General features: G+C 41.4%; 1 long non-coding RNA gene and 2 gene segments (V, D, J or C); 2 read left to right on the forward strand and 1 right to left on the reverse strand.

Annotated features, from left to right (window-relative positions):
- Nucleotides 1–4333: 4333 nt before the first annotated feature.
- LOC133113918 (Ig mu chain C region membrane-bound form-like) lies at nt 4334–18306 on the forward strand. The segment is given in 7 exon segments: nt 4334–4475; nt 6006–6059; nt 7303–7356; nt 9249–9566; nt 10122–10421; nt 15147–15262; nt 18055–18306. Coding segments are annotated over 7 exon segments (978 nt in total).
- Nucleotides 18307–18530: 224 nt separating this feature from the next.
- LOC133113937 (uncharacterized) lies at nt 18531–20546 on the reverse strand. Its single transcript, XR_009705518.1, has 2 exons — nt 20417–20546; nt 18531–19280 (listed from the first exon to the last, which is right to left on the reverse strand). It is a non-coding gene; the product is annotated as an uncharacterized LOC133113937 (long non-coding RNA).
- Nucleotides 20547–27255: 6709 nt separating this feature from the next.
- Nucleotides 27256–39460, forward strand: LOC133121411 (Ig mu chain C region membrane-bound form-like). The segment is given in 6 exon segments: nt 27256–27563; nt 28355–28645; nt 32631–32921; nt 33955–34233; nt 38430–38578; nt 39103–39460. Coding segments are annotated over 6 exon segments (1308 nt in total).
- The last annotated feature ends 32629 nt before the right edge of the window (nt 39461–72089 follow it).

Below are 72089 nucleotides of genomic sequence, written 5' to 3' on the forward strand. Positions count from 1 at the left end.
AGCAGCAATAACTACAACCACACATTTCTTATTATTTGATATCAGTTTTTAAAATTGCTCTGGAGGAATTTTAGCCCACATTTCTTCTACAATTCAGATAAACTGGTAGGTTTTTGCCCGGTTCAAGTCCCGCCACAGCATATCTATTTGGTTCATGTCAGGACTTTGACAAAGCCACTCCCAAACTTTAATGTGTTTTTTTTTTTCTTTTTTTTTTTTCAGCCATTCAGATGTGGATGCTCTTGTGCTTTGGACCAATGTCTTGCTGCAGAAACTGAACATGCTTCAGATGCAGCTCATGGACAGATGATCAACCAACATTCAATATGCCAAGTCATCCAGGTCCCTCGGCAGAAAAGCATCCCCACACCATCACACTACCACCATGTTTGCCTGCTGGTACGATGTTCTTACTGTGACATCCTGAAGTTGCATCAGTTAGGCTTGACATAATGGGACCCATGTCATCCAAAAGGTTCTAGGAGGTACTGCAGTATTTGAAAAAATGAAAACAAAATTCAACATTTCTTTATGGTGTCATAGTTATTTAACCTGCATTTTTAAAAAAATCACAGTTTTTTTTTTTTGGCTAAATGTTGATTAAAGATCAAAAGTTGATAAAATGTTGAGGGTCAAGCTGGGGCTTTAACACTGACAACAGACAATTACTTTATTTCTTGATATCCCTGGCCGTGGAAGCACCCACACTCCATACGTTAATGTGGTTGCCATAGTAAAATCTTATCTTACTCCGTTGGGGTTATGCGATGGGCTCCCGGTGAAGACTAAGGTTGTAGCTAGTCTATATAATTAGGTAAAATAGAAATGTATTTCCCAGGGAGTCCAATGCAAACCATTAGCGTATACAAAATAATTTCTGGCCGTGAAATCAACTATAGGGAAGTCACTGCACCACCACAATCATAAACATTTTGCCTTGAGGCAAACTTCGCGGTCGTTTCTCCCCCTAAAACATAGACGCTCACTCTTAATGCAAATTGTGTTCAAAACATAAAGGAACGACTGAATTATTGAACGTGCGAAATGTTACGTGAAATGTATTCGCATGTGGTTTAGGGTTCAGGAGGTGTTTCTGTTTGCCTGGAAAATTGAGAAAGATCACTGTGACCGCTACTTTGACTACTGGGGACAGGGGACCAAAGTCACGGTATCATCTAGTATGTATATTTCTATTTAATTTTGTCACGGTGCCATTATTGTTTTTTATTTTATTTATTTAATGCATTTTATCTTAGCCTATGTACTTGTGTAAATGTTTTATTACGCCTGTGAAATGCAATAGCCTACCAATAGCAATAGACAGCGCCGCTACGTACCGTTTGAAGGAAATTGTATACAATGAAGCTATAAGTTAAGATATAAGGGCGAAAAAATCCGTGATTTCATAAAAAGATACAAATGTAAAACAGCTGCGTGCGACGATTGATCAGAACAAATGCTTGGTTTTAAGCAGAGACCTGCTTAGTGAATCGGCCAGGTAAATTATATATACAGGAGTCTCTCTTTCCAAGCATACAAGAATAACTTTAAAAGACTGACATTTATGGTTTGTCAAGTTTTTGCATGAAGCATTGGCCAAACTATTAATTGTGACAACGGGGGGAAAGGCACGAATCCTCAAATTGTGTCCGGGGTCTTTTATTTACTTAGGCTGCACAAAGCACAGGCCTTTATTTGGGGCAGGCTTGTATTCGAGGCAGGCCTGTATTTCTTATTAGGCTTTTGTTGTAGAATTTTATTCTTAGAAATTAAGTAAAAGGCTACACTTAATGTGGGCCAACACTGTTCAACACTTCCTGTAACCGTTCAGAAATCAATGAGTGTAGGCTAATCAGGAACACCGTTTGGTAAGTCATAGTGTCAGTCTTAAACTTGTTTTAATATTTATTACAAATATTCTAAAACACAATAAATCACATGCAAGTCCAGAATCTTCATAAAATAACAACTTGCCAGACACGCCTTCATGAACAATAACAAATTAACAAATTAGCGTAGATAACAGCAAGTTAAGGATCTTTTTTTCCTAAAGTGCGTTTTATTGTGAGACATGCGTTTCGTTTGGAGCAGCATACCGATAGTCTGATTTTCGCTTTGGTTTGGGATTTAATTTACTTTTGGACTGTTTGGTTTTATTGCTAAATGTTGGGACTGATGGGCACCGAAATCTGGGGGGTATTTGATGGTTCACTGTTTTATGTAGTTGAAAGAGTGTCGGGATTTCCATCCGTCTGTTTATTGCGAGCCAAGGCAAACGCTTTCATTCATTCACTGAACGTGCGCTGTGCTGTAAATACATGGAAACCTTATTGCGTAGCCAAGTAGCCTAATTACTCTCTAATGTAATTTTCCAACGAAGAACTGAGATATCGAATATGCTGACATATCAAAATATGCTAGAGCTTTGGACTATATGATAATAGTTTTTTTATGTACATTTTATTGCATTAAAGGCCATTGCATCCCTTTCATTTATTTTGATTTATCGGCATATTATATTGGTTGCTTTAGTCTAAAAAAAAATAGAATTATCCTATATAGAAAATATGCCATTCCAAATGCGAGGAAATTAACTGGGAATTATGTTGGCAGATTGATAATTGTAATTGCAATACATAGGCTGCTCCAAAGTGTTGTGAACATGCAATTAAGACAGGAGATGTTTCTTCTTCCAAGCACAAACTAATTATTTTAAAAAGCGATGCTTTATCGCGGTTTTTGTATGAAACATTAGCCAAACATTAGCCGTGACAGCTATGAGTACTTCGACTATTGGGGGAAATGCACGAAAGTCACAGTTACCTCAGGTAAGTTAAACTTTTTATCAATGAGAAGCGATCCAATATGGTGCAACTGCCATTTTGAAAATCCACATACAGTTACATCTCAATCCACATCTCTGGACAATTGCTTTAGATTGGGGGGAAAAAATGGCATGACATTAAAAACATGACTGCTCGTTTATGTATTTTAACTTTGTCGGCATATTCAGATTCGATTCATCGGCATGCTTTTATCTTCAAAAATAAATTACAGAAAAAATCCAAAATTACAGAAGATGAAAAACAACATTCGGTGACTATACAAAGCAAAACACGGGTCCCTGGCTACATGGCAAAACAGAGGCAGATCTAAGATATGCATAGCCCATCTAATAAACACCGAACTTGGTAGCTAGACTATTAGGCTGCCGATGGCCATTTCGACTCTCTTGCAATTACCCTATAGCGCAGGAGATGTTTCCATAACCAAGCAAAACTTAATTATTTAAAAAAGACTTTAAACGATCGTTTGCCACGGTTTTTGTATGAAGCATTAGCCAGACTGCTAACCGTGACACCGTTGGCTCCTACGACTACCGGGGGAAAGGCACACAAGTCACAGTTACCTCAGGTAAGTTAACCTCTTTTTGCAAATCAGAAGGAATCGAATAACGTAACAATACAACTGTCGTTTTTTAATGAAGACCTGAAATCAGTGAATTGTCAGTATAGCCGATGTAAGTAAATCCACATGTGTGGAAAATTGTTTCGTGCTGGGTTACTTGTGTTGGGTTACTTTTCAGATGTAGGCTATTCAATCGACGGGTAAGCGCAAACCAACCCTCATTATATAAATAATTTAGTTGTTGCCATTACATCGAACACAATGCTACGTTTGTGTTCGATGTAATTGCCAGAAAGCGAGTTGTGAACTACTACTTCGACTACTGTGGCAAAGGGACGATGGTGATTGTGAGTTCAGGTAAATAGTTTAAATCCCGCTCCACTTTAATTTGCACTCGATTTCCAAATTTACTTCAGTTTCTGAAATGTTAAGCGAAAAGGATGCATTTTCAGTTGTGCGGCATTGCAACCTCCAACAAAGGGACGGGAGGCGGTTGTGATGACTCCCATTTCAGAAAAGAAAATGTTTTTTTTAAGCATAGGCATTTTTCTATGGGATATTCGTTTGTTTGAGTTGTGTATCCTAGTCTTCCTCTCTATTTTGTTAAGTTTTGCGGCATGCTTATTCGCCTTGAAAGCAACAGAAATAAGGTATATACTTGTCTTGGTATTCAGTGAAAAAATAACTAATTACAGCGAATTATGAAGGAATCTTAACTGAACTTAAAATGATGCCGCCAGCAGGATTTGTAAATTCGAGGGAACTAAAGTCATCCAAATCAGATCTGAGTTAGGTTACGTTCGTCTGGCAGCTCTTCAAATGTATAATTCCTTTATATACTTTAATTAACATTCAGAAGTGGACCGTCTCCGGTGGAAGACACACTATTTCGTTAAGCAAGATTTACTTATGGATTAAAGTGCTTAAAGTATGCGGACACATGCTGCCTCCAGCTGAGACTAAGCAGATGTTAGACATGTTTTTGCACTTAGTAACTGTTGAATTGTATCATTGCGACGGTGCTTTCGATTATTGGGGGAAAGGGACCGCCGTCACCGTGTCATCTGGTAAGATTAAAGCTATACATGTATCTATAATGCACCGATTGACTGGTCCGCGTTATATTTTTGAGATAAAGAGAACACTTTTCTGGCTGCACTTATTTGGGCGGAATCATTGCTTCTGTTCAGCACTTATGTTTGTTAACTATCAGGCATTGTGTAATAGGCTATATATTCAATATAAATACTTGTAACCTGCTACCTTAATTTTATTCGGTAGATGTGGTGCTATTATTTTTTTCAGCGATTTTGTCCTTGCATCGTGCAACAACTGATCACATTACTAACGCGTATTTGTGGGTAATAACAGTGTTGTGAGACGAAAGCTCTGTACGTTTACGTCGACTAAAGAAAGGTCTAGGCAGATTTCTCAAAATGTATTGCCGGTGTATGTCAGTTTGGTCTAAGTATTATTTTGACATAGGGCTACCTACAGGCTTATTTTATTGTACGTTAGTAAAGTATCTGCATACTTAAATGACATTCATTCGATTTCTTCAATATTTCAGAATTTTAAAATGTGTAATCTGTCTTATAGTTTTAAAATGAAAGCTGTTAGGCTATTTTGTAATTTGAAAAGGGAGGGGTGGTGGCGAAAGTATTATAATTTCTTTCGCCCTTTACAAAATATCACTGTCTACTCGAAACTTTGTTTGTAAGCAAATTTGTAAATGTTGCAACTTGGTATAGAAAGAGACTGGGTTCTGATGAATGTAAAATGTCACTGTTTCTGACGTGAGACAGGCAAAATCGTTCTCATATTAAAACATGTTTAATAACAGATGTTATGGACAGAGTGCGGAATCGTTAAGGATCAAGTCTTTGAATATAGCCTCGACAGAATGACACAATTATGCGTACAGTACAGTAGGCCTGTGTCGGCTTTGGATATGTGAAGGCTGGTGTTCGGGTGTTCACGTTTAGTTTAAATTGCATTTCATCATTACGACAATGCATTCGATTGCGGGGGGAAAACGAACCACCACGGCCGATCTTCGTGAAGTTATTTTTAGGACGAAGCAGTGAAGCGCGTAGAAGCTATCGTTATCTAGTAACCTGATTTCTTGAGAGTTACTCTCTTATAATCTCAGTTCCAACACACATGCGTGGAATTTATATTGTCTCAGTACTGCAAATTTATGTATGACGGTCAATCGGACTACATGTACGCCAAAAAAGAAAAAGAAAAAGAAATACACAAATCAAACTGTTATGAATGTACTTTAAACAGAAATGAAGTAGGCTAACATGTCTTAAGACCATGAACAAAAAAAGAATGTGTCTCTGTTCAGTATATGACAGAGAAATGGGGGATTCTCTGTATTCAACGTTTTTTTTAGTAGCCTAATAACACATATCAATGTGTCTAAATAAATATCTAAAACATCAGTTGAATATCCTGTTTTGCCTTAACTAAAAAAGAAAAGAAAAAATAAACAATATCGGTCTGTAATGTAAATGCCCAATAGGCGGTTTGCTTTTTATGCGCTTAAATTTCTTCTTCTTCTTCTTCTTCTTCTTTTCCTTCTCCTTCAGGTGTTAAAGAAGCTCCAACTGCCGTTGTGACAGCAAAACTCGAGCCGCCTAAAGGTAGGTGACCTTTTCTCAGACATTTGTTTTCTTTATTTCCTTTATTTCCGGTGTTGTTGGATTTCACTGTTGCTTGAGAACTGAAATTGTTTATTGCTTATTTTCACTGAAATTGTTGTATTTTCTCCGAAGCAAAAATCTTGTAGGTAAAATAACGTTTTAGTGGACAAATTGGTGGTACAGGCGGCACGGATGGTGCAGTGGGTAGCACTGCCGCCTCACAGCAAGGAGGTCCTGGGTTCGAATCCCCGTCGGCCGGGGCCTCTCTGTGCGGAGTTTGCATGTTCTCCCCGTGTCTGCGTGGGTTTCCTCCGGGTACTCCGGTTTCCTCCCACAGTCCAAAGACATGCAGGTTAGGCTGATTGGAGAGTCTAAATTGCCCATAGGTATGAGTGAATGGTATGAGTGAATGGTGTGTGTGCCCTGCGATGGACTGGCGACCTGTCCTGGGTGTATTCCTGTCTTTCACCTAATGTATGCTGGGATAGGCTCCTGCGACCCTGTTCAGGATAAGCGGGTTAAGATAATGGATGGATGGATAGTCAATAAGGTCAGAACATATGGATTCCAATACTTTAATAAGCTGCGTAAAATGTGTGTGTGTGTGTGTGTGTGTGTGTGTGTGTGTGTGTGTGTGTGTGCGCGCGCGCATGCAAGTATGGTTCTGTGGGTATGCCTTATATATAAATAAGTATCATACAGGGATAAAGTGTGCCCTTCCCACAGAAATGTACGCTGTTGTCTGCTTCCATGGTGATGTAATCCAGACAAGAATTCAACAAAAATATGTATCATATGTTAATTGTACAGATTGGGTTGGGGGTAAAACATACTACTACTACTACTACTACTACTACTAATAATAATAATAATAATATATTAGTGCTGCTCAAAAGAAACTCATGTGAACTCAATGTGAAGTGTTAGCGGAACCCAACCCAGTCATTGTACTGGCCATGGCCTTATAATGGATTCTGAAGTTTCGGCAACATGGATTTGATTACGGTTTAACTTTCACAACATCGTGCCCGTATGTTAACCTTGTGGTCGGACTACTACTGCAGGTGCCCACCAAAGAAAAGGACTATTAAAGTCGCTCAGAAAATGAATGCAAAAAAAGATAAATCGATGAAAAAATAAACAATATCGGTCTGTAATGTAAATGCCCAATAGGCGGTTTGCTTTTTATGCGCTTAAATTTCTTCTTCTTCTTCTTCTTCTTCTTCTTTTCCTTCTCCTTCAGGTGTTAAAGAAGCTCCAACTGCCGTTGTGACAGCAAAACTCGAGCCGCCTAAACGTAGGTGACCTTTTCTCAGACATTTGTTTTCTTTATTTCCTTTATTTCCGGTGTTGTTGGATTTCACTGTTGCTTGAGAACTGAAATTGTTTATTGCTTATTTTCACTGAAATTGTTGTATTTTCTCCGAAGCAAAAATCTTGTAGGTAAAATAACGTTTTAGTGGACAAATTGGTGGTACAGGCGGCACGGATGGTGCAGTGGGTAGCACTGCCGCCTCACAGCAAGGAGGTCCTGGGTTCGAATCCCCGTCGGCCGGGGCCTCTCTGTGCGGAGTTTGCATGTTCTCCCCGTGTCTGCGTGGGTTTCCTCCGGGTACTCCGGTTTCCTCCCACAGTCCAAAGACATGCAGGTTAGGCTGATTGGAGAGTCTAAATTGCCCATAGGTATGAGTGAATGGTATGAGTGAATGGTATGAGTGAATGGTATGAGTGAATGGTGTGTGTGCCCTGCGATGGACTGGCGACCTGTCCTGGGTGTATTCCTGTCTTTCACCTAATGTATGCTGGGATAGGCTCCTGCGACCCTGTTCAGGATAAGCGGGTTAAGATAATGGATGGATGGATAGTCAATAAGGTCAGAACATATGGATTCCAATACTTTAATAAGCTGCGTAAAATGTGTGTGTGTGTGTGTGTGTGTGTGTGTGTGTGTGTGTGTGTGTGTGTGTGCGCGCACGCATGCAAGTATGGTTCTGTGGGTATGCCTTATATATAAATAAGTATCATACAGGGATAAAGTGTGCCCTTCCCACAGAAATGTACGCTGTTGTCTGCTTCCATGGTGATGTAATCCAGACAAGAATTCAACAAAAATATGTATCATATGTTAATTGTACAGATTGGGTTGGGGGTAAAACATACTACTACTACTACTACTACTACTACTAATAATAATAATAATATATTAGTGCTGCTCAAAAGAAACTCATGTGAACTCAATGTGAAGTGTTAGCGGAACCCAACCCAGTCATTGTACTGGCCATGGCCTTATAATGGATTCTGAAGTTTCGGCAACATGGATTTGATTACGGTTTAACTTTCACAACATCGTGCCCGTATGTTAACCTTGTGGTCGGACTACTACTGCAGGTGCCCACCAAAGAAAAGGACTATTAAAGTCGCTCAGAAAATGAATGCAAAAAAAGATAAATCGATGAGCACACTGAAATATGCTCCTGTCCATTGCACATATATACACACCGAAGCCCGTTCGTTGCTTGCCTTCTCTGTAGCTGCACTCAGCAGTCCGTTACATTACTCACAGCTGTACTCTGTCTGCTTCTAACTCTCAATAACAGATGTGAGGAATTCTTACTGTATTTTTGGATTTAGCATTTAAACCGCTTTAAGTGAGTTATTGAAAGTTAAAGATACGGGCCTGGATGTGTGGATACTGTTTCCCCCCCACCCCTTGTTCAGCACAAGTAGTGCGCTACTGTGCTTCAGAAGGAAAGAAAATGTGTCATATCTAGGTCGAAAAAAAGGACACAAAAGTACTTAGGTAACTTACGAAATGGTGTGATTATCTTCACTGACTCAACTGTAGGGCCCCACCGGTCCGGTTTTTATGCACTAAAATGTTAAGGATCCGTTCTGCCCAAACCACATTTCGTTGAGTCCCATTTGGACAGAATTTGACATAACATTTTAAAGCGCGCATGCACGCTGTGTTGATTTCGCACTGAGCATTTTTGAGTGTGAATCTACCAATGGGTCCCACGTCGGGCAATGCAGCCAAACCACACGTGCCATCATAACTGAGACGTATCGAGTTTCCTTTCCGTACAAGCGTTACGGTTTTTTTGCTTCCACATTTATATGCTTGTGCTTGTGTCCGTGTTTCGGCGGTGTCTGCACACATTTATACACGTGCTTGTGTTTGTTTTTCAGTCGTAATCAAGTCCGCCGCTCTTTATCTAATGATCCCGACTGAGGACCAGCTAAAGCACAACAAGACCGCTTCCTTTGCCTGCTTTGCCAGCGAATTTTTTCCCAAGGAACTCACTTTTACATGGAGCAAGAATGGCAAGGTGTTGACTGGTGACATCACAACCCTGCCCGTGGTGGAAATTAGCGGAAACTACAGCGTCTCCAGCTTTCTGCATCTTTCTGAAAATCAGTGGAAATCTGGAGACAACGTCTCCTGTGCAATTAAACACCCAGGCGGAGACTTCGTAAGGACGGCCATTTACAAAAATCCCTCTAGCGGTACGTTTAAAGTGTCTATCTACATATCTGTCTGTCTATCTCTGTCTATCTATCAATCTATCTACCTGCCTGTCTACCTGACTGTGCCTCTGTCTATCAATCCGTCTATCTTTCAATCTGACTAATCGTCTGTCTCTCTTACTATCTATGTCTCTGTTTGTCTATCAATCTGTATGTCTGAATATCCATCTGTCTGTCTGTCTATCTCTGTCTATCTATCAATCTATCCATCTGTCTGTCTACCTGACTATCCGCCTGTCTGTCTATCTATCTGTCTGTCTATTGCACTGGGTTTTTCCTCTATTTGCAGTGTTCCTTTTACATAAAATTAACCCCAAAGTACACACGTCACTCTGGATAAGCGTGTAGCGGCTATGATGGCTTCACATGGCTGCACAATGGCCCTTGGCCTTTTGGCAACTGCTTTCATTCCTTATGGTACTGCATGTCATTCTCACATTCCCATTGATCTCTGTGTGCAGATCAGTAGTTTTGCCAAACTCAAGACAGGTGGTGACAAATTGCCTTCTCACATTTTGTATACCTGCTCCACAGATTGTGGAGGAATTCCCGTTCAGGTGACAATCCCCGAACCATCCACCACGGAGCTGTTCCTGCATGGCCGGGTGGAGCTGAAATGCCAAATCACCGGGGAATTGGGAGTCGTCAGCGATGTTGAGTGGCGAAATGGAGATGGCACGGTCCTCGTGTCCGACAGCAAAGTTGTGGGAAATTCCCGAATCGTAACGCTCCTGGCCAAGAAAGACGACTGGGCCAATGGAACAAAGTACACATGCATAGTGATGCACGATTGTTCCGGACCTCCAATTTCCACGCCCTACAGTCGAGATATCGGTAAGTTCCTCCTCCGGGCTCCAACTTGATCAAAAGAAGAAAAAAAAACATATATATATATATTATGATCACGTTTTATCTAGTTTATTTGTCTGTTGTGTTTCTGGCTTTCATAACATGACCCCCCCCCCCCATTGTTTCGATACCCTAGTCTTTTGATTCTGTCCACAAATCAGTGATGGTACCCCACATTGTAGCTCATTGTAGTATTGTAGTTTCATCAAGTATTTTAAGCCTGTAAGGAATAAGGTCAGAAATATGTGATTAGGATGTTCTGAACTGAACATTCTAATGCCGATGCAGGATTCACTACTGGCACGTTTAGTTCTAGGGTTCTAGAAAACAGAGTTGAAACATTACAAAAAACCTACTCTTCATTACATTACGTTAAAGGCATCTGGCAGACGCTCTTATCCAGTGACGTACAACAAAGTGCAAAGTGCATACCCATAACCGGGGACAAGTGCACTGAAAGACCGTTAGAGGGCAGCACAGTTTTAATTGCTAAGAATCAGTTTCAAGTGCTAATAAAGATAAGGACTTGGGCCTTGTAGATTAATCTGATAATGGATTATATCTTTATACGACACAACGCAAAAGAATAATACACATTTATGTAGGAAATGGTGACGGTGAAAGGGTTTCTTTGATGCCCCAAAGTAAAATATAGGTTTATGATTTCACAAAACACAGGGGAATATACACAGTAATTAATTGCACCGTAACTGAATTCAGTGCAATGCAAACACACTTGCAGTTAACAATAACAACAACAACAACAATAATAATAATAATAATAATAATAATAATAATAATTTGTTATTTAGCTGACGCTTTTATCCAAAGCGACTTATAGTTGATTAGACTAAGCAGGAGACAAATTCCCCCCTGGAGCAAAGTGGGGTTAAGGGCCTTGCTCACAATAATCAGACATGTGAAACTTTCCCTTGTACGCAGACAGGTGTTGTTGATTCTTTGCCTCGGGCTTTGATCTTGTGCGCCCTTCACAGCAGTGCTGTAAGCACTGAGTTTAACCAAAGTCATAACCAGCATCGCATATTTTCAGGACGTGAGATGCAGCGCCCCACCGTGTTTATAATGATCCCAACCGAAAGGGCTAGCACCAGAAAAGTGACCCTGGTCTGCTACGCTAAAGGATTCTACCCCAAGGAGGTGCTATTCTCTTGGTTTGCCGACGACGTGTCCATGGATAGACCAAAGTTCCAGACCAGCAAGGCGGTTGAAATGGATAGTCTATACTCTGCGTACAGCCAGCTGTCTGTCAGCATTGAGGACTGGGAGAAGGGCACCGTGTACGGCTGTGCGGTACACCATGAGTCTGTGTCCAACAACGAAAACAGAGCAGTAGTCAGGACCATCGACAGCATCTCCCAGAAGGCCTCCACCGTTAGCTTTGATATGTGTCGTTCTGGCAACAGCCCGGCTTGACAACGCACGCTCCCGTTCCTGTACCTGTCCTTCCTTTGTGCCTGGTTCAGTCTGACTGCAGTGTCTGTCTGTCTGTCTGAGTGTGCCTCTCTATCTTTAAAGTTTTTAAAAATGCAGAAACAAAATGACAATAAAAATAAATGAATAAAAAAGAGGCATGTCTGTGCAGTCTGTGTGGTTTACATGTTCTAATCTGGGGTGGGCGGTCAAGGTAATGCAAACATCCCGCCATAGCCCTCAGAGCCGAGACAAGGGCTCACTCCGTGAAGATACTGCTAGAATCTAGCTTTTACATTGCAGGGTAAAACGTGAAAGACATGCAGCACTCTTAAACATTATTATGATTTGTTTAACACTTGGGTCTGATTCATGAGGTGATGTGGTGAGAGGTGAGGCTCATGCCACCTGTTTTAGCCCACAGAGAGGAAAAGGCTAGGAGCTGGTTCTCAGCATTAGCAGTTGTAAGCCCAGCCTTGTCTACCATACTGCAATTCACAGGATGGTGAATTGGTACTTTAGATAAAGCCTTGCATGTTCTATGTTGCACATTATGAAATGCTACCATTTATTTATATAAGAAAAGCTATCATAAAAATGATGCACAGAATGTGAAAGAAAAACAACAAATTGTTGCTTTAGGAAAAATAACATTTAGGTCAGCTTAACAAAAGGAGTTTAAACTAATTAGAGACAAATGGTTATGAGTGAGAGGCACATTTTAGATGGGAAAGATATGAAATTATAATACATATTAAAGAATATAATATTAAATATATTAAAGAACATTATACCTGCCACACAGCTCCCCTCCTCCGTGAGTCAGTTCATCCACAGTCAGTTGTGTCCTTGGGGTTCTCTGCCATTCCGCCTATAACACAGAGAAAAGGGGCTGGAAAGGTAGCCGGGACATGCTTTTACCGTGCTGTTCGCTCAACAAACCGCTGTGTCCCCGTTCATGTGTCTCTTGGTCTGCGTCCTCTATCGACTCTGTGTCTAAGTCTTTCGTAAGAGCAGTGCAGGTTCTACCATCTCTCTGGTTCGCCAAACGGGTTCTTCAGAAGCCAGGTGATGGAAACCAAAAAGAATAAAATAACAATAACAAAAAAAAAGAGCAAAAGAGAGCTCTGGTTGTCATAAATACTCCACGCGAGAGACTAAAGGAGAAGGTCTGCCAGGAGTACGTGTGAACGTCCAGCAAGGAAGACGCCAGGAAAGCCATCGTTAAAAGCTCCAAAAGCTCTGTCCTCGTAAAGAAGGAGGTTCCCTTACTGCAACAAAAAGACCCAAACTGCCGATGCGAAAGCGATTCGATGAAACTCTTTGGGGTTCAATCGATACACCGTTTGTCATGAGCTGAGGAACTTTTCAACACTCAAGCAAGATAGCAATTCAATCTCTTCAGAGGCCCATTCTACAACGGTTGATAAATCACACACTTATCAGTCAACCATACAAGTAGTTAATTATTAGTATTTCCTCTTTAAGAGCTTGCAGAGGAAGATTAATCACTTGCCATCCAGAGTGATGTAGCGAAGCCACTGAATGTCAGAACACTAATTTTTAGTTATTATTCACCACCAACGCGTATTTTGAAGCTTGGTTTGACATTAAAAATAATGTATTTTGCCCAGATGAAACTTCTCTCAGTGAGATGGACTGTCTGAGAGAACTAATTTCTTACGACATGACCAAAACGAAAAGCCCTAGGCCTGACGCAACCCAGATCAAAACCTTAAAAAGAATGGGAAAATATGTTAACGGAAGACTGACTGGTGTTTAATACTTCACGCAGACACATTTCATGGTACAGGGTCCACTGAATTCTGATGCCGACTTCCAACCAAAAGTATTATTTCGCTAACAAAAAGCTAACACTGCTGGCCATATACAGCATTGCTCTTGGTTCCACAACAAGTCCCAGGCGAGTCAAAGCTACCGTTAAAGCTACCGTTAAAACAAACACTCAAATAACTTTTGGAATTACGAGTGGAAACACCAACGATAACAACAATAAAGATATTTACAGTGATATACAACTGTACGAAGTAGCTAACGGGTAATAGCCATTGACAACGCGTGCGCGTGGTAACAATACAGCAGTGCGCAAGATGCAGCAGTGCGCAAGATGCTTTTTTAATTTACACCATTTTTTTAAACTCATTTGATGAAAAGCATTTTTTTTAAAAACAAATGTCCAAATGTCGTAGTTTATTTTAAAGGATTTAGAAAAACGATTAATTTTATTGTATTTATTTATCTGGAAGTCTGAGACTGCGCCATATCATAAAACTGAGGAATAATTATAAAGGCAACAAACATTACATCATGGATTACTACTTGGATTATGTGGGCCACTGTGGGTGACAGTATTTTAGCTGGAGAACCGTGTCAATCAGAACAGTTATAGTCATTCTTTAAAGCTAAGCTACATTCTACATGGCCGACCAAAGGGCGATTACGTAACCTTCTCCACCGTGCCCAATTGAAAATACACGAGGAGCAACATCTCACCGCTATAACAATCCAAAAACATTTGATTGTCAATGGAAACATTGCTGGAAACCGTCGACATGGTATAAGAAATGGAGACAGCGTCTGCTTACCGGTTCCATGAATTCCTATAGGAACTAATCAATGGCATGAAGGCAGTTAATGGAGGCCATGTTTCTGGCACCAGGGCATGCACACTGGGTTCCAATACCGGATCCTGGGGATGACTAGGAATTAATTATAAAATGAAGCATATCATCTTCTGTGGGGCTCCGAAAGCAAAATGTCCCTGGGGAGCAATTCAGTGTGAAGAAATTTCCAAAGTTTTCAGAATGCTGTCCAAAATTGTATAATTTGGCCAGGGTAAGTGCATAGATGAATGCACCTCAGTGGGTATATTCGGCACCAGAGGCTTAATAAATGGAGAACATGCCCATCCCCTCCCCTGTTGGAAACACGGACAAGTTTAAAACAGCATATAAATGAGAAATTTTGGAATGCAGCCACGTTGAATCGATACTGCTACAAAAATTATATTTGCCAGGTATCAAATAGGCTGTTTATGCTGGATTGGCACTTTAAAAAAGGAAAGCAATGGAGTGTTTATTATTATTATTATTATTATTATTATTATTATTATTATTTTACCTTAAACCATTGGGACAACAAAAGTTATGAAATAAGCACTTAGCACTAACAATAAGCTAAGGAGAAGAAACAATGGTCTTTTAAAATAATGAACCAATGAACCATGCGACGGTTCTAATGCTGTCTCCTTCCTTTCAGAAGACTGCAACTCCATTGATGTGGAGGATGACTCCGGCGCAGCCGACACTGCCATTGCCTTCATCTTCCTCTTCCTCATCTCTCTGTTCTACAGCATCGGAGCTACTGCCATCAAGGTAACCACATAGGTAACCCGGGGCAGGATGGGCAACACGCACGGTTTCCTTAAACAGGGCTTAAAGCAAGATACAATTCTGTGGCTAAATTGTTCAGAATAATCTGAAATTCCTCTTTTAAGGCGGTAGCTAACGTGGCGGTTATTCGTTGAATGTAAAGTAGGCTACTCTAAATATAACTACGCTAGTTTACTTATAAATGTCGACAGATAGAAGTGCAAAAGTCATGGTTTCGCAATACTATGACAAAACAATTAGGTTAATTTGCGAAATATTACACAAGTTATGCTGTTATTACATGGAGTTACGATTAGCCATTTTCCAATTTGATATGGGATGTTATTTTAAACCGGCAAATACCGCTGTTCGACGTCGGACTTCTTATTTCTTGTAATATGCCGTGTAATGTAATGTAATCGATTTTCATTTTTTAATGTGATTGGATAGGACGCATCCAGAACAAAAACAAAGACACGTGGGATCGCGTTATGACATTTAGGACTTTGTGTTGCAAAAGAAGGGATGTTATCATATTGATAGATTACGCGAAATTAAATTCCTCCTGTATATACTATAATTTTAGGGGACAATTTGCAAAGTTATGTATTATCTTGACTTGGTCAGGGAGTTGTTGTCTTATTTTCTCTTTTATTGTATATATATTTTTTAATTCTTTTATTTTTCGAGAATATTGTTTTGTGGAAAAAACGGCCAAACGCCGGAAATTCGCCACCGTGCCTGAGAACTTTAAGCCCTGCTTGAAGACATGCATGTCAGCTTCTGTGTAGCCTACTCCTTGACCAAGAAAGTGGAGTTGGTCCACAGGTGCTACACTGTGGATGCTGCCCACTGCTCCTAACTAACTAGGATGGGTCAAATGCAGAGGACAAATTACCCCGAGGGGTTCAATAAAGTATGTCTTAAATCTTATTGAGGAGAGCCCAACAACTGGTGAATAGGCTACCATTCTGTTCACGAGCCTTTGCTAAACGTAAATATTAGTCTGTAGCTGCATTATATGCAGTTAATGAGTACTTAAGTTTCGGGACAATAACGCAATTTTAAAGACTGCAATTCCTAAATGGTTCACTCCATATGGACACTAATACACTCAAGTGAACTCAGTAGCTACTTACGGATCTACCCCATGGTTTGACTTAGAGCTAACTTTGATAGACAGTGAAGGCTTTTTTCACTTCTTGAAAATCTTCTCCATTTTGTTTAAAAAACAAACAAACAGATGAACTGCAAACACTCCTGGAATTTAAATGACCAAACATATCAAATAACAAGCTCCTTTTCAGCTTGAGAAATATAGCTAGCCTACAGTATGGATCGTTCTTAATCACGTGACAAGACTGACGCGTTGGAGGACAAGCGGCCATAGCAACCTATAGCAACCCATAGCAACCCATAGCAACCCATTCATTTACATGGTCAAACACAGGTGTTAAACTAGACCGACATGAGATGGCATCCATTAAAAATGATCATGATGGTGCCCAGTCAATATCAGTTTACATATAAAGGTTGGATGGTTGACCTTTAACCGAAGAAAACAAAGATATTATGAGTGGGACGTCTCTGTCGAGCAACCCTCTGCACCAGCTGTACTTCAGTTCATACGTAGCCTTAGTTCGCTATAACTTTAAATCCTACTAATACTCTTGATTTATGCATTACTAACATGAAATCGGTGACAACACGGAAAACAACTAAGAAGGATAACAACGTAACTAGCTAACAGTCCTATAGCCTACACCTACACTCAGTAGGTGTAATCACATGGGCTAACGTTAAAATATTTTCTGCAAACAGCATCATTTTTCCGTAACACCGTGGAATTTTGCATTTATACCACACAACATTTATCAGCTAATTTTATCGTCGAGTAGCTCGTAGCTCGGTAGTTTGGACTAGACGCTTGGTAAAACTGGCTCATGCTGAATGTGAGGAAGTTATATGATACTGCGCATTAAAAGTAAGCTTTCCAGTGATAAACGGATGCGAGCAAACTCGTATATACTCAAAATCTTGCCTACTTATATTACCAATCCACCATGCTCTTATTTCTCTTGACAACCTTCGCTTTTCTTTTCTCTGGTGGGTAAATAATCTTTGTCGAACGAAAAAACGACTATCTCGCCCGATCAGCTCGATTTGAGCAACCGTAGATTTCGCAGAAATTAACCATAATGAATGGGCTATGTGTTGTCGCTTTATACTCCTTGTAGTTGACCTGATAGTGGAAGATAATACCACCGTTTCAATGATTACACTATGTGTATGGTGAAATCAATATAATTACTTACCATTTCTATCTTTTTTGAACGATAAAACCATTTTTCTCAGTGCATAGTCATTCTAAGCCAATTATTTTCTTATTATAAGCTTTGGGGTTGGGTAAAGCATCACAAATCTTGTTGTTAGATCCTGAAATGTAATAATTTTTCTTCATGAAAAATCTGAAATCGTGGGGACTGGCTCAAAACAACGCTGTTGATGATGATGATAAGCCTTATTTTTACAGACAAAATCAGTCAAAAACAGTAAATCTGTGTTTCCGAAAAAAGTATGGCCTATGTGTTTGTGTGTGCAACTGAACACATAACTATAGGTTTGACGGCAATAGTCAGTCATTTTCTGTTTAAATAGACATGGAAATACTAAATATTGACGTAAATAAAGCATTTTTTTGTGAGGAAGTGTCAGCTTGTATTGTTCATTCAATTGTGACAAAGTACACAGTTTGTTTGTCATGTACTAATATATATGTTCTTCTCTCATTACAGGTGAAATGAGAGACACACAAGAAGAAACCTGGTTGTGTGCTTATGTGTGTGTGTGTGTGTTCTGCTAGTGCAAATATCTCTTATAGACATGACATGATCTTATATAAGCATGATTTTCTACTGAAACAGTCCTCTGTGTTTGTAAATGACAAAATAATATGATATCCTGTGATGTTACTCTGTACATATTTCACTGTAACTCCAAATATTTCAAATAAAACATGTCGCTTGCCTGTCTTTGAAAAAGACAAACATTTTTGTTTTTGTATTTTATTATAATTTCATATATATTGGATCCATAAATGCAACACTAATTGGACAAATATTTGTCCGTAAGTATTTGGACAGTGGTACAATTCATGTTCTTTTGGCTCCATACTCCACCACGTTCGATTTGAAATGAAACAATCTATGTGAGTCTTCGACTGTCACCTATAATTTCAGAGTATTTACCACCATATACGCTGATCCATGCATGAATTACAACCGTTTTTATTCATAGTCCCTTCATTTTAGGGGACCACAAGCAATTGGACAGTTGGCTTCTCAGTTGTTTCTGATTTGTCGGGTGTATTCACTCACTTACTCGGTGCAGGGAAAAGAAAGCTTTCAGTGTCTAATCTTGTCTTGATTCTAGGCTTTTGATTGCCTTTGGAGCCTTTGGCGTTTGTCAACATGAGGACCAGAATTTGGCCAATGACAGTCAAGGTAGCCATTATGAGGTTGACCCATCATGGGGCAAACAATTGCCTTCCCGAAAAACAAACTAATTGGAACATCATCATTAAGAAGGAAGAGAGCACTGGTGTATGTTTGGGATCATTGCCTTGCTGTGGGATGAAGCACCGTCCAATTTTGTCATTCGATTGAACTTGAGCAGAGAAAATGTTCCAGTACACTTCAGATTTAACTCTGTTGCTGCTACCAGCTGTTACATTATTGACAAAGGCACGTGAGCCAGCACCTATGACACCCCCGCCACCATGTTTCACAGATCGGTGTGGGCTGCTTTGGTTGTCGAGCCATTCCTTTTAGACACCGCACTTTGCTCTTGCCATCACTCTGATGCAAGTCAGTCTTGGTCTCAGCTGTCCACAACAGGTTTTTTCCAGAGCTCTGCTGGCTTTTTGACTGAACAGTGCAGGTGCTTCTTAGCAGACTGTAATCCTGTTTTTAGAGTTGTGCATCTTGCAGTGTAGCCACTGTACATATGCTTGTGAGGTCCTCTGTGGAGAAGAGTCACGAACACATAAATCTTGTAAATATATATATAAAAAAAAAAAATCTAAACTGACTTACAGTTGATTAGACTAAGCAGGGGACAACCCCCCTGGAGTAATGCAGGGTTAAGGGCCTTGCTCAATGGACCAACGGCCTTGTGGAGCTTATTGTGGTGACACCCGGGCTTGAACCATCAACCTTCCAGGTGCCTAGTGCTTAGACACTAGGCTACAGGCTGTCCCAGTCATGTACCTTAGCCACTAGGCTACATGCTGTCCCAGTCATGTACCTTAGCCACTAGGCTACAGGCTGCCCGAGTCATGTACCTTAGCCACTAGGCTACAGGCTGCCCCAGTCATGTACCTTAGCCACTAGGCTACAGGCTACCCCAGTCATGTACCTTAGCCACTAGGCTACAGGCTGCCCCAGTCATGTACCTTAGCCACTAGGCTACAGGCTGCCCCAGTCATGTACCTTAGCCACTAGGCTACAGGCTGCCCTAGTCATGCACCTTAGCCACTAGGCTACAGGCTGCCCCAGTCATGTACCTTAGCCACTAGGCTACAGGCTGCCCTAGTCATGCACCTTAGCCACTAGGCTACAGGCTGCCCCAGTCATGTACCTTAGCCACTAGGCTACAGGCTGCCCCAGTCATGGACCTTAACCACTAGGCTACAGGCTGCCCCAGTCATGTACCTTAACCACTAGGCTACAGGCTGTCCCAGTCATGTACCTTAGCCACTAGGCTACAGGCTGCCCCAGTCATGTACCTTAGCCACTAGGCTACAGGCTACCCCAGTCATGTACCTTAGCCACTAGGCTACAGGCTGCCCCAGTCATGTACCTTAGCCACTAGGCTACAGGCTGCCCCAGTCATGTACCTTAGCCACTAGGCTACAAGCTGTCCCAGTCATGTAGCTTAGACACTAGGCTACAGGCTGTCCCAGTCATGTAGCTTAGCCACTAGGCTACAGGCTGTCCCAGTCATGTAGCTTAGATACTAGGCTACAGGCTGTCCCAGTCATGTAGCTTAGATACTAGGCTACAGGCTATCCCAGTGATCCCTCGGTGATTCCAAACATAGTGCTGAAGCAACAGAAGTGTTTTTCTAAGCCAAAAAACAGGAAGATTCTTGACTTACCAAGTCATTCACTTGACCTGAAACCACAAGCTGAGGAGAAACCTGAGGCAATTAGCCCCTGAAACAAGCAGGAGCTAGAGAAACTCACACCTGGTGATGTCTATGGCTCACATACAAAGGATATGCAAACACGACTAATCTCATTTACATTAATATGTTGCAAATTTTATGGTGCCCTGAAATGTGGGGGAGGGGGGGGGAGTGGGCGGGGAGGTGTATGTATAAAGTGCTGTATATGCTGAAGCCAAAATGTATAAAAACAAATAATAAAATCATAAATTATAATCAAAATATGTGGATTACATAGGCAAATCAAGAAACAAAATTACAGCATGCCTTTGTCCCAAATATTATGGAGCTCAATGTACATATTGTATATAAATATACATAAATGTATACATACTGCGTATAAAAATATACTCACGAATACGGCATATTTGTCACACTGACTGGTTTCAGATGTTTATACAAAATGTAAACATTGGATATACTGTATAATACATAAAATATACGTTCAACTTAATTTTAAACCTTTTAAAATGACTATTTAATTTATTTAATGAAAAAAGTTATCAAGCACGCATATACCCTCTGTGAAAAAGTGACTGCCCCAATGATCTTAATTACTGGTTGCACCACCTTTAGCAGCAATAACCGCAATCAAACACTTCCAACAATTCGATCGTAATATCTCACATCGATGTAGACAAATGTAAGCCACCGCATAGTTTCAAATGATTACTGATACTTTCATGAATATACATTTGGGGTTTAATCACCTCTATTCAAATTAGGGTGTGGGAGGTGAAGCCTCCAGCTGTGCTGTGACTAAAAATGCATGAGCTCATCGAATCTCACACTGAACTTACTCCATCAAAGTTAAGTGATTTATTCAAATTGAGGTTTTTAGCTCATGTTTTTCATTTCATTTATTTATTATTGTTTATCTACGCATTTCCTGAAGCTGTGTCCATGTGTAGATTGAAAAGCTGAACATATCTTTGTGCCTTATCGAGATACACAGAATTAATTACAGTCAGTCACAACAAAACAATAAACTACTTAAATACATTACATACAACCACATCTACCCTAAACTTTTGAGAAGGTAGTTCACCTTTAAAGTCTAGTAATGGCCTATCATTATTGTTGCAATATTGTTCTGTTATTTTTGTTTGGAAGCACAGTACACATATAATTGTGTATCTTAATATTTGATCATTAATTGATTCATAAAAAGGGTATAAGTAATGATTAATTCAGCATATCAAGTTTTAATCTGATTACCCACCTAATTGGTTGAAACGACCATCTCTGCTCAAACTGCTAAATTATGTTACATCAGGAATTAAAATCATAGCATAGATTAGCTCTAAAAATGACATCCATGGCTATGAGACCCAGAGGGTCATCAACCAAAAGGTTAATAACTCCCTCTTTTATGTTTTCAATTTCATATCACATAAATTAACCTAGATAGTATTAACTTTCCAAAGAGATACATTTCTCTAGTATAGCCTGCAGGTCATTGGTGTCATTTTATTTACATATAAGCCTACATTTATTCACCTATACTGTATTTATTTTAGGTATTCCCAATTAACCCTCCTATTATGTTTGGGGTCAATTTGACACAGTGTTTGACATTTCTTTAAAATTGATACTGTATGATTTTTCCTTTTTTTTATTTGGTAGGATTAAATAGTAAAAATGTAACAGACATGATGCTATGCAAGGTCCTGTACCAATTTGCTATTGAAATGTACTGTGCAGTGTTATTGTGAGATTTCTTTGTGAATGATTCTGGTGGCACTTACCCACACAGGCGCCCCACATTTGAATTTATCCATTTCATATTTATGGATAAAAGGCTAGTAATTTGGAAGACAATGGGAAATCAGTCTATGACAATATTTTTGTGTATATTTCAACGGTTGGCCTGTAAAACCGGTCATAAAATCTGAATAAAATAGGCACGTTAAAACGTTTTAGGTTTATTTGAAAACCTTTGAATATATACGTGTAAAAAATTTAAGTATATGTTTATCGAATTAATCTTTTATTTTATTTTTTGCAGTGTAGCCTTGGTCCATGCAGCATCAAGAAGTAGCCTACACGCGCTTCCGTAGCCTACCTACTAAATAGCCACTGCACGGCGGCTTGTGTGGTGGACGGGTCATTTTATTTGGGTTTATTTGATTTGGTTTACGGACTCATGTCGCTAACAATTAGTAAAAACGGGGTTGAGTTTGGTCTTGGGTTCAGGGTCGTTTCTCACAGCTGTGAGTAGCGGAGAATAAGGAAACGCGACGGTGCATGCGGGCAGTTAGGCTTCAGCAAGCAGATCGTTCTGTGGATAGAAACATGAAGTAACACCCAGGTCCCGAAATAGCACCCGAGATTGTGCAAACAGAACCGAAACTCAACCGCAAAGAACCGTCACCTGCAGCTCGCCGATGCCCCGGTGCAGCTGCGTTTCTCGTTCTCTGCGCGGATTTGCATTACGCGCATTTGCTTGACCCGGCGCCCACTATAGCAGCGTTTTTTCTTTTGCTACCTTTACGCCGGCGTGGCAAGCCAAACCAAACATGAATTTAAAGAGCAATGTATTTCTGAATCAAATTACACGTGAAAGCAGCAGCACCGAGTCAAACCTGAGTCTGGTAACAGAGTGTAGCGCAGATAAGACCCGGTGCTGTAGTTTGTAGAAGAGACAATCTTGTGTGATTTACTGTAGACTTTTATGCACTACAAGTTCCTGGTGACATTTTCCATAATTTACTTATGAACGAAATAAAATGTGAATATGAATAACCATTAACCACCCTCTAAACTGAAAAGTGAATATTTATGCTCAGGTTATGAATGAATGAATAATGTAAAATGTAATATCTATGAATATCAAATATACAGACCGTACAATGCTAATAATTATTATATTATCAGATCTCTGTTGACTGCTGTAGATTTACTGAACAAGTGCAAGCATTGAACAAACAAATCAAAGTAGATGGTGTCAGAAAACATCCAGTACACTGTTCAGTGTTGAGTCAACTCTTACAGTAGTACGCAAGGTCTCCGTTGGACATGAATGTCCTACTCTGCTTGAATAAAAGTTGAATTAACATTCGACAATTTAGGAGCTGCACACATTTTTTTCTCGATAGCGTTTACAGCTTCATTTCAGCAAAGAGTGATAAACCTGAAGATTAATAGGCTCACTCTTTTCGTCTTAGCGATAGGATAAATAGATAATAAATATATCACAGATATTTTATTTGAAATAAGATAAATACGAAAAGCTGATAAAAAATACGTCTAACGGAAATTATCTTAATTCCTGTTCAAAATCTTTCAAAGAAATAGCTGCATGAAACATATAGTCATTTCAAAGTGAGTAAACAACGAAATAAGTACAATAAATAGATATATTTTTGTTTCCATGAATGTGTAACTTATGTCACGAGAAAACTGCTCCTGACAGATATGAGGACCTGCAGTGCTCTCTGTTAAATTATTATAGCCGGAATTTTAGTCTTACTCAGATTTTATTGGAGCTTCCATACTTGCTTGGTACAATTTTCAAATAATGTTTGCAAAGTGTTTACCAGGTCCTCGAGAGGAGGTGTTAAATATTGGTTGGATGTTGGATACTGCGTTTCCTGTGTGTTGCCGACAACATGTATCACTGCAATCACGTTTTTCCAACAAATCTACTGTATGGACTATATACACATATTTCGAATGTCATTTTTTTGTCGAATTGGATCGATTGCTTGGAACAAACCCCAGCCGGATCTGATTTATGATTTGTCAAATTAAGACAACAGCGTCACCTTGGGGACAGATGTGGGAACACCATGCTAAATATCTTATGTGCTTAAATTGGTCATCAGTCTTGTCACAAGTAAGCAAACACTCAGTGAGCACTTTATTAGGAATTTATCAGACTTATTTTTTAGACTTATTAAGTCTTCTGCTTCTGTGGTCAATCCACTTAGAGGTTTGATGTGTTGTGTGTTCAGAGATGCTATTTGCTACTGTCACTTTCCTGTCAGCTTTAACCAGTCTGGCAATTCTCCGCTGATTCCTCTCATTAACAATGCATTTCTGCCCACAGAATGAATGTTTTTAGTTTTTTGCACAATTGTCCGCAAACTCGAGATAATAGTGTGTGAGTGAAATCCCAGGAGACAATCAGTTTCTGAAATACTCAAACCACCCTGTCTGCCACCAACAATCATTCCACGGTCAGAGTCACTTGGATCATATTTTTCCCAATTCACACACACACACACACACACACACACACATTCTCTCTTTCTCTCTCAGATACAGTCATTCTCAAGCTGAGTGCACCTATTGTGTTTAGTATGTGGACATAAATGCACAATAATGTACATAATTATTTCATTTAAAATCTCACTGTTGGCATACAAACACACACACACACACACACACACACACACACACACACACACACACACACACACACACACACACACAAACACACACAGTTCTCCAATCCCCTGTGTATTTGTAATTTGAGTAAATTTAATGTATGTTCTCCATTCATTTACTGGGGTTAATGTTTCACACTTATTTCTTTCATTTTCATTGCAGGTCCAGAACCCCTCTTTCCCAGTATGACTCTATACTACCAGTTCAGCAGTGACCCAGCACAAGCCCAAAGAGTCACTTTGGTCTGCTCACTGACCGGGTTTTACCCAAAAGAGATCACAGTAGAATGGAAAGAGGACAACATGCGTTTTGAAGGTTCACCAGCTGTGTGGGATATGCAGGGGGAAGATAAGAAGTTCAACCAGACCAGCCAGGTGGAAGTCAACCTTGAGAAATGGCTTTCTGGCTCATTGTATACCTGCAAAGTTACGCAAAATACAAAATCACAAGAGCTCAACACCAGCTTTTGCAGAAGTAAGTAGCAGTCGGCCTGACTGGTTTACATGGAGTTCAATTGTCAGAAATGTTCTTGCCCCGGGTCTGTCCTGGGGCAGTACAGCAGGGCAGTGGGTCACACTGATGCCTCACAGCAAGAAGGTCTCTGCTCCCTGTCCCTGTCCTAGCCAATCAGACTGCGAGTCATAGCCCTGGTATATGGTTATATTGTCACTGCTATTAACCAATCAGATCGTGAGATTTGTCCTGTCTATTTGATAATAAATGATATATACATTCACTGAGCACTTTATTAGGAACACCCGTAAGACCGTGGCATGATTGTTGGTGCTAGACGGGCTGGTTTGAGTATTTTTATAACTGCTGATCTCCTGGGATTTTTCACGTACAACAGCCTCTAGAGTTTGCAGAGAATTTTCAAAAAAACATCCAGTGAGTGGCTGATCTGTGAGCAGAAACGCATTGTTAACAAGAGAGGCCAGAGTGGAAGGGCCAGACTGGTCAAAGCTGACAGAATGGTGACAATAACGCAAATAACCACGCATTACAACAGTGGTATGCAGAAGAGCATCTCTGAACACACAACACATCAAATACCGAATAAAGTGCTCACTGAGTGAAATTCTCTTCCTCTCTCTTTAGGGAATGACACCTATTTGCCAGTGATAAATAACTACATCAGAAAACAGCCAGTGTACATGTCAATGTGATGCACATTTTGCTTTCAACCCCATTTTGTATTCTCAGCTCATCCCATTTCTTCGCCGTCTCTGAAGTTGAATATTGATGAAAGTAGTGGGGCTTTCACAGCGACCTGTGAAGTGTTTGCCTCCTACAAAAGCAAAGTGTTCTGGGTCTTGGACAAGAGTGAGTCTGAATCAGCAGACTACCGTGAACTTAAGGACTCCGAGAACAGAATTCAGGGATCTGAGCACAGCAGGACTTTCACCAAGGATGAATGGAAATCCATGAAGTCAATTGCATGTGAAGTCCGAAACAAATGTTTCAGTCCTGTGAGGAAGACCTTTCAGATAACAGGTAGTTAAGCAACTAAAATGACAAAGGACCACTCATTTCATTGACCTTGCCAACATGGTTTTGAAAAATCCCATGATCATTCATACAAATTGAGTATTCAAACAGACGACCAAAACTGACAGAATGTCCTGACAGTTAGGCTCCAAATTAAATGAAATTTAGACAACAGTGCCACCTTGGGGATAGATGTGGTAACACTATGTTGAAAATCTTATGTGGCCACAACATTTTACATTTACATTTTAGTCATTTGGCAGACGCTTTTAATCCAAAGCGATTTACAAGTGCATAGGTTCTTCCACAAGTCAAAGCATCACATCCATAACTTGGAAAATACATAGGAAGTGCTGTTTTGAACATATATTCATCATAAGTGCAATTTTTTCTTTTTTTTTACTTTTTTTGGGGGGTTAGACAAGAGGGATAGGGCCACAAGGTGGGGCAATTTGGTAAAGTAAACACCTATCATCTGGACAGGTAATCTAACATTGAAATACATAGAAAATAATTGATCTGTCTGAATTCATGAGGAGTTTTCTGTCTCTTTGACAGTGTGTCCTTGATAATTCTGCTTGGATGTATCTTTGTCTGCAATCATATTTTCACCTGAGTATTTCAGAAATGATTTAATGACAAAATATGGCACACACACAAAGACAAAAACTCTCTCTCTCTCTCTCTCTCTCTCTCTCTCACACACACACACACACACACACACACACTCACACACACACACGCACGCACACACACACACACACACACACAAAAGTTTAGTACTCCTATCTCCTGTGTATTTGTAATTTGAGTAAATTAAATGTATGTACTTCATTCATTTACTGGGGTTCATGTTTCACATTTATTTCTTTTATTTTCATTGCAGCTCAAGAACCCATCTTTCCCAGTATGACTCTGTACTACCAGATCAGCAGTGACCCAGCACAAGCCCAAAGAGTCACTTTGGTCTGCTCACTGACCGGGTTTTACCCAAAAGAGATCACAGTAGAATGGAAAGAGGACAACATGCATTTTGAAGGTTCACCAGCTGTGTGGAATATGCAGGGGGAAGATAAGAAGTTCAACCAGACCAGCCAGGTGGAAGTCAACCTTGAGAAATGGCTTTCTGGCTCATTGTATACCTGCAAAGTTACGCAAAATACAAAATCACAAGAGCTCTCCACCAGCTTTTGCAGAAGTAAGTAGCAGTCGGCCTGACTGGTTTACATGGAGTTCAGTTGTCAGAAATGTTCTTGCCCATGCCTGTCCTGGGGCAGTGCGGCAGGGCAGTGGGTCACACTGATGCCTCACAGCAAGAAGGTCTCTGCTCCCTGTCCCTATTCTAGCCAATCAGACTGCGAGTCATAGCCCTGGTATATGGTTATATTGTCACTGCTATTAACCAATCAGATTGTGAGATTTGTCCTGTCTATTTGATAATAAATGATATATACATTCACTGAGCACTTTATTAGGAACACCCGTAAGACCGTGGCATGATTGTTGGTGCCAGACGGGCTGGTTTGAGTATTTTTATAACTGCTGATCTCCTGGGATTTTTCACGTACAACAGCCTCTAGAGTTTGCAGAGATTTTTCAAAAAAACATCCAGTGAGTGGCTGATCTGTGAGCAGAAACGCATTGTTAACAAGAGAGGCCAGAGTGGAAGGGCCAGACTGGTCAAAGCTGACAGAATGGTGACAATAACGCAAATAACCACGCATTACAACAGTGGTATGCCGAAGAGCATCTCTGAACACACAACACATTAAACCTCTAAGTGGATAGGCTGCAGCAACAGAAGACTTAATAAGTCTAAAAAAGAAGTCTAACAAATACAGAATAAAGTGATCACTGAGTGAAATTCTCTTCCTCTCTCTTTAGGGAATGGCACCTATCTGCCAGTGATAAATAACTACATCAGGAAACAGCCAGTATACATGTCAATGTGATGCACATTTTGCTTTCAACCCCATTTTGTATTCTCAGCTCATCCCATTTCTTCGCCATCTCTGAAGTTGAATATTGATGAAAGTAGTGAGGCTTTCACAGCGACCTGTGAAGTGTTTGCCTCCTACAAAAGCAAAGTGTTCTGGGTCTTGGACAAGAGTGAGTCTGAATCAGCAGACTATCGTGAACTTAAGGACTCCGAGAAGAGAATTCAGGGATCTGTGCACAGCAGGACTTTCACCAAGGATGAATGGAAATCCATGAAGTCAATTGCATGTGAAGTCCGAAACAAATGTTTCAGCCCTGTGAGGAAGACCTTTCAGATAACAGGTAGTTAAGCAACTAAAATGACAAAGGACCACTCATTTCATTGACCTTGCCAATATGTTTTTGAAAAATCCCATAATCATTCATACAAATGGAGTTTTCAAACAGACTACCAAAACTGACAGAATGTCCTGACAGTAATACTCCAAATAAAATTAAATTTAGACAACAGTGCCACCTTGGGGATAGATGTGGTAACACTATGTTCAAAATCTTATGTGGCCACAACATTTTACATTTACATTTTTGTCATTTGGCAGACGCTTTTAATCCAATGCGACTTCCAAGTGCATAGGTTCTTCCACAAGTCAAAGCATCACATCCATAACTTGGAAAATACATAGGAAGTGCTGTTTTGAACATATATTCATCATAAGTGCAATTAAAAAATAATAATAATAATTTGTGGGGGGTTAGACAAGAGGGATAGGGCCACAAGGTGGGGCTATTTGGTTAAAGTAAACACCTATCATCTGGACAGGTAATCTAACATTGAAATACAAAGAAAATAATTGATCTGTCTGAATTCATGAGGAGTTTTCTGTCTCTTTGACAGTGTTTCCTTGATAATTCTGCTTGGATGTATCTTTGTCTGCAATCATATTTTCACCTGAGTATTTCAGAAATGGTTTAATGACAAAATATGGCACACACACACAAAGACAAAAACTCTTTCTCTCTCTCTCTTTCCCTCTCTCTCTTTCTCTCTCTCTCTCTCACACACACACACACACACAAATTGAGTGCTCCTATCAATTGTGTATTTGTGATTTGAGTAAATTTAATGTATATCCTTCATTCATTTACTGGGGTTAATGTTTCACACTTATTTCTTTCATTTTCATTGCAGCTCAAGAACCCCTCTTTCCCAGTATGACTCTATACTACCAGTTCAGCAGTGACACAGCACAAGCCCAAAGAGTCACTTTGGTCTGCTCACTGACCGGGTTTTACCCAAAAGAGATCACAGTAGAATGGAAAGAGGACAACATGCGTTTTGAAGGTTCACCAGCTGTGTGGAATTTGCAGGGGGAAGATAAGAAGTTCAACCAGACCAGCCAGGTGGAAGTCAACCTTGAGAAATGGCTTTCTGGCTCATTGTATACCTGCAAAGTTACGCAAAATACAAAATCACAAGAGCTCTCCACCAGCTTTTGCAGAAGTAAGTAGCAGTCGGCCTGACTGGTTTACATGGAGTTCAGTTGTCAGAAATGTTCTTGCCCATGCCTGTCCTGCGGCAGTACGGCAGGGCAGTGGGTCACACTGATGCCTCACAGCAAGAAGGTCTCTGTTCCCTGTCCCTATTCTAGCCAATCAGATTGCGAGTCATAGCCCTGGTATATGGTTATATTGTCACTGCTATTAACCAATCAGATTGTGAGATTTGTCCTGTCTGTTTGATAATAAATGATATATACATTCACTGAGCACTTCATTAGGAACACCCGTAAGACCGTGGCATGATTGTTGGTGCCAGACGGGCTGGTTTGAGTATTTTTATAACTGCTGATCTCCTGGGATTTTTCACGTACAACAGCCTCTAGAGTTTGCAGAGAATTTTCAAAAAAACATCCAGTGAGTGGCTGATCTGTGAGCAGAAACGCATTGTTAACAAGAGAGGCCAGAGTGGAAGGGCCAGACTGGTCAAAGCTGACAGAATGGTGACAATAACGCAAATAACCACGCATTACAACAGTGGTATGCAGAAGAGCATCTCTGAACACACAACACCTTAAACCTCGAAGTGGATAGGCTGCAGCAACAGAAGACTTAATAAGTCTAAAAAAGAAGTCTAACAAATACAGAATAAAGTGCTCACTGAGTGAAATTCTCTTCCTCTCTCTTTAGGGAATGGCACCTATCTGCCAGTGATAAATAACTACATCAGAAAACAGCCAGTGTACATGTCAATGTGATGCACATTTTGCTTTCAACCCCATTTTGTATTCTCAGCTCATCCCATTTCTTCGCCGTCTCTGAAGTTGAATATTGATGAAAGCAGTGGGGCTTTCACAGCGACCTGTGAAGTGTTTGCCTCCTACAAAAGCAAAGTTTTCTGGGTCTTGGACAAGAGTGAGTCTGAATCAGCAGACTATCGTGAACTTAAGGACTCTGAGAAGAGAATTCAGGGATCTGTGCACAGCAGGACTTTCACCAAGGATGAATGGAAATCCATGAAGTCAATTGCATGTGAAGTCCGAAACAAATGTTTCAGCCCTGTAAGGAAGACCTTTCCGATAACAGGTAATTAAGCAACTAAAATGACAAAGGACCACTCATTTCATTGACCTTGCCAACATGTTTTTGAAAAATCCCATAATCATTCATACAAATGGAGTATTCAAACAGACTACCAGAACTGACAGAATGTCCTGACAGTAATACTCCATATTAAATGAAATTTAGACAATAGTGCCACCTGGGGGATAGATGTGGTAACACTATGTTCAAAATCTTATGTGGCCACAAGGTGGGGCTATTTGGTTAAAGTAAACACCAATCACCTGGACAGGTAAGCTAACATTGAAATACATAGAAAATAATTGATCTGTATGAATTCATAAGGAGTTTTCTGTCTCTTTGACAGTATTTCCTTGATAATTCTCCTTGGATGTATCTTTGTCTGCAATCATATTTTCACCTGAGTATTTCAGAAATGGTTTAATGACAAAATATGGGACACACACACAAAGACAAAAACTCTTTCTCTCTCTCTCTCTCACACACACACACACACACACACACACACACACACACACACAAGTTGAGTTCTCCAATCCCCTGTGTATTTTGTGTATTTGTAATTTCAGTAAATTTAATGGATGTACTTCATTCATTTACTGGGGTTAATGTTTCACACTTATTTCTTTCATTTTCATTGCAGCTCAAGAACCCCTCTTTCCCAGTATGACTCTATACTACCAGCTCAGCAGTGACCCAGCACAAGCCCAAAGAGTCACTTTGGTCTGCTCACTGACCGGGTTTTACCCAAAAGAGATCACAGTAGAATGGAAAGAGGACAACATGCGTTTTGAAGGTTCACCAGCTGTGTGGGATATGCAGGGGGAAGATAAGAAGTTCAACCAGACCAGCCAGGTGGACGTCAACCTTGAGAAATGGCTTTCTGGCTCATTGTATACCTGCAAAGTTACGCAAAATACAAAATCACAAGAGCTCAACACCAGCTTTTGCAGAAGTAAGTAGCAGTCGGCCTGACTGGTTTACATGGAGTTCAATTGTCAGAAATGTTCTTGCCCCGGGTCTGTCCTGGGGCAGTACAGCAGGGCAGTGGGTCACACTGATGCCTCACAGCAAGAAGGTCTCTGCTCCCTGTCCCTGTCCTAGCCAATCAGACTGCGAGTCATAGCCCTGGTATATGGTTATATTGTCACTGCTATTAACCAATCAGATTGTGAGATTTGTCCTGTCTATTTGATAATAAATGATATATACATTCACTGAGCACTTTATTAGGAACACCTGTAAGACCGTGGCATGATTGTTGGTGCCAGACGGGCTGGTTTGAGTATTTTTATAACTGCTGATCTCCTGGGATTTTTCACGTACAACAGCCTCTAGAGTTTGGAGAGAATTTTCAAAAAAACATCCAGTGAGTGGCTGATCTGTGAGCAGAAACGCATTGTTAACAAGAGAGGCCAGAGTGGAAGGGCCAGACTGGTCAAAGCTGACAGAATGGTGACAATAACGCAAATAACCACGCATTACAACAGTGGTATGCAGAAGAGCATCTCTGAACACACAACACATCAAACCTCTAAGTGGATAGGCTGCAGCAACAGAAGACTTAATAAGTCTAAAAAAGAAGTCTAATGAATACCGAATAAAGTGCTCACTGAGTGAAATTCTCTTCCTCTCTCTTTAGGGAATGGCACCTATCTGCCAGTGATAAATAACTACATCAGAAAACAGCCAGTGTACATGTCAATGTGATGCACATTTTGCTTTCAACCCCATTTTGTATTCTCAGCTCATCCCATTTCTTCGCCGTCTCTGAAGTTGAATATTGATGAAAGTAGTGGGGCTTTCACAGCGACCTGTGAAGTGTTTGCCTCCTACAAAAGCAAAGTTTTCTGGGTCTTGGACAAGAGTGAGTCTGAATCAGCAGACTATCGTGAACTTAAGGACTCCAAGAACAGAATTCAGGGATCTGTGCACAGCAGGACTTTCACCAAGGATGAATGGAAATCCATGAAGTCAATTGCATGTGAAGTCCGAAACAAATGTTTCAGCCCTGTAAGGAAGACCTTTCCGATAACAGGTAATTAAGCAACTAAAATGACAAAGGACCACTCATTTCATTGACCTTGCCAACATGTTTTTGAAAAATCCCATAATCATGCATACAAATGGAGTATTCAAACAGACTACCAAAACTGACAGAATGTTCCAACAGTAATACTCCAAATTAAATTAGATTTAGACAACAGTGCCACCTTGGGGATAGATGTGGTAACACTATGTTCAGAATCTTATGTGGCCACAAGGTGGGGCTATTTGGTTAAACTAAACACCTCTGGACAGGTAATCTAACATTGAAATACATCGAAAATAATTGATCCGTATGAATTCATGAGGAGTTTTCTGTCTCTTTGACAGTGTTTCTTTGATAATTCTGCTTGGATGTATCTTTGTCTGCAATCATATTTTCACCTATGTAAGTGTGTGAAAATTGAGAAATTAAGTGACAGTGGAGATTTTCAACGATCACGTTTCCCAAATGAAAGTACAGTAATGTACACATTTTTTTCCAAGCAAAGAAGATGTACGAATTAATTATATATTTATGGCTATTAATTTTATTTACCGATAGGGAACCGGCCCAGCAACAAGCATTTGTACCCTTTTAGGCACTTTTGCAATATTTCTGCAAGTGTGAATGAATTCAATTAAATTCAATGTTATTTGTCCAGCACTTTTCACAGACTGTCACACATACACTTTACAGAGAAATAGAAGGGAAGAAACACCAGCCCTAAGCCTCCATAGGGGCACATCCATCCTCCATGGGCCTGTAGGTCCAGTCGGTGGCAGTTTGGGTCACGGGTGTAAAATCCAGGTTCAGTAAAAGTAAAAGCCTTCCCCAGTATTATAATTATTTTTTTCCCAGTCACCTGGATTTGTTATTAGCACAGTTCTTCAGTGAGAAGAATGGCTGAGTTCATGGCTGGGTTCACGGCTAAGTTCATGGCTGGAAGAATCAAATGGCAGGACCTTTCACTTTCCGGCCCTTGGAGACTTTCCACCTCTGGTGGAGGTATTAAATTAGCGCTCCCTATACATTCCCCCTCCAGCCCCGGCGCCCCCCTCCCCACCCCAAGCCGCCCTGCTGCAGTTCTCCGGGGGACTCGTTTGCCTGGTGCACGGGTTCAGTCCGGCCGCCATCAACGTCACCTGGGTCCTGAACGGCGAGACGGAGCTGCCGGGGGCCAACGGCAGCGACTTGTACCGCGCGGCCGACGGGACCTTCACGCTCTGGAGCCACCTGCAGGCCTCCTGGGAGCCGGGCGCCACGTATACCTGCAGGGTGGCCCACACCACCAAGAGCCTCTCCCTCAGCAAGAGCCAGCCAGGTACATTGGCCGCGTCCCCTTGACCCCGCCAAAGGGCGGTCTGTAGCGTCGTGGTTAAGGTACACGACTCGCAAGGTTTGTGGTTCGAGCCCCGGGGTAGCCACAATAAGATCCCCACAGCCCTTGAGCAAGGCCCATAACCCTGCATTGCTCCCGGGGAGGATTGTCTCCTGCTTAGTCTAAAACAACTGTAAGTCGCTTTGGATAGAAAGCATCATCCAAATGACATGTAATGCAATGAAAAGGGCCGGGCACAGTTTTTCTTTTTTTTTGCCCAACACTATTTCGACTAATTAACCCGATTCAACTAATAAACAAATGATGTTCCCCTGTTGTAACATCCAGCTATGCCAGCTTGACCAGGTTGAAAATTTAGCCAATTAAGCTGGTCAAGCTGGGTATGAGCTGGTCAACCAGCTACCAGCTGTTTCAAAACATAGCTTCAGCTGGTCAAACCATGTTGAGCTGGTCTGAACTGGTCAACCAGCTAAACCATGTCGAGCTGGTAGTTGGTCTGAACTGGTCAACCAATTAAACCATGTTCAGCTGGGAGCTGGCCTGAACTAGTCAACCAGTTTGCAGCTGTTTCAAAACATAGCTTGAACTGTTTTCAGCAGCATCTTCAATCGAGACCATGATAAGTAGAACCGAGCACCCACAGCAGCTAGCATTGGACACCCCCCTGCCATAACACATTTTCAGTCAGTCTTTTTTTCTTTTTGCTAGATTTTCAGAACCATGCCCAACGTAGTAGCAGTGTGTTGGGGGGTACTTGATCACACCCCTTTCCCAATATCTATTACACAGCCACATGCACCCCACCCCTTTCTGAGACCCAGAGCATACCGCAGCAGAGTGGCATAGAGGGTAGAGTGGGTCTTAGGTTCCTAACTCTGAGGCAGCGGTGGCCAACCCTGGTCCTGGACAGTCGCAGGGTGTTGCTGGTTTTTGGTTTCACCTTGAAATACAACAACCACTTTAGACGCGAGAAACCAGGTGAGGTGCGTTAACTGCGTAATCGACTGATTTCATTGATCAATGAAGTGCTGAGTAACAACAAAAGCCAGCGCACCCTGCGGCTCTCCAGGACCAAATGGTAAATGGTTGGCATTTATATAGCACCTTTATCCAAAGTGCTGTACAATTGATGCTTCTCATTCACCCATTCATACACACACTCACACACACACCGACGGCGATTGGCTGCCATGCAAGGCACCGACCAGCTCGTCAGGAGCATTTGGGGGTTAGGCTTGCTCAGGGACACTTCGACACATTACATTACGTGGCATTTAGCAGACGCTCTTATCCAGAGCGACGTACAACAAAGTGCAAATCAAACACAAGAGCAAGTGCAAAAGTGGACCTGAGAGGACAGTACTGTTCCGAGTACTAGTGTAAACATACAGAAAATCAGAACCCTTGAAGAGTACAATCAACTTTCAAACTAGCATACCACAGTTGGCAGCTAGAAGACAACAATACAACAGCCAATAAAAACAACAATACCTATTGAAGTAACGATATCTATACATAAGTGCCATTACGGTCTAAGGCTAATCACGGTGATTGTGAGTTGGAGAGGGAAAGGTGTAGCCTGAAGAGATGGGTCTTCAGTCTGCGCTTGAAGGAGGTCAGAGACTCTGCCATTCTGACATCCACCGGGAGGTCATTCCACCACCGTGGGACCAGGACAGACACCAGTCGTGAGCGTGAAGTGCAGGCGTGGTGAGGGGGAGGCGCCAGACGGCACGAAGTGGCAGAACGGAGGGGTCTTGTTGGTGTATAGGTCTTTATAAGGGATTGAATATATACAGGGGCTGATCCTTTAACTGCCTGGTATGTGAGCACCAAAGTTTTAAATTTGATGCGAGCCATAACAGGCAGCCAGTGGAGGTTGCTGAGCAGGGGGGTGACATGTGAATGTCTGGGAACATTGAATACCAGACGGGCTGCAGCATTCTGGATGAGTTGTAGGGGTCTGATGGCAGATGCTGGAAGGCCAGCCAGCAGAGAATTGCAATAGTCCAGGCGGGACAGGACCATTGCTTGACCAAGGAGCTGAGTAGAGTAGGTGGTGAGAAAGGGTCGGATTCTCCGGATGTTGTACAGGAAGAACTTGCACGCCTGGGTCACCGTAGCGATGTTCTTGGACAAGGACAGCCTGTTGTCCATCACCACTCCAAGGTTTCTTGCACGAGGGGATGAGGTCACTGTGGTATCCCCTAGTGAGATGGAGAAATCAGAGAAGGGAGAGGTTAAAGCAGGGATGAAGATCACCTCCGTCTTACCTGGGTTGAGCTTTAGATGGTGGTTGCCCATCCAGCTCTGGATGTCTCTCAGGCAGGTGGAGATACGGGTAGAGACCTGTGTGTCTGATGGAGGGAAGGAGAGAAAGAGTTGGGTGTGATCGGCATAACAATGATAGGAGATGCCATGAGCAGAGATAACGGGGCCAAGGGATCTTGTGTAGATGGAGAAGAGGAGGGGCCCGAGGACTGAGCCCTGGGGGACTCCTGTAACAAGGGGGCGAGGGGTTGACACTCCTCCAGCCCAGGACACCTGGGAGGACCGGCCAGAGAGATAAGATTGGATCCACTCTAAGGCTGTGCCACAGATCCCTGTAGATGCCAGGGAGGCTAAGAGGATGGAGTGGTTGACCGTGTCGAACGCCACAGAGAGGTCAAGAAGGATCAGAACAGAGGAGAGAGAGGTTGCTTGTGCAGCCTGAAGGGACTCGTTGACAGAGAGGAGTGCAGTCTCCGTCGAGTGGCCAGGTCTGAAGCCGGACTGGTGGGGGTCCAGTAGGTTATTCTGAGAGAGGAAGGAGGAGAGTTGGTTGGAGGCGGCTCGTTCAATGGATTTGGATAGAAAAGGAAGGAGAGATACGGAACGGTAGTTTTGAATGCAGGAGGGGTCTACAGTGGGTTTCTTTAGGAGCGGGGTGATGTAGGCCCTCTTGAATGATGAGGGAAAGCAGCCAGAGGACAGAGAGGAGTTAACAAGGGAGGTGACAAACGGGAGGATTTCAGGCGTGATTGCCTGAAAGAGGTTTGAGGGGATGGGGTCCAGGGCACAAGTAGTAGGGTGGTGGGAGAGCAGGAGGTGAGACACATCAGCATCTGTAAGGGGACAGGAAGAGGAGAAACAACGGGCAGACACAGAAATGGAGGCAGGCATAGAAGTGGTGGTGGTCGCGAAGGTGCTGCAGATATCTGCAACCTTCTCATCAAAAAATACCGCAAATTCATTAGCAGTGAGCGAGGAGGTGGGGGAGGTGTGCTGAGGAGAGAGGAGAAAATGATGAGGGTTAGAAGTGGAGTTCTGGATTTTTGTTTGGAAGTAATTTCTTTTGGCAGTGGTAATAGGGGAGGAGAATTCCGCCAGGAGAGACTGGTAGGAAGACAGGTCCGATGGGTCTTTTGATTTCCTCCACTTCCTCTCAGCTGCACGTAGGCTGGGCCTGGAGGAACGTAGAAGGTCAGAAACCCATGGGCTGGGAGGGGAGGATCGAGCAGGCCGGGAGACAAGAGGACAGAGAGAGTCAAGGCCTGAGGAGAGAGAGGAAAGCAGGGTGGAAGATGCGGAATCAGTGGGTAGTTTGGAGAAGGATTCAAGAGGAGGGAGGGAAGCGGTGACTCTGGGGGCAAGGGAGGAGGGTGATAGAGAGCGGAGGTTACATCAGACAGAAACAGTGGGGGTGAGAGAAGGGGAGGGAGGCAGAGGGGGATGGAGAAGGAAATGAAGTGGTGATCCGACTTGTGTACAGGGGTAACAGTGGGGTTAGAAGAGGAGCAGTTCCTCAGAAAGATCAGGTCGAGAAGGTTTCCAGCCTTGTGAGTTGGGGGAGAGTGCTGCAGAGAGAGGTCAAAGGAGTGAAGTAGTGGTAAGAAGGCAGCAGACTGGGAGGCTTCCAGGTGGATGTTGAAATCTCCCAGGAGGATAAGTGGGGTGCCATCCTCAGGGAATGCCCGGGCATACAGCCCGGGCGGGGAATCGAACCGGCAACCCTCCAACTGCCAGACGACTGCTCTTACTGCCTGAGCCATGTCGCCCCATAGTGAGTGAGGACCACCAGTACACAGTATGGTTAGCCTTATGTAATATTATCAGTATCTTAGAGGGGTGATATTAGCTGCCCTTGCTGACTGATCGCTCAGCACTGTCATCATTTCTTGCTGTTCCCTCTCCTGAAGAGATCAGCTCAGACAACGAGTACTTCAATGAGAACACGCACGAGCCCTTGTCCGTAGACAGCCCCGAGGACATCTGGAACACGGCCTGTGCCTTCCTCGTCATCTTCCTCATCACCCTCCTCTACAGCATCTCTGTGACATTAGTGATGGTAAGGGCTAAAGAACACAAAAAAGTGGAAAATAGGGTTCCCAAAAGGTAAAAGTCCAAAATGCAAAAGAAATTGAAGAGGGAAGCCACTGTATACTTTGCAATGATAGTGGTCTGCATTTATTAAGCCGGTGTGTGTTCTGTAACCTTCTGTGTATTGTTTAGGTATTAATTTTTTTTTTTTTTTTAGTATACAGTGGCTTTCCTCTTCATTTTTTATATTAAGGACTAAAGAACCCATTCACCCTGGCCCAAATGCATTAAAGAACCCACTCACCCCGGCCCAAATGCATTAAAGAACCCATTCACCCCGGCCCAAATGCATGAAAGAACCCACTCACCCCGGCCCAATTGCATTAAAGAACCCACTCACCCCGGCCCAAATGCATTAAAGAACCTAATTCAGCCAGCAAGTGTGTTTCTATTTTTATTTAACAATTTCTGTACTTTTGTATTATTATTATTAATATTATTATTACAGTGGTGTCTGTGCTCTTTCTGACTTTAATATTCTTCTTTTTACAGATGAAATAACAAGAGGATCACATACCCCATGCATCCTATGGCACCAACATTTTCTATGGTGAAATGCTTTGTGTTTTTCGAACCAACTGTCACTAAAGTGATATTCAGTTGAATCTCTTTTTCATTGTTATTTGCCCTTTAGTTCACAGCTCTTCTCTTTATTTGTCTAGTTCTGCTTTAAACTGCAACCTTAATCGTCTTTAATCTTGTTTTGTGAAAACTAATCAGGTTACGTGTGCGTCTGTCAGAGGAATCATGCCAATCAAATTCAACGATCATACGCTAAGTTCTTTTGTGAGTGTTAGCTTTATTTTAAACAGGTAGCTTTACTTCAATTAAAACTGCTTTCATGAGAAAACCTTCATCAATATGTATGCCTGTCCTTTCCACAAATCATGCACAGAACGTGAAGAGTATGAAAAGATTGAATACGAGCTTCTCGTTCATCGAACGACCACCAAGATGTTTAACCGCTGAATATCCTAGCTCTGATAGGTGCCTTCAAGACCATACTCATGCTGGAGGGTCTGTAAGCCCGCACAATCCGTGCGTTTGTGTCACTGTATACAGCTGAAAGAGATAAAACTTAAATTGCATTGAACTATGTTTTATTGTCACATTAGGAAATGCATAAATACAATTGTAGCCACCTTTCTCTCAGTGGGATGCATATCAATATAACTGATAGAGAATGTCTTCTGAATCAAACATGGCATGTAGTAATATTGGCATGTAATGGAAAACATATTTGGAGAGCCACACAATCACATTCACTATTCAGTATACTATGGTATAGTTTTCAGTGCATGGCAATGTGTGTATTTACACTGCGGAATGGTACAATGGTCTGAGGTATGCCGGGGTCCCATGAATCCAGGGACGGGGCTCTATAATTTTGGCAAAGCCGCATAGTTTTAGTCACTCAGGACAGGCAGCCCTTCTCCATAAGGACAGAGATAACCGCAGCCAGCTGGGCGCACCTCTTGGCGAGTCCCACGTCGCCCCCGCATTCAGCCTCGGAGGGCCACCGCTCCACCCAGCTCCTCTTCCCCAGGGTGTAGGTGTACCTGAGAGAGGTAATCGGCCAATCTCTCAGACAAAGATTGTCTAATTGCACTCTAATTGTAAATGGTAAAACACACACAACACACACACCCAGACACAATAACACACACACATGTACACACACGCACAAAGGTGTAGACACACACATGCACACACACACACACACACAGCCCCCCCACACACACACACACACAGTATCACACACACACAAACACATGCACACATCTCACACACAGACACAATAACACACACACATACACACACACACTCACAGCCCCACCCACCCTCAGCACAATGACAGGTGTCATTGCTGCAGATCTTCTGTAGCTCCGCCCCCTCTGTGAGCGGGTTGTAGAACTTGGTGCAGCGGCGGTCTGAGTGGAGAGACCGTGACATCACTGACGTTACCATGGATACCACAAACAGGCCACTCACCACACACAAGGGCTGGACTCCATCATTTGTCCTTAACTTTAGGTTGAATTCTTTTAATTTATTCATTTAATTTAATTCAAATTTGTTTTAGTTTTTTTAAACAAATGCAATTTGACATGTTCAGCATTCAACAAATAGTTCATAAAATGTTTACACAGTGCCATGAAAATAATCCTTGAGTTTATTAGCAAGGCAATATCAAGGATTCAGGGTGACTGAATCCAGGCCACATTCTCCGGAAGAGGTTCTTCAGTCAGGCCACCCAGCTCAAAAGAAAACAACAGAAGCTGCTGCAGGTTTTGAAACAGCTGGTAGCTGGTTGACCAGTTCAGACCTGCTCCATACTCAAAATGGATTGACCAGCTCAAGGCATGGTTTAAAGTACAATAGGTACGATTTTTGTGTGAAAACATTGTTACAAGACCATTGTTAATCCCTTCCTATCATTGAAAAGGGCTCACTGACATGTTGACTCACCCTGTGCCTGTGTTTATAGTCCTTAAATTCAGGTTTCAAAATACACCGTTGATGGACCGACACAAGGAGAAGTCTGCCTGTCTACCACAATGCACTTCCTACCATCTCAAGGTCTTTATTGTCAGGGACAAAGCCTGTGGGAATGGTGATGTCCAGGACCACCATTCTGACGTCAGACTGTTGCAGGGACCTGGTGGGCATACAGGGAGAGGGGGGGGTCACATACAGGCAGGGCGGTACAACTCCAGTCCTGGGGGGCTGCTCCGTCTGCTGGTTTTTGTTCCAACCAATGAGAAAACTGCTCAGAAACTCTGTGCTGGTTCACTCCTGTACTTCACACTGTGTGTTATTTGGGTTTTTGTCCAAAACATTATAATAAGCATTTCAACTGAGATACAGGAAGAGAGAGAGAGAGAGAGAGAGAGAGAGAGAGAGAGAGAGAGAGAGAGAGAGAGAGAGAGAGAGAGAGAGTTACAGAGAGAGAGAGAGAGAGAGAGAGAGAGAGAGAGAGAGAGAAAGAAAGAGAGAGAGCATATGAGAGCCAATGACAACCATTGTAGAAATTTTCAATTCACAATTTTCTTTTCTCGTAACACATTGGTCTAGTGACACATTACTGATCACAATGTCCTCAAACCATAAAGGAGGCGGCCTGTAGCGTAGTGGTTAAGGTACGTGACTGGGACCCACAAGGTCGGTGGTTCGATCCCAGGTGTAGCCACAATAAGATCCGCACAGCCGTTGGGCCCTTGAGCAAGGCCCTTAACTCTGCATTGCTCCAGGGGAGGATTGTCTCCTGCTTAGTCTAATCAATTGGAAGTCGCATTGGATACAAGCGTCAGACAAATGGCATGTAATGCAATGTAATAAAGGTGGCGATGCGAATGGCTCCAGATGATTTCCTCATGTTGAAAGCCACCAGCCCTTTGACCTCTCCACCCTGTGATGTGACCGTTAGCCCCCTGGCCTCGCTCGCTGGGGGAAAGTTCCTGTAGGCAGCTCAGAACCCGCACAGAATGCAGCTGTTCCCTGTCCTACCTCACGTCGCATTGTCTCAGACTTGGGAGCCCCGTCCATAAAAGCTAACAATACAATTGTCATACACAACCACGAGCATGACGTGAGCTCATATCCGAACCATTCAAATGATCTTGATCTATTTTAAATTTTCCAACGTAATTTCAACATTTTCGCACCAAAAAATGATATACCACATATACCCTGCACACAGACACATCACAGAAATATAATTAGTTCTGAACTGGATCTTCACAGATTGTTGAAGTGTTGAAGAATGCGCAGGTACGTAAATGTAATGCTTTGTGTAAAAATCTGTTTTCTGGAAATTATACTCATAGGCCAAAACCGAAAAACATAATTCATCAAAAAACCAAATAGGTACATTAAGACTGTCAGGAGTGTCTCGCCTAATCCAAACTTCATATAGTGCCTTGCGTATGGTAGCTAGGGAGGCACAACCAAGGAGAAACATGTTTGCCACTCCCATCACACTTTGTTGTTGGAGAGGCCTGACGTGTTGGTCACTGAAGAGGTTGACGGCGTAAGTTCGGCCTACTGTCTTGCGACTCCTCGACGGTGACGTCCAGCAGGAAGCCGCGGCAGGTCTCGTTCTCGTGGACGTCTGGCAGCTGGTTGCAGAACGTCACGACCTGGCCAGAAGGGGAGTGTACAGGAAGTACGTGTCGTAACCCGGCAACCTTGCCGTCGCTTTGCAGAGCGGGACAAACCAAACGCATCTCCTGCGATCCATATATACGGCATTCCAGAGATTTACGCAATAAATGTTAACAAAGTTGCTCCAAAATGTCTGTCTTCAGCCTCCGTTTGGATGTGAGTGTGTATGTTTGTGTTTGTGTGTGCATGTGTGTGTGTGAGGGTCTGTGTGTGTGTGTGTGTGTGGGTGCGTGTGTGTGTGTGTGTGTATGGGTGTGTGCGTGTCTGCGTGTGTCTGTGTCTGTGTGTGTGTGGGTGCGTGTGTGTGTGTGTATGGGTGTGTGCGTGTCTGCGTGTGTCTGTGTCTGTGTGTGTGTGTCTGCATGTGTCTTTGTCTGTGTGTGTGAGTGTGTGTGTGTCTGCGTGTGTCTTTGTCTGTGTGTGTGAGTGTGTGTGTTTGTGTGTGCATGTGTCTGTGTGTGAGTATGTGTGGGTCCCTGTGTATGTGTGTGTGTGTGTTTCTGTGTGTGAGCTTCCCACCTCCTGACCACCTGTCCTCTTGACCCCATCCCCTCTCCCCTTCTACAATCTATCTCTAATGACATTCTCCCTTTTCTCCTCCCCTAGAGGAGGGTGCAGTGCAAACCTCCTCACAGCTCTCACTATGCTCTCTCTCTCTCTCTCTCTCTCTCAGTCAGGTAAAGAGACCAGGAGACACTCACACACTGACCTGTACAGCCTCTGGGTTCACATTCAGCAGCTACTATATGGGCTGGATCAGACAGGCTCCTGGGAAGGGACTGGAGTGGTTGGGATCTCAGTATAGCAGCACTAGATATTATGCCCAGTCTGTTCAGGGAAGATTCACCATCTCCAGAGACGACTCCAACAGCAAGTTGTATTTACAGATGAACAGCCTGACAGCTGAAGACACTGCTGTGTATTACTGTGCCAGAGACACACAGTGAGAGAGATTGAGGGGAGAGCCGCAGAAAAACCTCTTCCCCTTTATCACACAGAGCTACAGCAGAGAGCCCTGGAATGAACCCTGCTGTATGAAGTGAGACTCAGGGTTTCTGTTATAAATATCACTGCAGTGTTCTGTTCTTTTGGCCTAATTCATGCTAATACACAACGGTTAATTCTTGGCCATCATTTATATACCTTTTAGAGTCACCTGCTAATCTGCATTTTAATCTTGCATAAATATTTCCCAAATGGTCCACTGTCTCTTATGTTCAACACACTCAATTATTTACTGCAAAATATAAATAAGCAGGCTGCTTTAATATTTGTTTCAACTGAATTCAACTGAATTGGCTTTATGGCACAATATTACTTATGACTGTCATTGAGGTGAATGATGACCACTTCTGTAAAGGTGAATGTGCACATTACCACTCTTACACTGACAAAAGGTCCAGATAAAATCCTTCCTGTTCATTGTCATTGTCATATCTGCAAACCACGAATGCAACAAAATTGATACTAAAATCACCTTATTTACAGAAACATGGCCGTACAGAAAAAAACTGCTGTCATTTAGATTTAGTATACTCAGTTATCTACCGTCCTCCAGGGCCCCTGGGAAACTTCCTTGATGAGCTAGACACCCTTCTCAGCTCCTTCCCTGAGGATGGCACCCCACTGATTCTCCTTGGAGACTTCAACATCCACCTAGAAGCCTCCCAGTCTGCTGCCTTCCTACCGCTAATCCACTCCTTCGGCCTCTCCCTGCAACACTCTCCTCCAACCCACAAGGCGGGCAATGTCCTAGACCTTGTCTTTGTAAGGAACTGCTCATGCTCCGATTTCACGGTTACCCTTCTGCATACATCTGATCACCACTTCATCTCATTCTCCCTCCCTCTTCCTCCCCATCCTCCTCCCCCCCACACTTCCTCAGCCCGCCGTAACCTCCGCTCCCTCTCACCCTCTTCCTTTGCCAGCACCGTCACCGCCTCACTCCCCCCTCTCGAATCCTTCTCCAAACTCCCCGCTGACTCTGCATCTGCCACCCTCCTTTCATCTCTCTCCTCCGCCTTTGACTCTCTCTGTCCCCCTGTCTCAAAACCACCTCGCACATCCCCTCCCAGTCCTTGGATATCTGACACCCTCCGTACCTCCAGGGCCAGCCTCCGCGCAGCGGAGAGGAAGTGGGGGAAATCCAGAGACGCTTCCGACCTCATGACTTACCAGTCTCTCCTGGCGGCATTCTCTTCCGATGTCACTGCCGCCAAAGCAAAATACTATCAAACGCAAATTCAGAACTCTGCTTCTAACCCCCGGAAACTTTTCTCCATTTTCTCCTCTCTTCTCAACGCACCGCCTCCTCCTCCTCAGTCCTCCTTCGCTGCTGATGACTTTGCTGATTTCTTCGATGAGAAGGTCACAGTCATCCGCAGATCCTTTACAACCACCGCCCCCCTCACTGTGCCCCTCCCCCCCTCTAGGCCCATCCCTTCCTTTTCCACTTTCTCCCCCCTTACGGACTCTGATGTTTCTCAACTCCTGCTCTGCCACCGCCCTACAACCTGTGCCCTTGACCCTATCCCCTCTTCTCTTCTCCAAACTATCACACCTGACATTCTCCCATTTGTCACCTCCCTTGTCAACTCCTCCCTGTCTTCCGGCTGTTTTCCGGCATCCTCCAAGAGGGCCCACATCACTCCGCTGCTAAAAAAGCCTACCCTGGATCCCTCCATCATCCAGAACTACTGCCCGGTATCTCTTCTTCCTTTCCTTTCTAAAACTATAGAACGAGCCGCTTCTACTCAACTTTCTTCCTTCTTTTCTAACAACAACCTGCTAGACCCCCATCAGTCTGGCTTCAGATCGGGCCACTCGACAGAGACTGCGCTCCTCTCCGTCAGTGAGTCACTTCATGCCGCACGAGCAGCCTCCCTCTCCTCTATCCTCATTCTTCTAGATCTCTCTGCTGCCTTCGACACTGTGGATCACTCCATCCTCCTGTCTGCCCTGTCAGCAACGGGCATCTGTGGCACAGCCCTGGACTGGATTGAGTCCTACCTCTCTGGTCGCTCCTTCCAGGTTGCCTGGGCTGGTTCGGTATCGACACCTCGGCCCCTCGCCACAGGGGTTCCCCAGGGCTCAGTCCTTGGCCCACTTCTTTTTTCTCTCTACACTCGCTCCCTTGGCCCTGTGATCACTGCACATGGGCTATCCTACCACTGCTATGCGGACGATACCCAACTCTTCGTCTCGTTCCCGCCGTCTGATACGCAGGTTTCAGCCCGTATCTCTGCTTGCCTGAGGGACATCCAGAGCTGGATGGACAACCACCATCTAAAGCTCAACCCAGGTAAAACTGAAATGATATTCATCCCTGCTAATACCTCTCCCCATCTGGATCTCTCCATTTCTCTCGGGGATACCACACTCACACCGTCACCCAGTGCAAGGAACCTCGGCGTGGTGATGGACAGCAGACTGTCCCTTTCCGAGAACATTGCGGCGGTGACCCGGTCTTGCAGGTTCTTCCTCTACAACATACGGAGAATCCGCGCCTTTCTCACCCCCTACTCGACCCAGCTCCTGGTCCAAGCGATGGTTCTGTCCCGCCTGGACTACTGCAATTCCCTCTTGGCTGGCCTCCCAGCGTCCGCCATCAGACCCCTCCAACTCATCCAGAATGCAGCAGCTCATCTGGTCTTCAACCTTCCCAAATACTCACACGTCACCCCCCTGCTTACTTCCCTCCACTGGCTGCCTGTCATGGCTCGCATCAAATTCAAAACATTGGTGCTAGCCTTCCAAGCAGTTAAAGGGTCTTCCCCAGCTTATCTGCAAAAAATCATCAGACCCTACACCCCTGCCAGACCTCTTCGTTCAGCCTCCACAGGCCGCTTGGCACCTCCCCCTCTCAGAACCTCCACCTCACGCTCACGACTACTGTCTGTTCTGGCTCCACGGTGGTGGAACGAACTCCCCGTTGAGGTCAGAACTATAGAATCTCTCCCCACCTTCAAGCGCAAGCTGAAGACGCACCTCTTCAAGCAGCGCCTCTCCCCATCCCTCCCTACCTCCCTGTGAACCTTAATTGTTGTCTCTGTGACTTGCTTTGTGTATCGGTATTTTTAGTTGGCTAGGTAAGCAGTGTTTGGATAGTTAACTTTGGTCACTTTTGCTCTGTTTGTTTGTTTCTTTGTTCTCAAAAAAAAAAAAAAAAAATGGCCCTTGTCCTTATCTTTGTTGTACAGGTAGCAGTTGAAATTGTACTTACCTCTAGGGTCTTTCAGCGAACTTATCCCTGGTTATGGGTATGCACTTTGTTGTACGTCGCTCTGGATAAGAGAGTCTGCCAAATGCCAATAATGTAATGTAATGTAGTTTCAGCATAAAATGCATTTCCAGGATAATTAACTGAAAAAAAATGTTTTTGGAAAACTTTATTATTATTATTTTTTATTTTTCCCTTTTTCTTGCAATTTGGTTGCCAATTGAACCCCGTCTGATCCAATTAGAGTTAGTGTTAGATACACCGCCCACACCCCATCCCTCGGCGGCCCGAAGGAGAGCGACACGCCTTCTTCAAGCCGTCTCGTCTCATGCTCGTGACCGTGATTCCGAGGCGCCCGAGGTGCTTCTTGTGCTGCGATCAGATAACCCTGCCAAGTCCCTCCCTCTGGAGCAGCGAGCCAATTATGGCGCTCCAGGAGACCAGGCCAAACTGGCTTTTGACAATTTTTGGAATACTTTATTGGTATGTAAATTTCAGAGATATGTGGCGTTGTCTATGCTCTTTGGGGTAAAGGAGGACTGTAGTTGAATACAATGAATCTTTCGCAGCTTGCTGATTTAATTCTCCTCCAGGAGGGGGCAGCAGTGCTCCTCATAATGGATATTCTGACCCTCTGAATTTATCTAGTTTTTCTCCTTCCTCCAACCCCCAGAGATTTAAACAAATTCAGCCCACAGTATTTCCTATAAAAGCCCCTGAGAATTCTCCTCCCAACACAGGAGCATCACCTGTAAGACAGAGAGAGAGATCTGTGTGTGACAATGGGAGCTATTGTAGCATTAGCAGTGTTGCTGGGAACTTTATCCTGTAAGTGACCATGCTGTATTTAGATTTTCTATTTTGAAATACAATTATTTGGCGATGTTTTCCAGTTTTACATACTTTAAATATTATGTAAATATTAGATATTTCCATTTTTCTTTCTTTATGGTTTCTGTTTATTTCTATAATTATATTGCTTAATGAGATAGATTTCTTTCTTATTTCTGTCTCCACAGATGGTCACTGTGTTGAACTCACACAGCCTGGCTCTATGATAATAAAACCAGGACAGCCTTTAACCATCTCCTGTAAAGTCTCATATTCAGTGAGCAGCGATGGTACACACTGGATCCGACAGCCTGCAGGGAAAGCTCTGGAGTGGATTGGAGTTATATGGTCGGGTGGAAGCACTGCTTATAAAGATTCTCTAAAAAACAAGTTCACCATCTCCAGAGACACCTCCAGTAACACAGTGTCTTTACAAGGGAGCAGCCTGCAGACTGGAGACACAGCTGTGTATTACTGTGCCAGATGCCCACAGTGAGAGAGAGTGAGGGGAGAGCCGCACAAAAACCTCTTCCCCTTTATCACACAGAGCTACAGCAGAGAGCCCTGGAATGAACTCTGCTGTATGAAGTGAAACTCAGGGTTTCTGTTATAAATATCACTGAAGTGTTCTGTTTTTTAGTTCTCATTCATATTATTAGATGCCTGATAATTCTTGGACATCTTTTAAATACCCTTTAGAGTCACCTGCTAACCAGCAGGCTGTAATGCTGTTCAGTCTCTATAATATTTGGTTTGGATTGTGATCATGATGACAAGTCACAGAAACATGTTTCAAACGTGCACCAATCTCAATATACAGTAAACATTGCATAAATATTTCCCAAATGGTCCACTATCTCTTATGTTCAACACACTATATGTTCATTTAATGTAAAATATAAACAAGCAGGCTGCTTCCATATTTGTTTGAACTAGATTGGCTTTTATAATTATAATATTTATAATGATTTTATTGAGGTAACTCAGGGTTTCTGTTATAAATATCACTGAAGTGTTCTGTTCTTTTGGTCTAATTCATGCAAATAGATTATGGTTCATTCTTGGGCATCTTTTATATATCTTTTAGAGTCACCTACTAATCTGCAGGCTGTAGAGAAAATGTACATTGCCAGAAACGTTTCAAACTTACACCAACCTGACATGGATATTTAAAAAATATTGAAATCTTGCATACAGTGCATCCAGAAAGTATTCACAGGGCTTCACTTTTTCCACATTTTGTTATGTTACAGCCTTATTCCAAAATTGATTAAATTCATTTTTTTCCTCCAAATTCTACACACAATACCCCATAATGACAATGTGAAAAAAAAATTTGTGAAATTTTTGCTCATTTCTTAAAAATAAGAAACTAAGAAATCACATGACAAAATTATTCACAGTCTTTGCCATGAAGCTCAAAATTGAGCTCAGGTGCATCCTGTTTCCACTGATCAACCTTGAGATGTTTCTACAGCTTAATTGGAGTCCACCTGTGGTAAATTCAGTTGATTGGACATGATTTGGAAAGGCACACACCTGTCTATATAAGGTCCCACAGTTGACAGTGCATGTCGGAGCACAAACCAAGCATGAAATCAAAGGAATTGTCTGTAGACCTCCGAGACAGGATTGTCTCGAGGCACAAATCTGGGGAAGGGTACAGAAAGGTCCCAATGAGCACAGTGGCCTCCAACATCCGTAAATGGAAGAAGTTCGGAACCACCAGGACTCTTCCTAGAGCTGGCCGCCCGTCTAAACTGAGCAATCGGGGGAGAAGGGCCTTAGTCAGGGAGGTGACCAAGAACCCGATGGTCACTCTGTCAGAGCTCCAGCGTTCCTCTGTGGAGAGAGGAGAACCTTCCAGAAGGACAACCATCTCTGCAGCAATCCACCAATCAGGCCTGTATGGTAGAGTGGCCAGACGGAAGCCACTCCTTAGTAAAAGGCACATGGCAGCCCGCCTGGAGTTTGCCAAAAGGCACCTGAAGGACTCTCAGACCATGAGAAACAAAATTCTCTGGTCTGATGAGACAAAGATTGAACTCTTTGGCATGAATGCCAGGCGTCATGTTTGGAGGAAACCAGGCACCGCTCATCACCTGGCCAATACCATCCCTACAGTGAAGCATGGTGGTGGCAGCATCATGCTGTGGGGATGTTTTTCAGCGGCAGGAACAAGTCAGGATTGAGGGAAAGATGAATGCAGCAATGTACAGAGACATCCTGGATGAAAACCTGCTCCAGAGCGCTCTTGACCTCAGACTGGGGCGACAGTTCATCTTTCAGCAGGACAACGACCCTAAGCACACAGCCAAGATATCAAAGGAGTGGCTTCAGGACAACTCTGTGAATGTCCTTGAGTGGCCCAGCCAGAGCCCAGACTTGAATCCGATTGAACATCTCTGGAGAGATCTGAAAATGGCTGTGCACCGACGCTCCCCATCCAACCTGATGGAGCTTGAGAGGTGCTGCAAAGAGGAATGGGCGAAACTGCCCAAAGATAGATGTGCCAAGATTGTGGCATCATATTCAAAAAGACTTGAGGCTGTAATTGCTGCCAAGGGTGCATCAACAAAGTATTGAGCAAAGGCTGTGAATACTTATGTACATATCATTTAATAGTTTTGTATTTTTAATGAATTTGCCAAAATTTCAAAAACACTTCTTTCATGTTGTCATTATGGGGCGTTGTGTGTAGAATATTGAGGAAAAAAAAGAATTTATTCCATTTTGGAATAGGGCTGTAACATAACAAAATGTGGGAAAAGTGAAGCGCTGTGAATACTTTCCGGATGCACTGTAAATATTTCCCAAATGGTCCACTGACTCTTATGTTCAACGCACTACATTTTTATTTACTGCAAAATATAAAAAAGCAGGCTGCTGTAATATTTGTTTCAACTGGTTTGGCTTAATAACAATATTTCTTATTACTGTCATTGAGGTGGACGAGGACCACTTCTGTACATGTAAATGTGCACATTACCACTCTTACACTGACAAAAGGTCCAGATAAAACCCTTCCTGTTCTCTGTCATATCTGCAAACCATTATTATACAAAAATGACCTGTGTTATTCATGGAAACATGAACATACAGACATCTGCCATCATTTACATTTGTTTTTCAGCATTACATTTATTTCCAGTATAATGCACTGAAAATAAGGGAACACGTTTTTAGAATACTTTATTGGCATGTAGATTTCAGCGATATGTGGAGTTGTCTATACTCTTTGGGGTAAAGGAGGACTGTAATAGAGTAAATTATCATTGTACATTTAAAAAATCTATTATTGACATGTTCTACAATAATATTGGTGGAAGAAGGTTTCTGTTTGTAAGTGTTACACATGCTGGGTCCAGTGTTTACCACTGGATATGAGGGTGATTTCTGTACTGAGTGGTCCTATGCTGTCTGTGAGAGACACAAGGCTGTAATGATGGATAATACTCATAACTGCTATATGATCTGAGCCCCGTCTATAGCTCTGACTGCTCTATTTAAACAGTGTGAGATCTGCCCACCCAGTGAGGAGGAGTTCATGCAAACTCTGAGCTCTTCCTTCTACATTTACCTCTCTGCACTGAGGGAGGAGGGACTGTTGGTGGAGACTAACAGTAGGACTATCGTCACAGACTGCAGTCAAAGACTTTCACCATGACTGTCATAACCAGCCTACTTCTCATTACTGTGTTCTTTACAAGTATGTTTTAATCTGTAATTAATTTCATTTTCAGTAAAATTGTATTTGTGAGGTTGTGGATTGTGAGTACTAAGTCTCTCTTCATTTTACAGGTGTTAAATGTCAGACACTGACTGAGTCTGAACCAACAGTTAAAAAGCCTGGAGAATCCCACAAACTGACCTGTACAGGCTCTGGGTTCACATTCAGCAGCTACTGGATGCACTGGATCAGACAGGCTCCTGGGAAGGGGCTGGAGTGGGTTGCTAACATCAGATATGACAGTGCCTCCAAATATTATGCCACGTCTGTACAGGGAAGATTCACTATATCCAGAGACAACAGCAAGAACTAGCTGTATTTACAGATGAACAGCCTGACAGCTGAAGACACTGCTGTGTATTACTGTGCCAGACACCCACAGTGAGAGAGAGTGAGGGGAGAGCCGCACAAAAACCTCTTCCCCTTTATCACACAGAGCTACAGCAGAGAACTGGATCTAATGAATGAATGAAAGAACAATGCTGTTTTTCAATTAAAGATTCATATAAAATTTGGGTATAAGATTTTTATGGTTTATTTTATACACATTTCGACATATTAATCAGATTGGAATGCTTTTTTGGAGAAACAAAAGCTGAACATCAATTTTCAATTATTCTCTCAAAAGTAAAATATGGTTATGATATGCACCCAATGGCATTGTTTATGATTCATAAAGACAATATCTGCTTCTACATCATATAAATTGTGACCCATGTTGTAATGGGTTTTTGTATAGTTTACATTATGTATAGTTATGCAAATGTTCGGGTGACATCGACTCAGGAGGTAAGAGCAGTCATCTGGGAGTTGGATGGTTGCTGGTTTGAACCCACCCTGGGTGTGTTGAAGTGATATAAACATTAAATTAAAGTCATTTAGCAGATGCTCTCATCCAAAGCTACAATAAATGAAGCATGTAGTTATGATATGCACCCAATGGTATTGTTTATTCAATTCAATTCAATTCAAACTTTAGACTCCAAGGACAATTAATTAAATACAAGAGGTAATAATAAGAAAAGTGTTTATGATTCATAAAGAACATATCTGGTTATACATAATATATATATTGTGGCACATATTGTTATGGGTTTATGTATATTCATTGTGGGTTCATGCACACATTTTGGAGAAGAGCAGCCTTCATATTTTCAGTGGAAGGATCCAAATTATGGCAATCCGAGTTATTTCATGATAGATTACAACGATTAGAAAATAATAGAAGATATATTAATTTGAAAATCTGTATCTAAAAAGATATATTGATTTATTGAGGTCACCTAATTTATTTTTTCAGGGAAACCCAAACCTTGCAAGATATGTTTTTTTGTGCATTTGGTTTGACTTTAACCAGATTCCAAATACAAGACAAATAAGGAAGGAGATTTCTTTTTATTTTTTAGTAAGTTTCAGGTGACCAAAATGGAATGTATTCAATTGTGTAGAAATATGTGCCATAGTTACATGAGCTTTCATTCAGAAACAATATAATGAATCAAACATTACTATTAATGATTTAATTTCCATAGTAATGCTGGTGGAAGCAGTCTGCTGTTTTAATTCTCCTCCAGGAGGGGGCAGCAGTGCTCCTCATAATGGATATTCTGACCCTCTGAATTCATCTTGTTTTTCTCCTTCCTCCAACCCCCAGAGATTTAAACAAATTCAGTCCACAGTATTTCATATAAAAGCCCCTGAGAATTCTCCTCCCAACACAGGAACATCACCTGAAAGACAGAGAGAGATCTGTGTGTGACAATGGGAGCTATTGTAGCATTAGCAGTGTTACTGGGAACTTTATCATGTAATTGTACATATTTGGTTCTTTGGCAATATATTTTAGTATTTATATTTTTAAGAATATTTTTAGTTTTCCTAAAATATTATTTTCTTTTCTCCTTAAACATTTCTTTAAATATTTTAACAAGCACTTTTTGATAATGTTTTAATTGTGTTTTAATTCTTTTCCAGGAGGGGGCAGCAGTACTCCTCATAATGGGTATTCAGACCCTGAACACAAACACCACGTACTGTAGGCACATAATAATTGTTTGCACAACTACACCAATTTTCACAAGCTTACCCACCACACGTTACATGAGCCTACAGGGTATTTTATCTCCACTCCAACAGTGATGCCCTATCACATCAGTAATGCCCTATCCCAACAGAAATGCTCTATCTCAACAGTAATGCCTTATCGCATCAGTAATGGAATATCACATCAATAATGCCCTATCCCAACAGTAATGCCCTATCCCAACAGTAATGCCCTCTCTCAACAGTCATGCGTTCTCAACAGTAATGATCTATCCCAACAATAATGATCTATCCCAACAGTAATGATCTATCTCAACAGTAATGCCATATCCCAACAGTTATGCTCTAGCTCAACAGTAATGATCTATCTCAACAGTAATGCCTGATCTCAACAGTAATGCCTGATCTCAACAGTAATGCCTGATCTTAACAGTAATGCCATATCCCAACAGTAAAGTCTTATCAGCTGCCTTTCTTTTCACTGAAGCACAAACATACACAAAAATCTGCTCTCATTTAAATTTGCTTTTCCCAGTACGTAATGAGGATAATATCATAGCCAAATCCAAGAAGTTAAAGGGCACTCAAATAAACTTTGGTGCATATTTAGATATCTTGATTTAATGTATGACAATACACACATATTCAAATTATAATAATAACAACTATCAGAGCATTTAAACCTTGAGCATCGTGACTGATCTAAATTCCAGAGTGGAGCAGTCTGGTGTTTTAATTCTTTTCCAGGAGGGGGCAGCAGTGCTCCTCATAATGGATATTCAGACCCTCTGAATCTATCTGGTTTTTCTCCACTTCCAACCCCCAGAGATTTAAACAAATTCAGCCCACCGTGTTGGAAACACACCTCCAGCAGCACAGTGTCTTTACAAGGCAGCAGCCTGCAGACTGGAGACACAGCTGTGTATTACTGTGCCCGAGAGTCACAGTGCAGCAAAGCCACAAAAACCCTCCCTGATGAGTTCTGCAGTAAAACACACACCATAATACCATAATGTGGAATACTTAAGAAGTACATTAAAAAAAAAAAAAAGCCCCATCCCAACTTTTATCAGACAGAGCTACAGCAGAGAGCCTTTATTAGCTCTGGCAGTGGTAGCATCTACTCTTCCCCGTCTGTACAGCCTGAGAGCTGAAGTGAGCCACAGTGAGAGTTGAAAGCCCTGCTGTACAGAAACCCTCCACAGATGATTTAACAGGCAGCATGTGTCTGGCTGTGCTGTGTGGCCTCAGTTCATCACACTGGAGATATTTCCTGTTCTTGTTCTTCTCCTGTATGCATTGTGAATCCAGGATGTTTCCTGGCAGGTGAGGGTGGGAGAGTGGAGCCAGGAGCTCCCCAGTGCTCAGTACATCACAAGTCACTCTAATGAGAGTGTCCAACACAGACAGCATGGGACCACTCAGTACACTTCTGTGATATTTATAACAGAAACCCTGAGTTTCACTTCATACAGCAGAGTTCATTCCAGGGCTCATTCTGTAGCTCTGTGTGATAAAGGGGAAGAGGTTTTTGTGCAGCTCTCCCCTCACTCTCTCTCACTGTGGGTCTCTGGCACAGTAAACACAGCAGTGTCTTCAGCTGTCAGACTGTTCATCTGTAAATACAGCTTGCTGTTGGGGTCATCTCTGGAGATGGTGAATCTTCCCTGAACAGACTGGGAGTAGATGGGTGAACTATATGTGCCAATATAGGCAACCCACTCCAGTCCCTTCCCAGGAGTCTGTCTGACCCAGGCCATATAGGAGCCACTGAATGTGAACTCAGAGGCTGTACAGGTCAGTGTGTGGGATTCTCCAGGCTTTTTAACTGCTGGTTCAGATTCAGTCAGTGTCAGAAAGATTTAGTACTCAACAACATCTGAAGAGATCAATAAAAATGTAATGAATGGCAGGTTAAAACATACTTGTAATGAACAAATATGAACTAAACATTCTTCAAAATGTAAATACTGAAAAGAGGCAAATATACAATAGCTGCCATAGTCACACACAGATCTCCCTCTCTGTCTTACAGGTGATGCCCCTGTGTTGGGAGGAGAATTCTCAGGGGCTTTTATAGGAAATACTGTGATTTAAATTTGTTTAAATCTCTGGGGGTTGGAGGATGGAGAAAAACAAGATAAATTCAGAGGGTCAGAATATCCATTATGAAGAGCACTGCTGCCCCCTCCTGGAGGAGAATTAAAACAGCAGACTTCTTCCACCAGTATTCATCTGGAAGTTACATGAGTACAAAGCTAATGGGTTCAATTTAAAGTAGATATAGCTATGAATATCTGCACAATGTGATGCATTCCATTTCGATGGCTAAAAATGCATCAGAGGGCCGTCTTGTCTCATTATCCTGGCAGGAATGTCACTACAGGAAACAATCTGTTTGACAATCTTCATAAATGGTATCACGAAACGAAATATCAGTTACAATAAAGGATGAAGGGCTGATTAATTCAGACATATTTATCTGTCATGAGGAGCTCTGCTGCCCCCACGTGGTGGACATTATAAACTGCACTTTCAGTCGCATCGTGGGCTCGGACAGTGGTTCCCAAACTCAGCCATGGAGTACCCCTGTGTATGAGCTTTTCATCTTAAAAATGATTATATTATTTACCTCATCTATTATTTAAGCATGTTATGCCAGAAATAGCTTTGCTGTGGCATGAAGAATGAAACGTTCATATGATGCCTAAGGGGTGGCATGGATGGTGCAGTGGGTAGCACTGCCGCCTCACAGCAAGGAGGTTCTGGGTTCGAATCCCCATCAGCCGGGGCCTCTCTGTGCAGAGTTTGCACAGAGTTTTGTTTCTCCCCGTGTCTGCGTGGGTTTCCTCCAGGTACTCTGGTTTTCTCCCACAGTCCAAAGACATGCAAGTTAGGCTGATTGAAGAGCCTAAATTGCCCATAGGTATGAATGTGTGAGTGAATAGTGTGTGTGCCTTGCGATGGACTGGCGACCTGTCCAGGGTGCATTCCTGCCTTTCACCCAATGTATGCTGGGATAGGCTCCAGCCCCTCTGCGACCCTGATCAGGATAAGCGGGTTTGGATAATGAATGAATGAATTGTAAATGGCACTCCTTACCCTTTTTTGTATGATATACACTTGTTACACTATGTTTTATAAGATACTCTGGTCTGCAATATTTACACCAAATGCGCTCAACACCCTTCCATCTGGTCAATATATAGATGTTACGTACTCCCTCATAGCCCTAGAGCTGAAGTAACGTTAGCTATCTATCAACAATGTGCACGGACGTTGAAGTTATGTTTTAAAATGTGCATTATCCACAAATTGACGGACAATCGAAATAAGGGACCAAAGAGTGAAATCGTTTTGCATAGCACCACCGCCGGAACAAGTGTGATCCATACACTTATACTATAGGGGGCGACATGGCTCAGGCAGTAAGAGCAGTCGTCTGGCAGTCGGAGGGTTGCCGGCTCGATCCCCCGCCCGGGCTGTGTCAAAGTGTCCCTGAGCAAGACACCCAACCCCCAAATGCTCCTGCCTTGCATGGCAGCCAATCGCCGTCGGTGTGTGAGTGTGTGTATGAATGGGTGAATGAGAAGCATCAATTGTACAGCGCTTTGGATAAAGGTGCTATATAAATGCCAACCATTTACCATTTACTTATCAACACGAATTGAATTGCCTAAACGTGTAAATTGGTGCAAATCATTTAGAGTGGAACATAATTTTACATTTTAGTCATTTAGCAGACAGGAAGTCAACTGCACAACTAGACAATATATCACCAACTTACACTAAGCAGACTAGGTATAATTAATATAATTAATCATGAATAAAACATTGTAATCAAGCCAGGATATTGGAGGCGATAAGCATATTTCCAGCAGAAAGTTGTATTAATAATGTGGCGAGCGAAGGCTCCAAAGACTGAGACATAGTGGCGTTTTTCGAAAATAGTTTGCAAGTGCACATTCAAGTATCAAAAACAAACCGATACCGGGCGCTAAGCCTCAATGAAATGAAATACCCTACAGCCGGCAGTATAACTAAAATACCCCAATTCAAAGTGGTTGTTGCAGGCCTGGCGCGTAGCTTGTGTGCGGTGTAGCACAGCAAATGGCGGCTCCTTCACTCTAAATGAGCCAGCGGACAACGACAACTCACAGTTCCTGGAATAGGCAGCGCGCGCGAAGCTCCTCTCCGGAAAGTATGTTTATTTGGTTGGAATCACAGAAATCGCTTGTGTTACTATCTCCTCTGGTTTACGCAGACTTGTCGAACTCTCCGGGTTGGGGAACACACAGTCCGTGAGCAATCCAGAACAGCTAGCTATCTCACCGTAGGCTAAGCTAGGCAAAATGGCGGACCGCCCGAACGTTGAACTCCTCTTCGGAATAAATTGTTCAAAACAGTTCGTCCGTCGAATATAACAACTCGTAGAGTTCACGGGTTGTGTACTGACGTTATTACACTCAAACGCTTTGGAAATAGGTGGACTACGTATTTCTACTGTTAACGTTTCAAAACAACAGCTTAGCAACACATTCCTCGCGATCTTTTTAAATCTTCCCTCCTCTCTCTCCAACGTCTCTCTCCCGTTTTTTCCACTTCCCCCTCACACCTGACCTTCAACTCACTTTTCATTGGCTAATGACAATAAACAAAAAGCAAAACTTTACAGTTGAATCTTTTCAAAATAAAACATATTTACAATATGTCCAGCATTGTGAACATAGTATTTTGGAAAACAAAATACATTTGTAATACATCATGTAATTAACACAATACATGAACTTAACCATGAAATCCTATGACAATTGCACAATATGCAATATTAAACCTCTGCATAGTTTTTAACCTTTTAAATCCTATTTATTCTACTTATTCTATTTATTAATTCCTATTCATGAATCAATGAACTTTTAATATCTAGGCCTAATTAATACATTAATTCAAATAAGTTATATAGTTAGCTAGCGTTCGGAGCATTAACAGTAAAACAGTCACAAAAATGAAGAGTCAGGCAGACGTGACCTCTTTTCACGAAGTCTCTCAAAGTTATGGAGAGCCCTCGCCAAGTCCAATACCTAGACTCAACCATGTCACAGTTAATTGCTATTACAGGCAATTTAGGTAAAATCATTATCGTGAAACAAATAGACAGATTTTACCTGTAAAATAAAATTATAAGCTCGGAAAAATAACATCACTAATGTGATCACATTTTAGTGGGCATCACACAAGCAGTAAAGGAATGACTGCGTGACTTGTGTTGTGTATGTGCGACCGGTCTTTAACTGAAACAAAAAGGCAGAATAACAACCAAGGCAGAGCAGTCAACACTACTATCCAGAAATAAAAAGGAGCAAAAGTACCTGTATTTTACCGACCCAAGTTTTCTCAGACAGTGAAGTGTAATCAAGCCAGGATATTGGAGGCGATAAGCATATTTCCAGCACAAAGTTGTATTAATAAATTATGCTCATAAGCTCAGGTGAGCTACAGTATCAGCTGAAATAGTGTTAGATATGGCACCGAAAAGCAGAAAGGTTTTTTCATGGTCTGTAATACAATGTTTTCAGACAATATTGTTAAATGCAATATTATTTACTGTTTCTGAAAAAAAAACTAAATCTTTTGCACAAGTAGTTTTCAAGAACAGAGCATAATAAACATGCGGCGGAGGCAGAATAACAACCAAGGCAGAGCAGCCAACACGACTATCCAGAAATGAAAAGGAGCAAAAGTACCAGTATTTTACTGACCCAAGTTTTCTCAGACACTGAAGTGACTTGAAGGGTCCGTTTAGGGGAGACCGGGAAACAACAGAACACTTTTAGGTTTTTGCTTAATCAAAGTGTATAAGCTACACAAATGAGAGCAAATATTTCAGTGCAGAAAGAATATACATGTCTTTGCTAAGACTATAGACAATCGGTACAGTTGTAGGACATTCCTGGCGATTACAGTTCAGTCGAAAGCAGCGGGAGTGAAACTGTTGTGCCTGTAGCGTAGGGGTTAAGGTAAATGACCATGGACACACAAGGTTGGTGGTTCCAATCCTGGTGTAGCCACAATAAGATGCGCACAGCCATTGGGCCCTTGAGCAAGGCCCTTAACCCTGCACTGCTCCAGGGGAGGATTGTCTCCGGCTTAGTCTAATCAACTGTACATCACTCTGGATAAGAGCATCTGCCAAATGCCAATAATGAAATGTAATGTAATTGTGATGCCCACTAAAATGTGATCACATTAGTGATGTTGTTTTTGCGAGCTTATAGTTTTGTTTTACAGGTGAAATCTGTCTATTTGTTTCACGATAATGATTTTACCTAAGTTGCCTGTAATAGCAATTATACGACACCAGATGGCACTGTGACATGGTTGAGTCTAGGTATTGGACTTGGCGAGGGCTCTCCATAACTTTGAGAGACTTCGTGAAAACAGGTCAAGTCTAACTGACTCTTCATTTTTGTGACTGTTTTCCAGGTTAGTAAAGTGTCACAAGCACCATGTATTGTGTAATTCAGTTTTATAAAATCAGTATAGAGTTTGATTTACGTTTGTCAGATTGGTGAATGTCCAGTTTGTCTAGTTTACTGTAAATTAGCTAATGTAGGCTAACTAAGATGTGAGAAGTTAGCTAACTTTCGCCAGTAATGTTATGAATGCTCCGAACGCTAGCTAACTATCTAACTTATTTGAATTAATTTTACCGTTACTAAGCAAAGTTAACGTTAGCCCTACGTTAGTTTCCTGTGAAATTTGGAAAGTTAGCGAACATTGCTTGTTTTCCTGTTTGGCGCGAAATTAGGTAATGTTAGCTACCAAGGGCATATGCTCATATTCGTTTGGAAATCAATTCAGTTACTTATGTAAAGTTAGCCCAGATTGGCACTGCCGCTATTCTAGCTAAAATTAACGTATTCTGTTCTCCAATTAACGTTATGTGTCGTTGTTGTAGAGACAACAGGATTCAGCACTCGGTGCTGACAGCTTTGTATCTTGTCCTGTAAATGGCTCCACGTATCCCAATACTTTTAATTATATATTTTTGGCTGGCTCAATAGTTTCAAGTTTAATGAAGGGTTCAATTGTTTAAACTATAGAATAATATGCAAGTTAATTATTCATCACTGCGATGCATGCCCGAGGATACTGGGAAGTATGTAAAGTGCATTGAGGATGTTGATGCAGAATATAGACACATGTTTAGGAATGACCATTTATTTTGAGTGTCTATAAACAAGATATAAATGTCTAGTGAAAAGAGATATGGAAAGTGTATGGGAAGATATTGTTTTTGATAGTGACCATTTTATTTTGAGTGTTCTATGAACAAGAGATAAATGTCTAGAGACAGAGACAATGGTTATATCTGTACAGCAGTACAAGTAACTCTATTAAAGGGACAGTGCAGGCAGGGGTGATCATTTTAATACTTGTGATAATTTTAATACTTGTGATAATTGTAATAATTGTGATAATTGTAAATAAATATAACTTTGAGAGACTTCGTGAAAACAGGTCAAGTCTAACTGACTTCATTTTTGTGACTGTTTTCCAGATATTTAAAAATATCACTGTCTATGCGTACCACGCCCGGTACGTGTAACATAATGCATCAACACTGTTCATTTTCCATTGAAATTTTTATTTATTTCTACTTCAGCTTCTTACACCAATTTTATAGGTTTTCTCAATTGAAAATCTATTAATGAATACAAATAATAGACATACACAAATAATAATACACATAAACATCGATCAAAAAGTTTGGAAATTTGTGTTTGGTAGATCATTTCTCTGTTGTAACAATGCTTCTTGGCAATACATTTTATACCATCGGAACGCCTGTTTATTTCCCTTTTAAATGGTGCCCCAGTTGTAAGGAACATGCATTTGTGGGATGAGTAGGTGGGTTGCCCTCATGTAAAATTTGCCAAATCTTCTCTGCCAATGCCAAACACTCCAAACTGAAGGCCAAGCTCCATGAAACGGGGGATGTCGGAGACAGACGACACCCCAAGAAGACCGGTTCCTCACCCTTTCAGCACTTAGGAACCGTAGGCTGTCCTTTGCAGTCACGGTTTGCAGGACGATATGGCACACGGCTTTCGGCCCAGACAATCCGGAACAGACTGCACGCAGCCAATCTCCGGGCTCATAGGGCTGCCAGGAGGCCTGCCATGACTGCCCTTCACCCTCAGGCCCATTTGCGTTGGTGTCGGCAACACCTGCACTGGAACCTGAACATGTGGAGGAACGTTACGTTCAGCCATGAGTCCAGATTCTGCCTACGGACGTTGGATCGTAGGGTCAAAGTGTGGAGAAGACGGGGAGAAGGCTATGCTGATTTCTGCACCAATAGAGTAACACCTTTTGGTGGAGGCAGTGTGATGGTGTAGGGTGGCATCTCCATCACTGGAAAAACAAGGCTTGTCATCATGCAATCTCAATGCCGAGAGATATCGAGATAAGATTCTGCAACCAGTGGCAATCCCATATCTCCACAGTCTGGGACCGAACTCCGTCCTCCAAGATGACAACGCTCGCCCCCACAGTGCGGGGTTTATCAGAGACTACCTCTAGAATTTTGGAGTAGAGAGAATGGAATGGCCTGCCAACAGTCCTGACCTCAACCCAACTGAACACTTGTGGGATCAGCTGGGGCATGCTGTTGGTGCTAGAGTGACCAACACAACCACGTTGGCTGACTTGTGACAAATCCTGGTTGAGGAGTGGAATGCCATCCATGGGTGGAATGCCATCCCACAGCAGTGTGTGACCAGGCTGGTGACCAGCATGAGGAGGAGGTGCCAGGCTGTGGTGGCTGTGTATGGTTCTTCCACACGCTACCGAGGCTCCTGACTGTTAAATGAATAAATTGTAAGTTTGCCAAAATGTCTTCTTTCTTCCTTAATTGTTACTGATAGATTTCAATCATCCAATTCACCAAACAACATGAGCGCTACCCACATACTCAGCAGTGCTGCTCATCCCACAAGTGGGGCACCATTTAAAAGGGAAATAAACAGGCTTTCCAACAGTATACAATGTATTGCCAAGAAGCATTGTTACAGAGAAATAATCTACCAAACACAAATTTCCGAACTTTTTGTTCGATGTTTATAATAAACATTGTTCTTCGCGAATGGTAAAACAGCGACAGTGTGTTTGTGTATGGTGTGTGTTTGACTACTGTGAGACACAGAAAATCTGTGTCATTAAACACGTGTCTGTTCCTGGAGGCATCGCAGCAGCCAAAACATTATCGCCAAGAAATGAAAAGGAGCGAAAGTACCTGTGCTTCGTCTGTCAAGATTTTCACAGACACAGAAGTGACCCGATGGCTTTGTGTACTGAGTGAATTTTTAGAGCTCTAGCTGGCTGAGTGGTGGTAGATAAGATGGGATATTACGCCTGTGGGTTTTTGTAAGGAAGTCAATCACTGTGATAACTTCGGGGGCCACAGTGACACAGGCCATGACAAAAACCTTCCTGCTTTTCGGTGCCATATCTGACACTATTTCAGCTAATACTGCAGGTCACCAGAGCTTATGAGTATAACTTATTCATAAAACTTTGTGCTGGAAATAGGCTTATCGCCTCCAATATCCTGGCTTGTTTACAATGTTTTATTCATGATTAATTATCATGACAATTGAATAGTCTGCTTAGTCTAAGTTGGTGAAATATTGTCTCGTTGTGCAGTTGACTTCCTGTCTGCTAAATGTAAAATTTGGATACATATGGTATATTTGCCTACATTTTAACATTCATACTTATTTGCTCATTTTTAAACAGAATTTTCATAATTTGCAATATATTATAAAGACATCCTTTTAAAGATAAAAACAACAGAATTTGGAGCATGAAATCCAGAGAAAGCACATGCAATATGATACTTAAAGGATACAAATGTATTCTATAGGACTAAATTGTGTTCTATTTATGTAAATGGTAAATGGTTGGAATTTATCTAGTGTCTTTATCCAAGGCGCTGTACAATTGATACTTCACATTCACCCATTCATACACACACTCACACACCGACGGCGACTGGCTGCCTTGCAAGGCACCGACCAGCTCATCAGGAGCATTTAGGAGTTAGGTGTCTTGCTCAGGGACAGTTCGACAGACCATATTACATTACATCACTTAGATATTTTAATCGCGTTTATGAAAAAAATACTCAATGCTAAGTTAAGACTAGCACAGCCATATGTTGGAGATTGTTTTTATTCAGTTTATTGTAATGAAATTGTATTGAATTTGTTCATCTTAGACGCACCAATGATCATTCATTGGGATGAAGGTTAAATAAAAATGTAGTAGAATATTTTTCATTTTTACAGGAATTGACACCTTAAAGGACTGCTCACCTTTCTGAAATATATATATATAAGATGTGCTTCAAAGAAGAGTATACAAGTGAGATGAGTATGCAGTGGAGGCATGCAGTTTTTGTACTGCCATAAACCACTGTGGATGGGGTGGCCACAGTGATACAATACTGAACAAAAACCTCCGACTGGCCTAAGTGCACATTGACAATGAACATCCCAGTACTGCGCAGCAGAAAGCAAACCATGTACATGCAAAACACTCCATAATTTAAAACGTAGAGTGCATTTTGTGTAATAAATGTTTGAGTAAAAAGATTTTCAATTCAGCCAAACGTTAGTTTTATGCTGGTTTTATCCCAGGTCTCGCCGTTATATTGTACGTAAGGTCAATGTCCTTCCCTGCCGGTGCTGTGCTATAACTGTGCGGGATGCCTTCTGTCTTTAAACAAGAAATTCCTGGAAATAATATACGTCGTTTTAATTCAATTATCAATTATGCTTGGAAATATTTTGTACTTACATTAACGCGAACAAAACGTTATGTCCTGAAATGTAGATGCTTTACCCGCTGCACAATTTTGAATACATTTGTTGAAAAAAATATATCTGATTCACAATTGCCAGAATCCCAAAATATTTCCTCCATTAAATCCACAGCGGTTCGTACGCTCAGGCACCGGAGCAGTCTTTAAGTGACTCTCTCCGGGTACCGCGGTAACCAGACGGTGGGTTTGGTGTCGGTGGTTAGTGGCGGAGCACCAGCCTCTGCGCCAAACGCTGTGTCCTCCCGTGCAGCCCTTCCTGGCTCCTGGAGATTTCACCACGGCGAGGCTCGGAAGGACTGCCAAGTCAGAATTCCTATTCGGAATTGAGTGATACATCTCATTACAAAAACCTATTCGGAATTCTTACTCGGAAAAGTGAAAGGAGTATAATAATCACGTTTGGTGAAAATGTTCACATATTTTGAAGATGAAGGGCTGCAATGTACTAGCAAAGGACTGTTATGAAGAGTAAAGAGTGAATATTACATCTGCGCATGGAAATCATATATCAAAATACTAAATAATGCTCAAATACACATTGAGAATTTCTGCATGAAAGATATTAGACAAAACATCTGTGAACACATTAGACATTTGCAGCCCAGGCGTGGTTTTTGTACAGGTGGTAATCACTGTGTACTATAACTGGGGGTCACAGTGATACATCTCATTACAAAAACCCGCCACCTTTCACAGCATGACAGAATAGATACAGACCTAACCAAGAATGTACAGACATATACAGACCTGACCAAACCTGAACTGCACATCTTAAAAACTACTCCAGTACTGTGCAGAAGTGTTAGGCACCCCAGACTTTATTATATATATATATGTTCATTTATTTGTGTGTGTTAGTATAAAAGAACACCTTTGAGATTTCCAAATATTCATTTTCCAAAAGATTTATTTAGAGACATTTTTGCATTTAATTTAAAAAAGTAATATATTTCTGCAAGCAATTAACTACTGTTTACATAAAAACTTGATCAACACTGTCTGAGATCAGAAACAAGGAGCCAACCAAAGTCTGCAGAAGAACTGTGGCAAGTTCTCCAAAATGCTTGGAACAACCTCCCTGCTGATTGTCTTATAGAACTGCAGGAAAGTGTTCATCAGTGCTATACATTTTATATTACATTACAAAACTGTTTAACGCCGAAGGGTGGTCCCAAAAAATATTCATTTGATCCAGTTTTTAACTATGCTGCCAAATTACTAAAATGTAATATAAAATGTATAGCACGTTTATTTAGGACCTTTCATTGAATTATTTTTGAAAGTATCTTATCTGTACAGAATGTTATACAGGTGCCTAAGACTTTTGCACAGTACTGTATATGGCCGAGAAAAAAAACAACAATTAAATGGAGAGATTCTATTGATATATGTCCCAAATTAAAGCACTGCACATTATAGCCATAATGGCAAAAAAAAAAAAAATTAGCCCATGAACTACATTCATGAAGGAGAAAACCGCTGACATGTTTGTGACATGCTGGCTGAACTGGCACTCTGATTCCAGCAAGGACTTTGGGTGTGATGTGTGGTACTTTTCTTTTTTCTGAAAATATTATTTCAAAGATATTTTCTTTTGATTTGTACCTTGAGACTGAATGAAATGACAATGAAAAGTGCGGGTGTGTATAAAACTATTTCTGGGAAATCACACATATGTGCACATATCTTATAGATTGAAAATGTTAGCAACAGACTGTTACGTAGTACATAGTAATGTTAAATAGCAAATAGGATAGAATATTACAAGGGAAATCACATATCAAAATACTAATTATTGCTCAAATATACATTTAGAATTTATTCATGAACAGTATTAGACAATATAGTGTGAGCACAATTAGACATTTGCAGCCCAGGCGTGGTTTTTGTACAGGTGGTAATCACTGTGGACTACCATAGCTCGGGGTCACAGTGATACATCTCATTACAAAAACCTGCCTCCCTCCACAGCATGACAGAATAGATACAGACCTAACCAGGACAGAATGTACAGACATATACAGACCTAACCAGGACAGAATGCACAGAGAAACAGACCTTAACAAGACAGAATGTACAGACATATACAGACCTAACCAGGACAGAATATAGAAAGATATACAAACCTAATCAGTACAGAATGCACAGTACTGACAGATACAGATCTAGCCAGGACAGATGTGCAGAGATATACAGACCTAACCTAACCTGAACTGTACATCTTAAAGACTACTCCAGTACTGTGCAGAAGTCTTAGGCACCCTACATTTTATTGTATGTATATGTTCATTTATTTGTGTGTGTTAGTATAAAATAACACATTTGAGATTTACAAACATTCATTTTCCAAAAGATTTAACTTTACAGATACATTTTTGTATTTAATTTTAAAAAGTGACATATTACTGGAAGCAATTTACTACCGTTTACATAAAAACTTGATCAACGCTGTCTGAGATCAGAAACAAGGAGCCAACCAAAGTCTGCAGAAGAACTGTGGCAAGTTCTCCAACATGCTTGGAACAACCTCCCTGCTGATTGTCTTATAGAACTGCAGGACAGCGTTGGCTATCTCAGAGAAGTGATGCAGTTTTAACGCCGAAGGGTGGTCACAAAAAATATTCATTTGATTCAGTTTTTAACTATGCTGTCAAATTACTAAAATGTAATATAAAATGTATAGTACGTTTATTTAGGACCTTTCATTGAATTATTTTTGAAAGAATCTTATCTGTACAGAATGTTATACAGGTGCCTAAGACTTTTGCACAGCACTGTATATAGCCCATAATTTTTTTTTTTAATTGGCATACCAATTAAATAGAGAGATTCTATATGTCCGAAATTAAAGCACTGCACATTATAGCCATAACGGCAATAAACCCCCCCAAAAAGTAAAAAAATTGCCCATGAACTACATTCATGAAGGAGAAAACCGCTGACATGTTCGTGACATGCTGGCTGAACTGGCACTCTGATTCCAGCAAGGACTTTGGGTGTGATGTGTGGTACTTTCCTTTTTTCTGAAAATATTATTGAAAAGATATTTTCTTTTGATTTGTACCTTGAGACTGAATGAAATGACAATGAAAAGTGCGGGTGTGTATAAAACTATTTCTGGGAAATCACACATATGTGCACATATCTTATAGATTGAAAATGTTAGCAACAGACTGTTACGTAGTACATAGTAATGTTAAATAGCAAATAGGATAGAATATTACAAGGGAAATCACATATCAAAATACTAATTATTGCTCAAATATACATTTAGAATTTATTCATGAACAGTATTAGACAATATAGTGTGAGCACAATTAGACATTTGCAGCCCAGGCGTGGTTTTTGTACAGGTGTTAAGCACTGTGTACACTAGCTCGGGGTCACAGTGATACATCTCATTACAAAAACCTGCCTCCCTCCACAGCATGACAGAATAGATACAGACCTAACCAGGACAGAATGTACAGACATATACAGACCTAACCAGGACAGAATGCACAGAGAAACAGACCTTAACAAGACATAATGTACAGACATATACAGACCTAACCAGGACAGAATATAGAAAGATATACAAACCTAATCAGTACAGAATGCACAGTACTGACAGATACAGATCTAGCCAGGACAGAATGTGCGGAGATATACAGACCTAACCTAACCTGAAATGTACATCTTAAAAACTACTCCAGTACTGTGCAGAAGTCTTGGGCGCCCTAGCTTTTATTATATATATATTCATTTATTTGTGTGTGTTAGTATAAAAGAACCCCTATGAGATTTACAAATATTCATTTTCCAAAAGATTTAATTTTACACAGACAATTTTGTATTTAAAAAGTAACATATTACTGTAAGCAATTTACTACTGTTTACATAAAAACTTGATCAACGCTGTCTGAGATCAGAAACAAGGAGCCAACCAAAGTCTGCAGAAGAACTTTGGCAAGTTCTCCAACATGCTTGGAACAACCTCCCTGCTGATTGTCTTTTAGAACTGCAGGACAGCGTTGGCTATCTCAGACAAGTGATGCAGTTTTAACACCGAAGGGTGGTCACAAAAAATATTCATTTGATTCAGTTTTTAACTATGCTGCCAAATTACTAAAATGTAATATAAAATGTATAGTACGTTTATTTAGGACCTTACATTGAATTATTTTGGAAAGAATCTTATCTGTACAGAATGTTATACAGGTGCCTAAGACTTTTGCACAGTACTGTATATGGCCCATACATTTTTTCTTTTTGAAATTGGCATACCAATTAAATAGAGAGATTCTATTGATATATGTCCGAAATTAAAGCACTGCACATTATAGCCATAACGGCAAAAAAACCCCCCAAAAATTACAAAAATAACCCATTAACTTCATTCATGAAGGAGAAAACCGCTGACATGTCCGTGACATGCAGGCTGAACTGGCACTCTGATGGCCCATGTGTTAATTCCACAGAACAATCACTATTCCAGTGTTTACCAGCAGGTACAGTGCCACAGCACAACAGGTGACATAATGTATAGAGGATTTCAGCAAGTACTTTGGGTGGAATGTGTGCAATGGAAAAGCTATTTTTCTTTTTTCTGAAAATATAATTTGAAACACATTTTCTTTTGAATTGCACCTGGAGACTGAATGACATGACAATGAAAAGAGCGGGGGTATGTAAAATACACTTGTTGGAAATGTGCACATAGTTTGAAGATGAAAAACTTGCACAGTTCTAGCAACAGACTGTTAAATAGTATATAGTAATGATAGATATATAGATAGATACTTTATTCATCCCGAGGGAAATTTTTAGATAAAACAGTTACAAAAGAAAAAAATTTAAAAAAGACTAAAACAGACACGAAACAGACGGAGCTACCGAAAAGGCTGCCACTCTCGTCGGCGCCTGCGTATGTCTCAATGTTAAATAGTTAAATAATGTTAAATAGTATATAGTAATGTTAAGTAGTAAATCATATATCAAAATACTAATTCTTGCTCAGATATACATTTAGAATGTTATTCATGAACAGGATTAGAAAATCTAAAATATGAGTGAACACAATTAGACATTTGCAGCCCAGGGGTGGTTTTTGTACAGGTGTTAAACACTGTGTACTATGGCTCGGGGTCACAGTGATACATCTCATTACAAAAACCTCCCTCCCTCCACAGCATGAATAGATACAGACCTAACCTGGGCAGAATGCACAGAGAAACAGATCTTAACAAGACAGAATGTGCAGAGATATACAGACCTGACCTCACCTGAACTGTAGATCTTAAAAACTACTCCAGTACTGTGCAGAAGTCTTAGGCACCCTACATTTTATTATATATATATGTTCATTTATTTGTGTGTGTTAGTATAAAACAACACATTTGAGATTTACAAACATTCATTTTCCAAAAGATTTAACTTTACAGAGACATTTTTGTATTTAATTTTAAAAAGTGACATATTACTGGAAGCAATTTACTACCGTTTACATAAAAACTTGATCAACGCTGTCTGAGATCAGAAACAAGGAGCCAACCAAAGTCTGCAGAAGAACTGTGGCAAGTTCTCCAACATGCTTGGAACAACCTCCCTGCTGATTGTCTTATAGAACTGCAGGACAGCGTTGGCTATCTCAGAGAAGTGATGCAGTTTTAACACCGAAGGGTGGTCACAAAAAATATTCATTTGACTCAGTTTTTAACTATGCTGCCAAATTACTAAAATGTAATATAAAATGTATAGTACGTTTATTTAGGACCTTTCATTGAATTATTTCTGAAAGAATCTTATCTGTACAGAATGTTATACAGGTGCCTAAGACTTTTGCACAGCACTGTATATAGCCCATAATTTTTTTTTAAATTGGCATACCAATTAAATAGAGAGATTCTATATGTCCGAAATTAAAGCACTGCACATTATAGCCATAACGGCAATAAACCCCCCCAAAAAGTAAAAAAATTGCCCATGAACTACATTCATGAAGGAGAAAACCGCTGACATGTTCGTGACATGCTGGCTGAACTGGCACTCTGATTCCAGCAAGGACTTTGGGTGTGATGTGTGGTACTTTTCTTTTTTCTGAAAATATTATTGAAAAGATATTTTCTTTTGATTTGTACCTTGAGACTGAATGAAATGACAATGAAAAGTGCGTGTGTGTATAAAACTATTTCTGGGAAATCACACATATGTGCACATATCTTATAGATTGAAAATGTGAGCAACAGACTGTTATGTAGTACATAGTAATGTTGAATAGCAAATAGGATAGAATATTACAAGGGAAATCACATATCAAAATACTAATTATTGCTCAAATATACATTTAGAATTTATTCATGTACAGTATTAGACAATATAATGTGAACACATTAGACATTTGCAGCCCAGGCGTGGTTTTTGTACAGGTGTTAAGCACTGTGTACACTAGCTCGGGGTCACAGTGATACATCTCATTACAAAAACCTCCCTCCCTCCACAGCATGCATAGATACAGACCGAACCTGGGCAGAATGTACAGACATATACAGACCTAACCAGGACAGAATGCACAGAGAAACAGACCTTAACAAGACAGAATGTACAGACATATACAGACCTAACCAGGACAGAATATAGAAAGATATACAAACCTAATCAGTACAGAATGCACAGTACTGACAGATACAGATCTAGCCAGGACAGAATGTGCGGAGATATACAGACCTAACCTAACCTGAAATGTACATCTTAAAAACTACTCCAGTACTGTGCAGAAGTCTTGGGCGCCCTAGCTTTTATTATATATATATTCATTTATTTGTGTGTGTTAGTATAAAAGAACCCCTATGAGATTTACAAATATTCATTTTCCAAAAGATTTAATTTTACACAGACAATTTTGTATTTAAAAAGTAACATATTACTGTAAGCAATTTACTACCGTTTACATAAAAACTTGATCAACGCTGTCTGAGATCAGAAACAAGGAGCCAACCAAAGTCTGCAGAAGAACTTTGGCAAGTTCTCCAACATGCTTGGAACAACCTCCCTGCTGATTGTCTTTTAGAACTGCAGGACAGCGTTGGCTATCTCAGACAAGTGATGCAGTTTTAACACCGAAGGGTGGTCACAAAAAATATTCATTTGATTCAGTTTTTAACTATGCTGCCAAATTACTAAAATGTAATATAAAATGTATAGTACGTTTATTTAGGACCTTACATTGAATTATTTTGGAAAGAATCTTATCTGTACAGAATGTTATACAGGTGCCTAAGACTTTTGCACAGTACTGTATATGGCCCATACATTTTTTCTTTTTGAAATTGGCATACCAATTAAATAGAGAGATTCTATTGATATATGTCCGAAATTAAAGCACTGCACATTATAGCCATAACGGCAAAAAAAACCCCCAAAAATTACAAAAATAACCCATTAACTTCATTCATGAAGGAGAAAACCGCTGACATGTCCGTGACATGCAGGCTGAACTGGCACTCTGATGGTCCATGCATTAATTCCACAGAACAATCACTGTTCCAGTGTTTACCAGCAGGTACAGTGCCACAGCACAACAGGTGACATAATGTATAGAGTATTTCAGCAAGTACTTTGGGTGG

This window comes from Conger conger, chromosome 2, assembly GCF_963514075.1.
Source record: "Conger conger chromosome 2, fConCon1.1, whole genome shotgun sequence".
Taxonomy (NCBI): domain Eukaryota; kingdom Metazoa; phylum Chordata; class Actinopteri; order Anguilliformes; family Congridae; genus Conger; species Conger conger.